We start from the raw sequence: 71,377 nt of genomic DNA, 5'->3' as shown, positions 1-71,377 counted from the left end.
TCCATGGACTGTATGGTCCATGGGCTCGTAGAGTCGGACACGACCGAGTGACTTTCACTTAGTCTGGTATGCTGCCGCTACACCACAAAGTTCAAGAGACTAACAGTCCTACCCCAGGAGAAGGAAATGGCAACGCACTCCAGTGTTCTTACTTGAAAAATTCCATGAACAGAGGAGCCTGGCGGGCTACAGTCCATGAGGTTGCACAGAGTCTGCCACAACTGAGCAGCTGAGCACAGCACAAGAATCCTGTCTGCTGTCTGTGGGGCTTCTCCCTAGGATGTTGCTGCTGCTTTTGTTTCTCTCAGGTTGTGGGTGTCTTCCTCACTTCCGGAGACTCAGGCAGACAGGAGGCTGAGAGTCCCATCACCTGCCCAGCCTACCTGGTGCTGTGGGTTGTGAGACTCTCGCTGCCCTGATTCCTTTCTTCACATCTGTGTCTACGTGCTGGTTAGTATCTATGGTATTTGTTTTGTTTTTTTTCAGGGTCTACAAATAATTTTATTGAACAAATAACCCAACAGCCTTCCTAGATTGAGGACTACCCTCCCCAAGCCATTTCTCACACTAACTTAAAGCACAGAGTTTGCATAGTAAGGAATTAGAAGTCAGACTTTGCCCCAACATCATGGACTAGATCAGTTACAAGTTATTTGCAAGCTTTTACATTTTAAGTGTTCCTTTTATGGCTGTTCTCTCCTTTCTGCCCCTACACACGGGGCTCAAGTGTTTTTCTCTTGACTGATCCTGAAAGGATGGGTATACCAAATGGAAAGGGGTGGGCTCCTCAGAGCTACTGGCAGCAGCCCTAAGGTGCTGTGCCTTACCAAAGGGTTGTGGATGTATAAGGGCAAGGAGGATTAGACACAGTAGGTGGGATGGGGCACAGGCATCCAGAACACTTCCTGATCCCCCTTCCATGCCCTCTCAACTTGGGGTGGGGTGGGTAACAGCTAGTTGCAGTGGGGAGGAATCATCCCAGCTCTGGGTAGAGGGAGAAACCTCTACACCAGTCCCTACTCCTATTAACAGTCAGCAAATTGTCCGTTCATCTGGGGCTGGGAACAAATGGGCAGGTAGGCAGGGATGATCAGGCTTGTTCTGCCCCCAGCTTCTGTCCAACACTGGAGGAATCGAGGTAGCAAACAATTGAAATGCTCCTACAAGAGAGTAAAGGCAGTGAGGGAAAGGAAGTTCCTGCTTGTGTACAGCTCCCATAGCCCTGGGGCTGGAAAAAGGCAGACCTCGCTTGTAAAGTGCTGTAGTCTCCAGCAAGGCTGGGCCCTAGCAAGCTTGGAAGAATGCAGGGCAGGCAAGGGCACAGGAACCAGACATTCCTGACTAGCACGTGCCCTGCCGTGCTCCTTGTAGGGATTGCTGGGGAAGGTGGACTGGTAATTCCGCCATCAGCCCTCGCCAGCTACCAGTCACCTCTGGTCCACATACAAACCAACAGCCAACCATCATTTAGGACAGCCCTGCTCACAGCTGAAGGTTCCAGGCCAGTGGAATTCATCCATGGTTGTGGCCCCAGTCTAGGTTCCTCACTAGAAGCCACACCTTGAGCTCAGGGATTTCTTGCTGGGGCAGGAGCTGTTTATGCCTGTCACTGCTCTAGGCTCACACCTCACAGAAGCTCACAGGGAAACCCACAGGCATTAATCCAGTTTGACGGTGCCCTGAGGAGTCAGGTTCTTAATTCACCCGCCTCGTTTGGCCTGCTTCTGCCTGTTCTTGGTGACAGTTGTCTCCTCAAGGAATTCGTGAGCCGGATCCCATCCTTGTCATAGAACATGGAGCTGTGGCTCATGAATACAAAGAGGGACAAAACTTGGGCCTCACAGTTGCACCAAAGTTTGCTCAGCGACCTCTGGGCCAAGACCTCCCCACCCCAAGGTGAAGGGCCACAGGCCCCGAGCTTTGGAGCCGCTGGTGCGCATGCCAGGGTGGCAGGCGCATGGCAGGCCCCGGGGCAGTTTCACTCTTACAAGGCCGTTGCTGCCGTGCCTTGCCTGGGCCTTGGCTTGCAGACACCGCTGCCGTTTTCTCTCCACAGAAACCTCTGGTATTTGTTGGTTTTTATTTACAAAGCAATATAATGCTTTTGGTTAAAAAAGAAGTAAAAAAAAAGTCAAACCCTCAAAAGCCTGGAAAGTGAAAAATTCTGTTTTCCTCATGTACCACTGATCCTCTTTACATTGTCTGCACTGTTCGCGGAACCCAGGGTAGGCAAGGTGCAAGCTAAGAATCTGGAAGCAGTCTTGAGGAGCTGTAGGAACTGCAGATACGTTTATTCTCTCCTGGCTGGCATGGCAACCGTAACATAGCCATAGCATAACCATGATGCCACTCCAGTGTAGCCCCAGTGCAGCAGCAGCCAGAGCTTTCATGATGAAGCTCATACAGGCGAACCATACAAAGTAGCCTGTGACCAAGCGAGTACCTCGTGACACACGTGTGCACTGCTCTAAGTGATCTCAGCTGTTACATAGCTGTGCAAAGTCATTGTTTATAGAACATAGGGTGAGAGAGCCTGACGGGCGCCATCTTGTTAATTTCCCCATGCCTGGGCACCTTCTAGGAATCCCCAGAGTTCCCACAAAGGCAGGGGTGTCTACTGCCTGTTTCCTGATGAGTGTCCAGCACACAGGAGAGACCAGTGCTTGGTGCTTTGGGGTGCCCAATGTTCATTGAATGAATAAAAGAATTATGAGTAAATGATAATGAGTAAACTCACGGTACGAATTTTCCAGTATTTTTTCTATGTGTACACCAGCATAAATATATTTAGGGAGAAAAGTGGTATCATGCTATAAATGTGGTTCTGAACTTCCTTCTGAATTGAATGAATCATTGTGGGTATTTCTCCATGTTACTGTATACTAGGAAATGGCAATGGCAATCTACTCCAGTATCCTTGCCTGAACAGTCCCACAGACAGAAGAGGCTACAATCTGAAGTGTCACAAAGAGTCGGACGTGACTGAGCCACTAAGCAGCAGCAGCAGGGTTTCTCAGCTTCGCCACTATTGGTATCAGGGCAAGAGTGTTCCTTGCTGGGGCTCAGTCCTGTGTGCTGCAGGATATTGAGGAGCATCCCTGGCTCAGTCCTGTGTGCTGCAGGATATTGAGGAGCATCTCTGGCTGCCACCCACCAGATGCCAGTAACACCCTCCACCATATGATTAAAAAATAAAAGGTTCTCTAGATGTTGTCAAATGTTCCCTGCCTGGAAGGCAAAATTGCCTCCATTGAAGAATAGCAGTTATATAGACTTACCTCTTTTTTTTTTTTTTGACCGTCTCAGAATATTCCAGAATGTCCTCATGGAATTTTTTTTAGCTAATCCTTCATTGATGCACCATTGTTTCCAGACCCTTGTAAGGGGCCTACCTGAACATTCAGAAGTCCTGAATGTAAGGACTTCTGCAGGAAACTTCCTAGAAATGGGATTGCTGGACCAGAGCAAGGGCAGGCTTGTACCAATTTGTGTCCCTTCTGATGGGGCACAGCGAATGGGAATTAAATTTTGTCTTTGCCAATCTGATGCTGTTTATAAGTAATGGAACTTCTTGTTTTGTCCTCTTATAGAATTGTATTGGCTATTCCTTCTAGGAAAGTGTTAAAAACAGTAATGATTATGAGGAACTCCTTCCTAGCTCTGACTTTAGCTGTGTTCTTGGAAAAAATGTTATCTCATAGACATGTGTGTGTACATCTTATAGATATAAATTCATTTCCCAAATTCTCTGCACTAAGGCTTTAATGTTATTTTTGATCTTAAGTTTGCTTATGAGAGTTTTAATTTCTAAGTGAGTGGTGGGTTTCATTTCTACTTTTATTATTTATTTCTAATCAATTGTGGTTAAAACGAAAATAGGGCTTGTGTGTAGTATTTCTTTTGGAATTAACAGACTTCCTTTGCAGGTCAAGTCAATTTTTGCATATGTTTATAAACAGTACATTACCACTACAACTACCCCAGAGCTACACCCAAGCAGAGACACCCCTGCTGTGTCCTCAGAGCTTTGAACAGTACCTGGCATGTAGTCAGTGCTAGTGTAAATTTGTCAAATAACGGAGTGGATGAGGGGTCCTTGGAAAAGTGTGTTTCTTGCTGTAACATATAACTTCTGAGAAACATGATTATTTTCTTTGTTTTTCAAGTATTCAGTTCAGTTGCTCAGTGGTGTTTGACTCTTTGTGACCCCTTGGACTGCAGCACGCCAGACTTCCCTGTCCATCACCAACTCCTGGAGCTTGTTCAAACTCATGTCCGTCAAGTCGGTGATGCCATCTAACCATCGCATCCTCTGTCATCTTCTTCTCCCACCTTCAATCTTTCCCAGCATCAGGGTCTTTTCCAATGAGTCGGTTCTTCCCATCAAGTGACCAAAGCATTGGAGCTTCAGCTTCAGCATCAGCCCTTCCGATGAATATTCAGGACTGATTTCCTTTAGGATTGACTGGTTTGATCTCCTTGCAGTCCAAGGGACTCTAAGAGTCTCCTCCAACACCACGTTCAAAAGCATCAATTCTTCGGCACTCAGCTTTCTTGTGGTCCAACTCTCACATCTGTACGTGACCACAGGAAAAACCATAGCCTTGACTAGACGGACCTTTGTTGGAAAAGTAATGTCTCTGCTTTTTAATATGCTGTCTAGATTGGTCATAACTTCTCTTCCAAGGAGCAAGCGTCTTTTAATTTCATGGCTGCAGTCACCATCTGCAGTGATTTTGGAGCCCAGAAAAATAAAGTCTGTCACTGTTTCCATTGTTTCCCCATCTATTTGCCATGAAGTGATGGGACCAGATGCCATGATCTCAGTTTTTTGAATGTTGAGTTTTAAGCTAGCTTTTCCACTCTCCTCTTTCACTTTCATCAAAAGGCTCTTTAGTTCCTCTTCACTTTCTGCCATAAGAGTGGTGTCATTTGCATATCTGAGGTTATTGATATTTCTCCCTGCAATCTTGATCCCAGCTTGTGCTTCATCCAGCCTGGCATTTCTCATGATGTACTCTGCATATAAGTTAAATAAGCAAGGTGACAATATACAGCCTTGATATACTCCTTTCCCAATTTTGAACCAGTCCGTTGTTCCATGTCTGGTCTAACTGTTGCTCCTTGATCTGCATACAGATTTTTCAGGAGGCAGGTAAAGGTGGTTTGGTATTCCCATCTCTTTAAGAATTTTCCAGTTTGTTGTGATCCACACAGTCTAAGGTTTTAGCGTAGCCAATGAAGCAGATGTTTTTCTAGAATTCTCTTTCTTTTTCTATGATCCAGCGGATGTTGGCAATTTGACCTTTGGTTCCTCTGCCTTTTCTAAATCCAGCTTAAACATCTGGAAGTTCTCGGTTCATGTTTTGTCAAAGCCTAGCTTGGAGAATTTTGAGCATTACTTTGCTAGTATGTGAGATGAGTGCAATTGAGAGGTAGTTGAACATTCCTGGGCTTCCCTTGTGACTCAGGTGGTAAAGAACACGCCTGCAATATGGGAGACCTGGGTTCCATCCCTGGGTTGGGAAGATCACCCGGAGAAGAGAAAGGCTGCCCACTCCAGTATTCTGGCTTGGAGTATTCCATGGACTATATGGTCCATGGGGTCACGAAGAGTCGGACACAACTGAGTGAGTTTCACTTTCACTTGAACATTCTTTGGCATTGCCTTTCTTCTCTTAATGGCTGAGAGATGTTTCCAATGTGTGTATTTTCCCATGTATTTTGTTAAGTTTTTGCCTTATGTATTTTTAAAAAATAACAGATTTATTAAAATTTAGTTGACATGACATAAATGTATTCATTATAAAGTGTACAATTTAGTGTTTTTTAGAATATTCACAAAATTGTGCATCCATCACCACTGAAATTTCAGAACAATTTCATCACTATGAAAATAAATCTCTGGTGGTCCAGTGATTAAGAATCTGCCTTGCAATGCAGGGGATGAGGATTTGATCCCTAGCTGGGGAGTTAAGTTCCCACATGCTGCAACTGAGACTGGAGGCAGCCAAATAAATAAGTAAACTTTGAAGAAAAGGAATCTCGTATCCATCAGCAGTCAATCTTCATTCCACCTTGCCTAAACCTTGGCAAATACGAATCTATTTTCTCTCTATGAATTTGTCTATTCTGAACATTTCTTAATGGAAACACATAATATGTGGCCTTTTGTGTCCACTTCTCTCATTTGACATGTTTTCAAGGTTCATCCATGGGGTAACATGTATCATACTTCATGCCCTTTTATCGCTGAATAACAGTCCATTGAGAAGATAGGCTACATTTATCCATTCGTCACTTGCACATTTGGATTGTTTCCACTTCTGAGCTATCCATTATGAATTATGCTGCCATGAGTGTTCTTGTACAGGTGTTTGTGTGGACTTGTTTTCAGTTCTCATGCGCGTATATATAGGAGTGGGATGGCCAGGTCATAGGATAACTGGAGAAGACTCTTAAGAGTTCCTTAGACTTCAAGGAGATCAAACCAGTCAATCCTAAAGGAAATCAACCCTGAATATTCATTGGAAGAATTGTGGCTGAAGCTCCAATACTTTGGCCACTTGGTGCAAAGAGCTGAGTCATTAGAAAAGACCCTGATGCTGGGAAAGATTGAAGGCAAAAGGAGAAGGGGGAGGCAGAGGAAGAGATGGTTAGGTAGCATCATCAACTCAATGGACATGAATTTGAGCAAACTTTGGAAGATAGTGGACAGAGGCGCCTGGTGGGCTGCAGTCCATGGGGTTGCAAAATATCAGACATGACTTAGCAACTGAACAACAAGCATATGTTTAACATTTCGAGGAATTGCCAAATTGTTCTCCAAAGTGGCCGTACCATTTTAAAATCCTAGTAACAATGTAAAAGGGTTGCAATTTATTCACATCCTTGTTCATACTTGTTATTACCTGTCTTCAAATTTTGGCCATCCTAGTGGGTGTAAGGAATTCTTGCCCGAGTTTCTGCCTGTGGTTTTGTATTTCTCTAATGGTTAATCATGTTGAGCGTGTTTTCATGTGTTTATTGGCCATTTGTATATATTCCTTAGAAAAATATCCATTCATATCTTTTGTGTATATTAAAATTGGGTAATTTATCTTTTTATTGTTGAGTTGTAAGAGGTTTTTGTTTGTTTTTACATATTCTGGACACAAGTCGCTTATCAGATATATGATTTGCAAATATTTTCTCCTATTCTATGGGTTGTCTTTTCATTTTCTTGATATACCTCTGTTTTTATGTTATGCTGTTGTATCCCCTTCAGCATTATAAAGAAATCTGCTTTGTCTTAACTTCTTTCTGAGTTGAATTCAGCTTTGATCTTCAGGTGATGACCTTGGTTTGCTTTGGGTTTCCGTGTGCCTGTGTATCTTTACCTGTTTCTAAAGTGCATACTAGTGTTTTCAGTGTGTCTCTTCTAAGCATACGGTCATCGCTTGGCCAAGCTTCCTTCCTTCCTTCCTTTTCTCTGTCCTCACATAATGGCCTCCCCAGACCATGCCTCCTTGGAATAGCCACTGCTGTCACTGGACTGAGGTCCTAAGTCTAGACCCCAAAGAAGATGTGCACCCAAAAACAGAAATATAGACCAACAGAACAAGATAGAAAGCCCAGAGATATACCCACACACCTTATGGGCATCTTATCTTTGACAATGGAGGCAAGAATATACAATGGAGAAAAAATAGTCTCCAATAAGTGGTGCTGGGAAAACCAGACAGCTACATGGGGAAAAAAAAAAAGGAAATTAGAACACTTCCTAACACCATACCCAAAGATAAACTCAAAGTGAACTAAAGACCTAACTATAAGACTGGAATCTATAAAACTCTTAGAGGAAAACATAGGCAGAACACTCTTAGACAAAAATCACAGCAAGATCCTCTATGACCCACCTTCTAGAGGGAAATATACAGCAAAGGAAATTATATAAACAAGGTGAAACAACCTTGAGAAAATAATAGCAAGTGAAACAACTGACAAAGGATTAATTTCCAAAACATACAAGCAGCTCATGCAGTTCAATACCAGAAAAACAAACAACCCAATCAAAAGTGGGCAGATCACCTAAACAGACATTTCCAAAGATGTACAGATGGCTAATAAAAACATGAAAAGATGCTCAACGTCACTCATTATTAGAGAAATGCAAATCAAAACTACAATGAGGTATCACCTCATGCTGATCAGCATCAATAAATTTACAAACAATAAATGCTGGAGAGGGTGTGAAGAAAAGGGAACCCTCTTGTACTGTTGGTGAGAATATAAATTGATACAGCCACTGTGGAGAACAATATGGAGATTCCTTTAAAAACTAGGAGTAAAACTACCATATGACCCAACAATCCTACTACTGGGCATATATCCTGAGAAGACCATAACTGAAAAGGACACATGTACCCCAGTGTTCATCACAGCACTATTTACAATATCTACTACATGGAAGAATCCAAGATGTCCATTGACAGATGAATAGATAAGTTGTGGTACATATATACAATGGAATATTACTCAGCCATAGAAAGAAACAGATTTGAATCTGTTCTAATGAGGTGGATGAACCTAGAGCCTATTATACAGAGTGAAATAAGAAAGAGACAGACAAATATCGTATATTAACGCATATATATGGAATCTCGAAAGTTGGTACTGATGGACCTATGTGTAGGGCAGCAGTGGAGATGCGGACATAGAGCACAGACTTGTGGACACCGTGGGGGAAGAGGAGGATGGGATGAATTGAGAGAGTATCATGGAAACATGCATTACCATGTGTAAAATAGATAGTGGTGGGAATTTGCTACTGTATGACTCAGGGAGCTCATACAGAGGTGTGGGATAGGGTGGGAGGTGGAAGGGAGGTTCAGGAAGGAGGGGACATCAGTTCAATTCAGTTCAGTTCAATCACTCAGTCGTGTCCGACTCTTTGCGACCCCATGAATCGCAGCACGCCAGGCCTCCCTGTCCATCACCAATTCCCGGAATTCGCTCAGACTCAGTCCATCGAGTCAGTGATGCCATCCAGCCATCTCATCCTCTGTTGTCCCCTTCTCCTCTTGCCCCCAATCCCTCCCAGCATCAGAGTCTTTTCCAATGAGTCAACTCTTCGTGTGAGGTGGCCAAAGTACTGGAGTTTCAGCTTCAGCATCATTCCTTCCAAAGAAATCCCAGGGCTGATCTCCTTCAGAATGGACTGGGTGGATCTCCTTGAAGTCCAAGGGACTCTCAAGAGTCTTCTCCAACACCACAGTTCAAAAGCATCAATTCTTTGGCGCTCAGCTTTCTTCACAGTCCAACTCTCACATCCATACATGACCACAGGAAAAACAATAGCCTTGACTAGACGGACCTTTGTTGGCAAAGTAATGTCTCTTCTTTTGAATATGCTATCTAAGTTGGTCATAACTTTTCTTCCAAGGAGTAAGCGTCTTTTAATTTCATGGCTGCAGTCACCATCTGCAGTGATTTTGGAACCCCCCAAAATAAAGTCTGACACTGTTTCCACTATTTCCCCATCTATTTCCCATGAAGTGATGGGACCGGATGCCATGATCTTCGTTGTGAGACGGCCCCTGGTGGACGTGAGAAGAATGGCAGCTCAGGGCTCCAAATCCACCCTGCCAGTGGCTCTAGATGGGAGGGGTGAGGAGAGGGCCCTTGAGGCTGCAGGAGGTGCTGAGAGATGATGCATGTCTTCTTTTTTTTTTTCCTTTTCTTTTTAAAATTTATTTATTTTTAATTGGAGGATAGTTGCTTTTCAATATTCTGTTGATTTCTGCCAAACATCAACATGTCCCCCCAGAGGGGACATATATATACTTATAGCTGATTCATTGTACAGGAGACAGGGATCAAGACCATCCCCATGGAAAAGAAATGCAAAAAAGCAAAATGGCTGTCTGGGGAGGCCTTACAAATAGCTGTGAAAAGAAGAGAAGCGAAAAGCAAAGGAGAAAAGGAAAGATACAAACATCTGAATGCAGAGTTCCAAAGAATAGCAAGAAGAGATAAGAAAGCCTTCTTCAGCCATCAGTGCAAAGAAACAGAGGAAAACAACAGAATGGGAAAGACTAGGGATCTCTTCAAGAAAATCAGAGATACCAAGGGAACATTTCATGCAAAGATGGGCTCGATAAAGGACAGAAATGGTATGGACCTAACAGGAGCAGAAGATATTAAGAAGAGATGGCAAGAATACACAGAAGAACTGTACAAAAAAGATCTTCACGACCCAGATAATCATGATGGTGTGATCACTCACCTAGAGCCAGACATCCTGGAATGTGAAGTCAAGTGGGCCTTAGAAAGCATCACTACGAACAAAGCTAGTGGAGGTGATAGAATTCCAGTTGAGCTATTTCAAATCCTGAAAGATGATGCTGTGAAAATACCGCACTCAATATGCCAGCAAATTTGGAAAACTCAGCAGTGGCCACAGGACTGGAAAAGGTCAGTTTTCATTCTAATCCCAAAGAAAGGCAATGACAAAGAATGCTCAAACTACCGCACAATTGCACTCATCTCACATTCTAGTAAAGTAATGCTCAAAATTCTCCAAGCCAGGCTTCAGCAATACGTGAACCGTGAACTTCCTGATGTTCAAGCTGGGTTTAGAAAAGGCAGAGGAACCAGAGATCAAATTGCCAGCATCCGCTGGACCACCAAAAAAGCAAGAGAGTTCCAGAAAAACATCTATTTCTGCTTTATTGACTATGCCAAAGCCTTTGACTGTGTGGATCACAATAAACTGTGGAAAATTCTGAAAGAGATGGGAATACCAGACCACCTGATCTGCCTCTTAAGAAATTTGTATGCAGGTCAGGAAGCAACAGTTAGAACTGGACATGGAACAACAGACTGGTTCCAAATAGGAAAAGGAGTACGTCAAGGCTATATATTGTCACCCTGTTTATTTAACTTATATGCAGAGTACATCATGAGAAATGCTGGACTGGAAGAAACACAAGCTGGAATCGAGATTGCCGGGAGAAATATCAATAACCTCAGATATGCAGAGGACACCACCCTTATGGCAGAAAGTAAAGAGGAACTCAAAAGCCTCTTGATGAAAGTGAAAGTGGAGAGTGAAAAAGTTGGCTTAAAGCTCAACATTCAGAAAACGAAGATCATGGCATCCAGTCCCATCACTTCATGGCAAATAGATGGGGAAACAGTAGAAACAGTGTCAGACTTATTTTTCTGGGCTCCAAAATCACTGCAGATGGTGACTGCAGCCATGAAATTAAAAGACGCTTACTCCTTGGAAGGAAAGTTATGACCAACCTAGATAGCATATTCAAAAGCAGAGATATTACTTTGCCAACAAAGGTCCATCTAGTCAAGGCTATGGTTTTTCCTGTAGTCATGTATGGATGTGAGAGTTGGACTGTGAAGAAGGCTGAGCGCCGAACAATTGACACGTTTGAACTGTGGTGTTGGAGAAGACTCTTGAGAGTCCCTTGGACTTCAAGGAGATCCACCCAGTCCATTCTGAAGGAGATCAGCCCTGGGATTTCTTTGGAAGGAATGATGCTGAAGCTGAAACTCCAGTACTTTGGCCACCTCATGCGAAGAGTTGACTTATTGGAAAAGACTCTGATGCTGGGAGGGATTGGGGGCAAGAGGAGAAGGGGACAACAGAGGATGAGATGGCTGGATGGCATCACTGACTTGATGGACGTGAGTCTGAGTGAATTCCGGGAGTTGGTGATGGACAGGGAGGCCTGGCGTGCTGCGATTCATGGGATTGCAAAGAGTCAGACACGACTGAGCGACTGATCTGGTCTGATCTGATCTGAGCTGATTCATGTTGATGTTTGGCAGAAATCAACAGAATATTGAAAAGCAATTATCCTCCAATTAAAAATAAATAAATTTTAAAAAGAAAAGGAAAAAAAAAAGAAGACGTGCATCATCTCTCAGCACCTTCTGCAGCCTCAAGGGCCCTCTCCTCACCCCTCCCATCTAGAGCCACTGGCAGGGTGGATTTGGAGCCCTGAGCTGTCATTCTTCTCACGTCCACCAGGGGCCGTCCCACACCTCCAAGAGCTTGGCATTTTAATTAATCTCGTCCCTCCTCGTCCTCCCATGTCTCCCAATATCACCTTCGGGTTTAAAGGCCCAGAGCAGCATTCCCTATTACCCAAAGAGCCTATCTTTCTAGCCATCATGATTTAAGCTATCTTGTGGAAAATCAGCCCAATGCATTTCAATACCTCTCTGTTGAAGTTTCCTCCTCTGTAGAATGGGAGTGGTTTCCCACCTCTCTCAGAAATAACATATACAGTATTTATCGTGGAGCCTGACACTCAGTCGGTGCTAATAAAAGGAAATCGTTTACCAAGGCTTCAAAGTCCTACTAATGTCTCTCTCTCCACAACTCTCCTGAGAGCTCTCCAGGCCAACGATCCTTTGATTTTTTGGTCAATGACGGTATGGGTTTCCTTGGGGTGGGATGCTTTTGTAGCAGGTACAAACTTCCCAGGCCACAAAGTGACCTGTGTGAACATTTTTATTTCCCATAATTGACTTTAACTGCCATCCGACACTACCTTGCAGATGCCGGGTTTGCCGGCACCACGGGTGCGGCCGCCCTGCTGCGCCCGTGCGGTTGGGGCAGAGAGGAAGCGGCTATTTCTACGCTCAGTGCTCAGAACCATGGGCACGAAGAATGGTTTGTAGCCGAACATCAGTGGGCACCGCACGAGGGAGCCCCTTGTTCCCACGTGCACAGAAGAGAAGGCCGGGGAGGACCGAGGGAGCAGACAGGCACACGGCAAGCTTGGGTCCGGTGGGATTGACCAGGAGAGGGTCTGCTGGAAACGATGGTTCTGTGTGGGAGGACATTTAGGCGTCCTTGAGCACCTGTGACGCGCCTCCCTGGCTGGGGGCTGCTGAGCTGGCGTCCTATGCCACCCAGCCTATGAACGCCTGACGTAAGGAGTCCCTTGAGGGAAGGCCAGAGGATCCGGTTGACAGCGCTGCTGCAGGAAAACAGGGTTTGGGAGGATTGGCTGATTAGATTCAAAAAAAAAAAAATTGCCATCCAAATTTTCTGTGTTGCATTGTATGGAAGCATTTTCTTAAAGAATGCAGGGTTTGCTTCAGTCAATTTTGTTTCTGCATCCTCTTTTCCCTGGGGTTTCAGCTAGTGCTGTCAGTAGGGAGAGGGCTTCTGATCTTGGTCACTTTCATTTTCTCTGCTGCATTCTGTGGGGTTCTGGTTCTACTGACCATCACTTTCTGGTCTCTGTTCACCCTGCTGGTGCTCGCAACTGGGACCGTTCACTGAGATGGCCGATGGTCCATCCAGCTTATGTCGTCATATCGTATCCTCCTGACCCTCAGCCTCTTCTGGCCCCAGACCCTCTCTCAGCCACTTCTGTGGGAAACTTGGGAGAGGGGGCTGTCTCCAGGCCTTTTTGCCCAGATAAGCCACTCCACTGAGTCTCCTTACATGTACATACATGTCGGGTATTCCGAGAGGATGGTGTCTCCATGCCCTTGCCCAGGAAGCAGGCTGCTTCCTCTCTGAGCTCTGTGCTTCTCCATTCCAGCCCATCCTCTGGGTGGGAAGAGAATGCGCCTTCATAGTGTTTTTACTGAGCCAAGAACTTCAGTATTCCAGGCTTAGCTCCTTTTGCTTCTCTCTGTTTCTTCTGGAACAGCCCTGACCTGGGGACACCCTCGCTGCCATTTGCACTGGGGCAGGGTGGTATGACATACTAAGAAAGAAGCCTGCCACACCTTCACCCTCTCTTCTGGGTTCTCTGAGTAAAGGTCAATGCATGGCGGCAGCATTCCAGTGAAGTTTTGTGCTCATGGTGATGTGCAGGGTGGAACCTGGGTGAGGAATGATGGAGGTTTTCTGAGGTTTTTTGATACTCAGCTCCTTCAAAGGGCAGACGAGCCCGAATTCCTGCTATAGACAAGAAAAAACAGACTTTTCTGAAAGGAATTTTCTGGCAGCATGATGGGTAAGCTGTAGAATCACAAGATAGACTAGAGAACCGTATGAATTGGGCAGGAAGGCTGGGAGGTAGACCCACAGGCAGAACTAGTGAGGATGGGCCTGCTGACGTCGTGGTCACCACGACCCCTTGGTGCTGGCTGCCATGCCCCTAGCGTCAGAGGAGAAGCATCTCAATGGTCCCGGCTTCTCTGTGACCCTCAGTCAGTGTCCACGTCCTAGGCAGAAGAGCTCAGGATGAGTGGCCAAGCTGTCTCTGGCAGGATCTGGGAGAGGGAATGTGGCCCCACTGGGCTTCCATAGGGAATCCTGCCTCCTGCCCATCTAGGGATCTGCTCAGGCTTTGGATGCTAAGCAACCAAAAACAACAAATGCCATACATCTCTTTTATTTACCCAATTGTGCATTTGCCAAGAGGCAGTTTCAATCCTGCTTCATCTAGGCAGTCTGATACCTGGAGTGCTGCTTGTTTACACCGCTCGGAGAGCTTGCCAAGTCTGGTTAAGTCATACAAACAGACTAAGTGCTTTTTGATAGTTCTTATACCGGTCTTCTTACGATGGCTAATGTAGTGGTTAACATTTATTGAATCATGTCCCAGGCACTGAGCTAAGTGCTTTATGTTGATGATCTATTGGGTCTTAGTCGCTGCCATTCTTCCAAGGAGGAAACTGAGGCCATATGGTCCCACATTCACATGGGTTTAAATGGGAGGAATGAAGACTTAAATTCAGGCAGCCTCTCTCCAGAACTTGGCTAGGAAAGGGCTCTGCTTTCCATAATCCAGTGGAGACAGACGTTAAACTAGTAAACACAGCACTGTGTACATGATTACAGTGAGAAGCGGGAAGGGAAAGAGCAGGGTGGGAGGAGGAAAAATAACAGAGCCAGATTCGTCCATAGGGCGGCGGGGGTCTCGGGAATGTCTCTGCAAAGTGCTTAATTTTAAGCTGTGACCCCAGTGACAAGGATTAGCCAGGCAAAGCAAGGGAAAAGTGGCAACAGCCAATGACAAAGGCCTGAGGCAGGAGAGAACGGAATGTGTGTGAGGAATGAGAAAAGGCTAGTACAGCTGGAAGGGAAAGAGGGGTCCTCCGGGCAGGAGGCCAAGACATTTGGGCAGGGTCTCTGTGCTTTCTCAGCTCAGAACTCCTCCCCTTCTCTCATTGCTCACTCCCTCCTCCAGTCCTTATGCAAACCCTCCAGTGCTAACCTCCCAGCTGTCAGAATCCCACCGCTTCTCCCCACCTCCACAGCAGCCACCCTGGGCTCATCACTGCAATATCCCTTGGGTCCCTGTCTCTCTGCTTCTGCCACGTTCCTGTATCAGTTGCTACCAGCGCTAAAACAATCACACCCACCTCAGCTTCTCATCTCACATATGAAAAATCCCAGTCTCACAAGGGTGTGCAATGTCCTCCAGGCTCTGGCCTCTGTGCTGCTACCCCTCCCTCCCTGGGCTGCAGGGCCAGCCCTGCTGTGTCTTCAGCACACCAGGCAAGCGCCTGCCTTCAGGCCTTTGCACTGGCTGTTCCCTCAGCCTGGCCCAGAATGTTCTCTGCACACATATCCATGGGTCCCTTGTCATTTGCAGGTTTGCCCAGAGATGTTCTCATGGTGGACCGGAGGGCAGAGACAGAAACACACAGCCCTGCCCTCAAGTCATGTCTATCCACAGCCTACTGCCCAGTCACAGGACTGAGCCTAAAGTCAGAGGGAGGGGCATAGGGACTGTAGACGGAACATGCCAGAAGACAGGGAGGGTGGAGGACTAGGGCCCTTTTGCACTCCACCTAGATCCCTTCACCTGAGCACCTCCCACCCCGCCCTCCCCACACACAGGGACCCACCTCCTTTAGTCATCATTTTGTTTTCATTCAACAGATATTTATTGAGCTTAGAGATGGGGCAAGCCTTGTTCTAGGCACTGGGGCACAGCGGCACATAGTCAGGTCCCTATCCTTTGGGAGCTTACAGTGTTGTCTATTGACAACACTCAGTGGACAGACACGGAGCAGTGGGAAGTCCATTGTGAGGCCTGGGAGGCACAGTGAGAAACCAGAGGCAGGGGGCCCTATCTGGGACGGAGCAGCCAGGAAAGTCCTTGTGAAACTGTACCTCAGATTGGAACCTGAACCCGTGTGTTGGGACTCGAACCCTGACAAAACCCTGCTTGGGACTCTAACCCACACGGCCAGGACTCAAACCCGGCCAGAACCCAGGGACTTGAACCCACGCTCTTTTAATTAGAATCACTCACCCAATGTCTGGACTTACTGAGGCTCAGGTTCTTTGTGTCTCAGCACAGAAGGAATTCAGCAAGAGGCAAAGTGATAAGCAAGAAATAGATTTATTAATATAGGACACTTGTAAGAGATGCAAGTGGGCAGGTGAGGGAACTCTGCCCCGAGGATTGAATGGGCTACAATTTATAAAGGAAAAAAGGGGAAGGGAAAAAACTGCCTTCTTCAGGTAGACATAGATGCAGACGTAAGGCATACAGAATTAGCTCCTCCTTCATGTTAGGCAGGAAAGTGTCTGACCCTATGAGATCAAACTAGGATTATTAGTAGAAAAGTGGTTTCTTCCATCTAGTGGCCTGGGGCATATCTTGTGATTTTGTTTATGGTTTTATAATTAAGCAAGCTTGCTTCATTGAATAATGTTCCAATAGCTTTCTGGAGCTATCATTGACTTACAGTGACCTCCCAAAGTTTCCTAGGTTTCCTTTTCTGTCTATAGTCCCCTACTGGGACTTCTACAACTACTTGTGTAACTATCCTATTCTATCCTTATCTGATAGAATGCTGAAGAAATGTTTGAGACGAACCCTAACGGAGGAAGTGAGCCACGGGGGTATGTGGGAAAGAAGGCTTGGGGCAGGGCAGCTGCAGGTGCAGAGGCTCTGGGGCAGGAGTTCTGGGTGAGCCTGAGGAGCAGTGAAGAGCCCCAAGGCCCTGGAACTGGGGGGAAGCAGGTGAGCTAGTGATGATGACTGGGGCATCGTGGGGCTCTGTGGTTTCACTTGTGGGCTCACTTGGATTTTACTCCAGGTGTGAAGGGAGCTATCAGAGGGTGGCAAGCAGAAGGCTGAATTGTACTTTCAAAAGGCCACCCTGCAAGAGAGGCAGGAAGCCCCAGGGGAAGGCTGATTTAGCTGTCCTGGAGAGAGTTAGTAGTGAGGGACTGTGGCAAGAGGTCAGCATACACCTTGGAGGTGGTCCCAATAGGATTTGCTGATGCACTGGAGGAAAGGGAGGCAGAAGTCAAGGAGGGCCCATGCTTTTCTCTGAACAGGGGTTGAGTGAAGCTCTTATTTGCTTAGATGGAGAGTTCCAGGTAGGGACTCAACTGTAGATGTCCTCTGGGAGGAGACGGTCTTTGAAACTGGGACAGAGCAACTGAGGGAGGTATGGTGTCTTGGGTGGGCGGGGGGAGCCGATTTTTGTGGGGAGAGCAAGAGGTCATTCGAAGGTCACTAGCTAATTCATTCATTTGGCAAAAACTTACTAAGCACCAAGGCTAAGCCAGACGCTTTTCAAGATGCTGGGGAAACAACAGAAAAGAGAGACAGTATCACCACTCTGATTTTGGTACCTTGCTTTCCAGTGGGGGAGACAGGCCATGAACACATGTAAAAGATAAGATTGTTTCAAAGATAAGATTGTTACAGGGAAACACAGGATAGTGGTAGAGGGTGACTGGGGAAGTCACACCTGGGCAGGGTCATCACCCAGGCAGCCCAAGGGACCAAACTCACAATCCCCAGGAAGACCTCAGCCCTGCTTGGCTTCTCTTTGTCCCCCAAAGAGGCTGCTGTGTCATGAGAAGGGGAGAAAGGGGTAATGGGCATGGTGATCTTCTGAGGTCATTGGGAGGGACTTTGTCCCGGAGGAGAAGCCCCTGTGGAAAGGTCCTGGTCTCAAGATTCGGGCATTAGAAATTTCTGACAAACAGGTTGGAATGGAGAGTCAAGGAGGCAGAGAGCCTGTGATGAGATACACGACCACGTCCCTGCAGAGCAAAACTGCTCAGCCTGCTGCAAGATTTTTCTCTGAGAGCATGGAAAGGGGGGTGCTCCCTCTGTACTGGTTTGAGAGTTTCTGCTATGCAAAGAATTTTCTTTGTGCTTCCTGGAGCTTTATCCTGCAAAGTATGGGGGAGTGGAGTATGGAGTCTCTGAGGGCTCCTAAACCACAGCTCCCCTCTCAGCCCTGCCATGGCAGAGACGGGGGCTTCAGGTGATCTGTCTGTGACTTTTGGGGACAGCAAGAAGCTCACACAAGGGAGTGATGTAGATCGACCAGACTTTAAAGAAGCAGACTCAGACAATCGTGTGCAAGCTTTGTGGGAGCTTAACTTGCAGCAAGTTAAAAGGCTAATACACGAGAGTTGTTGCAGAATATGGAGCAGGGGGGCGGTAAGATTTGGGAGACAGAAACTTATATGCACAGGAAGAGCATGGATATGGGGTGGAGGGATTGGGAAGGTTAGAGTTTTCATGCTTGAGTGAACTATGAACTATTTACTGAATTATGAACCACAGAAGGAGAAACAGATTTGGGGGGGTACGGGCTGCGGAGAAAAAGGATCAAGTTCTGTTTGGGAAGTGTGGACACTTCTAGAGATATGGATCTGAAGTTTAGCAAAGCAGATGAACCCATAAATGCTGTCTAAGGTTACCAGGGCCTGGAGGGTGTTTGTGGCAGAGACAAGCCAGGTGATAACTCTGTCTCTTTGCTTTGTTTTTTGGGCCCCACTGAGAGCACAACTGCAGCCTCCCTTACAGTTGAGGGGCCATTTACGTGGCTTTGTTCTGGCCTATGATGCCATTTCTGGGCCTGGCCTGTTTCGGTTGCCAGTCCTCCACCATAGAGGTTGGCAGCCTTTTTTCTGCAAAGGGTCAGATGGTAACTTTATTAGGCCTTGTGAGCTACACAGCCTCCTCTACAATTCAACTCTGCCCTTGTAGTGTGAAAACAGCTGTGGCAATATGTCAACAATGGGTCTGACTGTGATGCAATAAAACTATGTCTACAAAACCAGGCCGACCCCTGCTCTGCTCTCTTCTATTTGCTGCCTGGGTTCTGGTGTCCAGGTCTCCCTCAGAAGCTGTGTATGGAGACTGGCACAGCCTTACTTACTCTGTCTAAGTCACTGAATGACTGCAAGGAACAGAGGTCCCTGGTCCTTTGCTCCCTAGCCTGCCTTTTATACAAGTGAAAAGTAAGCTTACAATGTGTTTAGCAAAATGAGATTTGGGGAGAGTTACCTCTTGAATGAGTTAATGTTTTTAAGACAAATTGGTATTGCTGTTGTTCAGTCACCCAGTCATGTCTGACTCTATGCGACCCCGTGAACTACAGCATGCCAGGCCTCCCTTATCTCCCTCACCATCTCCCAGTTTGCCCAAGTTCATGTTCATTGCATCGGTGATGCCATCCAGCCATCTCATCCTCTGACGCCCTCTTCTCCTTCTGTCCTCAATCTTTCCTAGCATCAGGGACTTTTCCAAAGAGTCGGTGCTTTGTATCAGATGACCAAATCACTGTAGTTCCAGCTTCAGCCGAGTCCTCTTCAGTACCACAGTTTGAAGGCATCAATTCTTTGGCATTCTGCCTTCTTTACAGTCCAATTCTCACAATTGTACGTGACCACTGGGAAGACCATAGCCTTGACAATATGGACCTTTGTCGGCAGAGTAATGTCTCTGCTTTTCAACACACTGTCTAGGTTTGTCATTGCTTTCCTGCTAAGAAGCAATTGTCTTTTGATTTCATGGATGCAGTCAGCATCCGCAGTGATTTTAGAGCCCAAGAAGAGGAAATCTGTCACTACTTCCACCTTCCCCCCCTCTATTTGCCATGAAGTAATGAGGCCAGATGCCATGATCTTAGTTTTTGTAATATTTAGTTTTAAGCTGGCTCTTCCACTCTCCTCCTTCACCCTCATCAAGAGGCTCTTTAGTTCCTCTTCACTTTCTGCAGTTAGAGTGGTATCATCTGCATATCTGAGGTTGTTGATGTTTCTCTTGATTCTGGTTTGTAACTCATCCAGCCAGGCGTTTCTCATGATGTGCTCAGCATATAGGTTAAACAAGCAGGGTGACAGCAGACAGCCCTATTGTACTCCTTTCTCAATCTTGAACCAATCAGTTGTTCCATACAGGGTCCTAACTGTTGCTTCTTGACCTGCATACAGGTTCCTCAGGAGACAGGTAAGATGGTCTGCTATTCCCGTCTCTTTAAAAACTTTCCAGTTTGTTATGATCCACACAGTCAAAGGCTTTAACATAGTCAATGAAAACCAGAGGTAGGTGGTTTTCTGGAATTCCCTTGCTTTCTCTATGATGCAGCAAATATTGACAATTTGATCTCTGGCCCCTCTTCCTTTTCTAAACCCAGCTTGGACATCTGGAGACTCTTGGTTCACATAATGCTGAAGCCTAGCATGCAAGATTTTAAACATGACCTTACTAGCATGGGAGATGAGTGCAATTGTCCGATGGCTAACACGTTCTTTGGTACTACCCTTCTTGGGAATTGGGATGAGGATTGACCTTTTCCAGTCCTGTGGCTACTGCTGGGTCTTCCAGATTTGCTGACTTATTGAAAGCAACACCTTGATGGTATCATCCTTTAGGGTTTTGAATAGCTCTACTGGAATTCCATCGCATCCACTAGCTTTGTTTACAGCAGTGCTTCCTAAGGCCCACTTGACTTCACGCTCCAGAATGTCTGGCTCTGGGTGACTGACCACAGCATCATAGTAATCCAGCTCATTAAGGTCTTTTTTGTACAGTTCTTCCATATATTCTTTCCGTCTCTTCTTGATCTCTTCAGCATTTACTAGGTCTCTACTCTTTCTGTCCTTTATAGTGCCTATTTTTGGGTGAAATATTCCCTTGATATTTCCAGTTTTCCTGAAGAGATCTCTAGTCTTTCCCCTCCTGTTATTTTCTGCTAGTTTTATGGGCTGTTCATTGAAGAAGGCCTTCTTGTCTCTCCTGGCTGTTCTTCTGAACTCTGTGTTTAGTTGGCTGTACCTTTCCCTTTCTCCCTTGCTTTTTGTTTCTCTTCTTTCTTCAACTATTTGTAAAGCCTCTTCAGATAACCACTTTGCCTTCTTGCTTTTCTTTTTCTTTGGGATGGTTTTGTTCACTGCCTCCTATACAGTATTACAGACCTCCATCCATAGTTCTTTAGGCATACTATTAACTAGATCTAATCCTTGAATCTATTTATTACCTCCAATGCATATTTATAGGGGATTTGATTTCATCAGTACCTGGCTGACTTAGTGGTTTACCCCTCTTTCTTGAGTTTAAGCCTGAATTTTGCGATGAGAAGCTGATGATCTGAGCCACAGTCAGCTTTAGGTCTTGTTTTTGCAGGCTGTATACAGCTTCTCCTTCTTTGGCTACAAAGAATGTAATCAATTTGATTTGCATATTGACCATTTGGTGATGTCCATGTGTAAAGTCGTCTCTTGTGTTGTTGAAAAAGAGTGTTTGCAATGACCAGTGAATTCTCTTGGAAGAATTCAATAAACTGTTGCCTGCTTTGTTTTGTTCTCTAAGGCCAAACTTGCCTGTTACTCCAGGTATCTCTTGACTTCTTACTTTTGCATTCCAATCCTCAATGATGAATAGAACATCCTTTTTTTTTGGTGTTAATTCTAGGAGGTCTTCTAGGTCTTCTTAGAACAGATCACCTTCAGCTTCTTTGGCATCGATGGTAGGGGCATCAGTTCAGTTCAGTCACTCAGTTGTGTCCGACTCTTTGCGACCCCATGAATCACAGCATGCCAGGCCTCCCTGTCCATCATCAACTCCTGGAGTTCATCCAAACTCATGTGCATTGAGTCGGTGATGCCATCCAGCCATCTCATCCTCTGTCGTCCCCTTCTCCTCCTGCCACCAATCCCTCCCAGCATTATGGTCTTTTCCAATGAGTCAACTCTTTGCATGAGGTGGCCAAAGTACTGGAGATTCAGCCTCAGCATCAGTCCTTCCAATGAACACCCAGGACTGGTCTTAGGATGGACTGGTTGAATCTCCTTGCAGTTCAAGGGACTCACAAGAGGCTTCAGCACCACAGTTCAAAAGCATCAATTCTTCGGCACTCAGCTTTCTTCACAGTCTAACTCTCACATCCATACATGACCACAGGAAAAACCATAGCCTTGACTAGATGAAGCTTTGTTGGCAAAGTAATATCTCTGCTTTTTAATATGCTGTCTAGGTTGGTCATAACTTTCCTCCCAAGGAGTAAACGTCTTTTAATTTCATGGCTGCAGTCACCATCTGCAGTGATTTTGGAGCCCCCAAAAATAAAGTCTGACACTGTTTCTACTGTTTCCCCATCTATTTGCCATGAAGTGATGGGACCAGATGCCATGATCTTAGTTTTCTGAATGTTGAGCTTTAAGCCAACTTTTTCACTCTCCACTTTCACTTTCATCAAAAGGCTTTTTAGTTCCTCTTTACTTTCTGCCATAAGGGTGGTGTCATCTGCATATCTGAGGTTATTGATATTTCTCCCGGCAGTCTTGATTCCAGCTTGTGCTTCTTCCAGTCCAGCGTTTCTCATGATGTACTCTGCATATAAATTAAATAATCAGGGTGACAATATACAGCCTCGAAGTACTCCTTTTCTTATTTGGAACCAGTCTGTTGTTCCATGTCCATTTCTAACTGTTGCTTCCTGACCTGCATATAGGTTTCTCAAGAGGCAGGTCAGGTGGTCTGGTATTCCCATCTCTTTCAGAATTTTCCACAGTTTATTGTGATCCACACAGTCAAAGGCTTTGGCATAGTCAATAAAGCAGAAATAGATGTTTTTTTGGAACTCTCTTGCTTTTTCCATGATCCAGCGGATGTTGGCAATTTGATCTCTGGTTCCTCTGCCTTTTCTAAAACCAGCTTGAACATCAGGAAGTTCACGGTTCACATATTGCTGAAGCCTGGCTTGGAGAATTTTGAGCATTACTTTACTAGCGTGTGAGATGAGTGCAATTGTGCAGTAGTTTGAGTATTCTTTGTCATTGCCTTTCTTTGGGATTAGAATGAAAGCTGACCTTTTCCAGTCCTGTGGCCACTGCTGAGTTTTCCAAATTTGCTGGCATATTGAGTGCAGTATTTTCACAGCATCATCTTTCAGGATTTGAAATAGCTCAACTGGAATTCCATCACCTCCACTAGCTTTGTTCGTAGTGATGCTTTCTAAGGCCCACTTGACCTCACATTCCAGGATGTCTGGCTCTAGGTTGAGTGATCACACCATCGTGATTATCTGGGTCGTGAAGATCTTTTTTGTACAGTTCTTCTGTGTATTCTTGCCACCTCTTCTTAATATCTTCTGCTTCTGTTAGGTCCATACCATTTCTGTCCTTTATCGAGCCCATCTTTGCATGAAATGTTCCCTTGGTATCTCTAATTTTCTTGAAGAGATCTCTAGTCTTTCCCATTCTGTTGTTTTCCTCTATTTCTTTGCATTGATCGCTGAGGACAGCTTTCTTATCTTTCCTTGCTATTCTTTGGAACTCTGCATTCAGATGGGAATATCTTTCCTTTTCTCCTTTGCTTTAGGTAGGGGAGTAGACTTGAATTACTGTGATGTTGAATGACTCGCCTTGCAAACGAACTGAGATCATTCTGTTTTTGAGGTTGCGCCCAAGTACTGCATTTCTGACTCTTGTTGATTATGAGGGCTACTCCATTTCTCTATGGGATTCCAGCCTACAGTAGTAGATGCAATGGTCATCTGAATTAAATTCACCCATTCCTGTCCATGTTTAGTTTTACCATCTCCTGCTTGACCATGTGCAATTTACCTTGATTCATGGACCTTACATTCCAGGTTCGTATGCAATACTGTTCTTTGCAACATCAGATTTTACTTTCATCACCAGACACATCCACAGCTGAGCATCATTTCCACTTTGGCCCAGCCACTTCATTCTTTCTGGGGCCATTAGTCCTTCTCCTCTGCTCTTCCCAGTAGCATATTGGACACCTTCTGACCTGGGGGACTCAGCTTTTGGTGTCGTATCTTTTTGTCCTCTTACACAGTTCATGGGGTCCTCATGGTGAGTGTACTAGGGTGGTTTGCCATTCCCTCCTCCAGTGGATCGTGTTGTGTCAGAACTCTCGACTATGACCCGTCCATCTTGAATGACCCTACAGGGCATGGTTCATAGCTTCACTGAGTTATGCAGGACCCTTCACCACAGCAAGGCAGTGATCCAGGAAGGGGCCCTAGGAGTGGGGTTTTACCACAGTAAACGTCTGAAATGCATGGAGTTGTAGTGTAGTTGGGGGCAAGTGGTGAGGAGACCATTTTGGGGATCTGGAAAGATGGAGACCCATGCTATGCGATGGCAAAACATTTGGAAGGATGGTTGCTATATATGAGCAGGCCAGCTGTCCTCTGAGCTGACGTTCTAGGGGAAGTGGTTGTAAAACAGATTGTCATAGAGAGCTTTGGTTTTTGTAGGCAGTATTTAACAAGGTATTAGAATAAAAAGATGAGGCCAGGCAAAAACTGGCTAATTTGCAAGCAAAACTAAAATGAAATACGAAGATCCTAGAAACCTGGGGCCTTGGCTGGGAAGGGTGACTGCTTCTAGACAGTCAGAAGGAATTCACATTCAACAATCTTTTGAGCAGCAAAGGCCCATTAAGCCTCAACCCTGTGCCAGGTCAGAGGAAGCGAGTGTCCTTCCCCCTGGCCTGAGAGCCTCTGGTGTCTGTTAGTGTATCCAGGGACATAGACCAAGGATAGGAAGTCAAAAACCAGTCTGAAGAATGGTGTCTCAAAATGAATTTTGCGTGTGGTCACTGACACCTGAGGCTGACTGGGAGCAGAGAAATGAAGAGCCTTTCAGGTTCTGAGGGATCTGTCCCGTCAACTAAGCCAGAAGCCTGAACTAAAATAAAAAAGATGTTGACTCTTTGGGCTTAGAACCATCTCAGGCCTTCGAACGTTTACCAGAGGGAGTTGCAGGCTGCAAGAGAGAGGCAGTCACCTAGGAGGGCATTTCCCAATACGTACTCTGAACCAGGCACCAGAGCAGAGCGGCAGCAGAGCCCTGGACCGGGAGGGGAGCTGCGGAGGTCGGGCAGGGCAGGGCAGAGTCTCTCGCCAGGCAGCCACTTTTCCAGCGTCCGTCCGGCTGGATTTCACAATTGCTGTGATTAGAGCCTGCTTGACACTTTGCATTCTTCTCCTGACTGGGGTGTTGTGTGGTGGATATTCTGCCCCTGGATACTGTGTGTGTGTGTGTGTGTGTGTGTGTGTGTGTGTGTGTGTGTGTGTGAGGCAGTGAGAGGGAAGGCCAGATGAAGACAGCTGACTTGTTTTTTAGTTTGTTGGTTTCCAGACCACAAAGACTTCCCTGTAGCTCAAAGGGTAAAGAATCTGCCTGCTCTTCAAGAGACCCAGGTTTGATCCCTGGATCGGGAAGGTCTTCTGGAGAAGGGAATGGCAACCCACTCCGGTATTCTTGCCTGGAGAATCCCATGGACAGAGGAGACTGATGGGCTACAGTCTGTGGGATTGCAAAGAGTTGGACACAACTGAGCGACTAACACGACTACTATTAGACCACAAGGACCCACAATGGACTAGAGAGAGAACTGTATCTCTTGGGGGTCCCAGGGTGTGGCTGAGGTCCCAGAAGGCAGAGAGGGCACAGGAGTGGGAGTGTGTTCCGTGTGGGAGAGGAGGAGAGGAACAGCACTCCTTCAGTGACCACAGGGGCGCAGTGGGGAGACAGCAAATTAGCCAAGATGGCATATCCAGGCTCTCTTGCTTCACGTTTTGTAAATAATGACTGTGTAACAGCTGAGATCATTTATAGCACTGCACCTATGTGTCACGAGGTACTCGCTTGGTCACGAGCTACTTTGTGCTGTAGGGGTATAAAAGCTCCACCTAGGAAGTGGCGGCCTTACTGCTTCGTCACGGCTGTGTCCATTGGGTCAGCCATGAGAGGGGAGAATACAGAGTGTCTGCTGCTACTGCTGCTGCTGTGTCAGCCAGGAGAGAATAAGCATGTCTGCAGTTCCTACAGCTCCTTGAGTCTCCTTCCAGCCTCTTAACTTGCACCTTGCCCATCCTGAGTTCAGTGAACAGTGTGAACAGCAAGGCAGTTGGGTCATGAAAGTAGAGTCCTTATGGATGAACTTAGGGCCCTTATTAAAAAAAAGGCCGCAAAACTCTTCCACCCTTCCCTGATGTGAGGACACAGCAGGATGAGCCGACTGTGAACCAGGAAGTGGGCTATCACCACACACCCAATCTGCCAGTGCCTTGATCTTGGGCTTACCAGCCTCCAGACCTGTGAGAAGCCCAAGTGGACTAAGGTGGTGTTCTGGCCAACAGGAAGTGGGTAGAAGCGGCATTTGCATCTGTTGTGAAAACCTAAGAGAACTTCCACACTGTTCTCCATGTTCTCTCAGGTCCCTGGCTGGAGATGGATGCCCAAGGCCTCCGTGGAAGCCACATGTAAAGAAGGCAGGTGTCCATCAACAGATGAATGGATAAGAAAGCTGTGGTACATATACACAATGGAGTATTACTCAGCCATTAAAAAGAATACATTTGAATCAGTTCTAATGAGGTGGATGAAACTGGAGCCTATTATACAGAGTGAAGTAAGCCAGAAGGAAAAACACCAATACAGTATACTAACGCATATATATGGAATTTAGAAAGATGGTAACGATAACCCTGTATACGAGACAGCAAAAGAGACACTGATGTATAGAACAGGCTTATGGACTCTGTGGGAGAGGGAGAGGGTGGGAAGATTTGGGAGAATGGCATTGAAACATGTGAAATGTCATGTATGAAACGAGATGCCAGTCCAGGTTCAATGCACGATGCTGGATGCTTGGGGCTGGTGCACTGGGACGACCCAGAGGGATGGTATGGGGAGGGAGGAGGGAGGAGGGTTCAGGATGGGGAACACATGAAAAATAAAAAAAAAAAAAAAGAAGAAGAAGGCAGGGGTTGGACCCTTGGTGGCTCTGTGGAACACACTGCCAGCTGGATTTTATATGAAGAATCATCCCTCTATTCCATTAAGCCACTGCAACCTTGGATTCCCATGTCAGGGTGGCTGGTATCACCTTCATAGCACCTAGTGGAAGCCATGGGGGCAGAGGAGCAAGAGCAGGGGTGTGGGGGCTGGCAAGAGAGGGGTTCTGGGGATCACTGCAGCTCTGCTTGAAGGGCAGGTAGAGAGATGAGGGTAGCAGGGCTTCTGGATGAAAAGGACTATGGTGGCTGGAGAAAGAACCTGTTAAGACCCTGTTACAAATAATTTCTGGGTCAGTCATAGAGTACAACCATGGCCCTGCGTGAGTCCTGGTGTGGGAGACGGGTCCACAGTGCCATATGGCAAAAGCAGCTCAGAGCAAGAGGCGAGGCTGGGTACCCAGAAAGATACTCAGCCCAAAGTGGTGAGAGTGGGGGTTCTAGGTGAGGGGCTTATGGGCCCCTCTGAGAACCAGACAAAAACTAAGGCCCCTCTTCTCAGAGCGACACAGGCAGCTGGCACACACCATATGGCCCCGTGCTCAGAGTTTCTGTGAATGTCCGAAGGCAGCCTGAGGGCCAGGGGAAAGAACCCCCGCTGTGACCTCAGTTAACTGACTCCCTCAGCCCTGTAGGGATCTGTACTTTGAAAGGAGGGGACAGAGACACCGGGTGGAACTGGCTCAGAGTCAGACAGCGGGAAGAGTTGGCACCTGGATTGAGGTCAGGCTGGTCTGATCTCCTCCTGTTCTCTCTGCAAAACACCCAGAGGATCTCTTCAGCTGTCCGGAGGCATTGCCACCACAGAAGATGAAGAAAAACTCAAGGCCTGGAGACAGGCCAGGCCTCGCTCAGGAAGGGCGCAGATGCTGGAGCTCAGGCCCAACTTCATCCACAGCCTGGGGGGACGGGCAACACTGAGGCAACGACACGTCACTGGTGTGGGTGGCTGGAGTGGGGCCATCCCTGGAACCTTGGAGAAGCTGTTGCAGCCTGTGTGCCTACTGCCTGTTTGCTCCTCTCCTTAGTGAGGAGAGGTCAGGGCCTGGGCTCAGCTGGACTTTCCTCAGTCCAGAAATTTCATCACTAAGCCTTTGATCCTGCCTGCCTCACAAGAAAAATGACTGGGAACAGGAAAGGGCGTGGCATAGGTTCCAAAAATCACTGTAGGGAATTGGAGACATTTTCAGCACTCCTGAAGGATATGCGTGAGAAGCTGTCTTCGGTCATTGGTTATTGGGTAGTAAATGGTTGACTGGTGACCGCTTGTTCAACCTGGGAAAGGAACCGCAACTTCAGGTGTCTAGGTCATTTGTGGAGAGAATGGCAGTGGCTGGGGTTGGTAGGGTCAAGGATCCAGGAAGAGAATGGCGGATGCCATCTCACAAGGGGTCCACTGCTCTCAGAGTGGCAGTAGAGCCATGAGGCATGAGTTCACGTGGGGGCTAATCTGGAAGTCTTTGCCATGGTAGCCTGAGGGCTATCAGGCTTGGGTCAGGGTCAAGGGTCCCAAGTGCTAGACTGGGTCCTATGCAAAGGGTGGAGCATTCAGAATCCATGAGAGTAATTTAGAATTGCCCCTGATGAGTGAACACGGATGGGGCAGCTTTCCCCAGCTGATTTAATTGGTAGCCTGGCCCCTCAGAACCATCCCTATGGAGGCTGCCAGGGCAGCTCTGGAACTCAGGAGCATGGAGAGCACGCACAGGTGACTTCATGTCCACAAGAACCATGGGGATGGCTAACTGCTCTCTAAATGGCTGTCTCCTCCATTTGGGCACATACCTGTACCACAGTCTCAGCTTCCTTTGCGGTTAGTTGAGGCCATGAGACTGAGATGAGGCCCACGGAATGTGACAACTTTTCTAGGCCTGATATAACTGTAGAAAACATCCTCATTGCATGGTCCTTCATGACCTCTCCTCTTTTGTTACAACGATCTTGGAAGCCATGTATTGATGATAACAGAGCCCAGATATTTAAAGAACTTTATTATGAGAGTAGTATCCCCAGCCACTAGACGTAAACCCGCCTGGGACTGTTCATGTGGATGAGAAATGAACTCAGCTGTGTTTATGTATTATCATTCCAGCTTGCTTACAGCATCATGAACTTGCCCTGATAATAAGATGACCACAGAGCTTTCAGGCCACAGTCTCTTAGTTTTCATGTCTAGCTATTCTGACACCTGTTCAGCAGTTTAGGTTCTCAGCCAGAATAAGATGTGGAACTTGAACTTCTTGGAGAACGGTGCCTATCTCACTGGTCACAACCAAGTCACTTGCCTCAGCCAGTCTTCTGAAAAGTAGTTTGTCCACCCTTGAAGGTAGTCTTAATTGCTTCCACTTGCATTGTTGATCTCAGCAGGACCAGATTTTGCCAAAGAGGTGGTACATCTGTGTTTATATCCTATGGTAATCCTGTGCCCCCATCAATACACAAAAGGCAGCACCCTAGGTGAAGCTGGCTCAGAGAAGACCAAGGAGGCCAAATGAATGGATTTCTCAGCTCCTGAAGGCTTGGGGCTATCATTTAAGGCTGAACCTTTCTCCTTGTTGAGGGGCTGGCTGTTGTGGTGATAGGGGTGAGAAAATGGTGATGGAGTTTCTCTGGTGAACCCTAGGAACATTGAGTATCTTTGGCAGAAAGTCTACTCAAAATGGGCTTCCCTCATAGCTCAGTCGGTAAAGAATCTGCCTGCAATGCAGAAGACCCGGGTTCAATTCCTGGGTCGGGAAGATCCTTTGGAGAAGGAAATGGCTACCCACTCCAGTATTCTTGCCTGGAGAATCCCATGGACAGAGGAGCCTAGCAGGCTACAGTCCATGGGATTGCAAGAATTGGACATGACTTAGCAACTAAACCACCACCTACTTAAACTAGTTAAAATAAAACAAGGAGCCTCTATTGGAAGGACACTGAGGAAAGTCCCAGGGAGTGTCAGCAACTGTGGTGTGTGATACCTCAGAAGCTGGGGTGCAGTCAATCAGGGATATGACCTGCCTTGGTTGTCCATCCTTCAGCAGCAGCATCCATATCTTTCAGCCCCATCAGAGAAGAGGGGAATGTCTCAGCAGAGAAGCCCTAGAAATGGCTCTCATGGGTCTGGCTTGGCAATCATGTTGCCAGGAGAATAGTGTTCAGTCTGAGTCACAGCTGACTCTGCAGCCTGGGGCAGGAGTTGAGTAGAAAAGCTTAGCTTTCATTAAAATTCAGAAGCAGCCAGAGGCACCTTTATCCTAAAATCAGTATCTGCGGAGAAAAGCAGACTGAATTACTTTTCTGTTAGACTCCTGAACAATGGGGGCTGCTGAGTTGAGGCTCCAAGCCTATGAGAAGTTGAAAATCTTATCGTTGGGCCCCCATATCCACGGTTCTCCAACACTACAGTTCAAAAGCATCAATTCTTAGGCACTCAGCTTTCTTTATGGTTCAACTCTTTCACATCCATACATGACTACTGGAAAAACCATAGCTTTGACTAGACGGGCCTTGGTCGGCAAAGTAATGTCTCTGCTTTTTAATATGCTGTCTAGGTTGGTCCTAGCTTTTCTTTCAAGGAGCAGGCATCTTTTAATTCCATGGCTGCAGTCACCATCTGGAGTGATTTTGGAGCCCAAGAAAATAAAGTCTGTCACTGTTTCCATTGATGCTTTCAATCTGTGGTGTTGGAGAAGACTCTTGAGAGTCCCTTGGACAGCAAGGAGATCAAACCAGTCAATCCTAAAGGAAATCAGTCCTGAATATTCATTGGAAGGACTGATGCTGAAGCTGATGCTCCAATACTTTGGCCACCTGATGCGAAAAACTGACTCATTGGAAATGAGCCTGATGCTGGGAAAGATTGAAGGCAGGAGAAGGGGACAACAGAGGATGAGATGGTTGGATGGCATCACCGACTCGAAGGACATGAGTTGGAGCAAGCTTCAGGTGTTGGTGACGGACAGGGAGACCTGGCGTGCTGCAGTCCATGGGGTCGCAGAGTAGGACATGACTGACTCACTGAACTGAACTGAAACTGATGGGTTTCCCAGGTGACTTAGTGGTAAAGAATCTGCCTGCCAATGCAACAGACATGGATTCAGTATCTAGATCATAAAGTTCCCCTAGAGAAGGAAATGGCTATCCACTCCAGTGTTCTTGCCTGGAGAATCCCATGGACAGAGGAGCCTGGCGGGCTACCGTCTTTGGGGTTGCAAAGAGTCAGAAATGACTGAGAAACCAAGTTTCAGGAGCTGTTTCCACAGAAGAGAAAAAAGGATCAGAGTGGTGCCGCCAGGAAGTTAGAAGCCAACAGACCTGGAAGAGGCGAGGGATGGATTCTCCCAGTAAAAACTGATTTCAGACCTCTTGCCTCCAGAGTGTGTGAGAGAATGAATTTCTGTTGTTTTAAGCCACCAAGCTTGTGGTAATTTACCACAGTAGCCTCGGGAAACCAACACACAGGGACACAGAATTATCATTCAACTATAATTGGTAGAATATTCTGTCTTCTTCAAAATGCAAAATTAGTGTTGTTTTACTGCAAAGGTTCTGACATTTTATATCACTCAAAACTACATCAATTTGCTTACTTTTAGGAACAGAGAAATAAAATATTTAATTGCTTGTGTGTATCAAAAGTATTAATTTAATGAATACAACATTTAAAATATGACACAGTCTTAGAAAGCCTATTTTGGTATTTCTTGTTGAAAAAAAAAACATGCCGGGAGCCTCAGAGAAGGGACATGTCCCTCTATTTGACACAGGGGTCCTGTGCCCCACAGGGCCTGGGTGGGCTCCTCCCACCGTGTCTGCACCAGCTGCACAGTCCAGACTGCCTTTGGGCTCTATTCCAACCACAGAAGCCACCGACCTTCTTGCCCTCTCTCACCCTCTCATTCCTCACCCACCACACTCACCCACCACACACACTCACTCACACATCCTCACACTCACACATCCTCACACTCACTCACACATCCTTACCCACCACACACACTCACTCACACATCCTCACTCACCACACGCCTTCACCCACCACATACCCCCACCTACCTTCACCCATCATACTCTGTCAGCCACAACATAATCTCACCCACCACACATCCTCGCCCAGTACACTGCCTCACCCACCACACCTCCTCACTCACCACCATCCCTCAGCCACTACACACCCTAAACCACAACATATCCACACCCACCAAACTCCCTCAGCCAGCACACACCCTCACCCAATGCATACATTCCCCCTCTACATTACTCCCACCATCACACATCCTCACTCGCCACATACACTCAGCTACCACTAACCTTCACCCATTGCACTCCCTCAACCACCACGCACCCTCACCCACCATGCTCCATCACCCACCAAGCACCCTTGCTCACCACATATCCTCACCAATCATACACTCTTACAAACCACACACCCTAGCCCACCACATGCCCTCTCCCACTACTCTCCTTTAGTCACCACACATACTCACTCACCACTCTCTCTTACCCACCAAACAGCCTCACCCACCACACATTTTCACCCACCACACTAACTCAACCTCCACACATCCTGACCTACCACACACCCTCGCCCACCACACACCCTCACGCACCACACACCCTCACTCACCACACTCCCTCAGCCACCACACACCCTCACCCACCACGTACCCTCACCTACCACACTCCCTCAGCCACCACAACCCTCACTTGACACACACTCTCACCAACCACATACCCTCGCCCACCACACACCCTCACCCACCACACACCCTCATGCACCACCCACCCTAACTCACCACACACCCTCACATACCACACACCCTCACCCACCACACACCCTCATGCACCACACTCCCTCAGCCACCACACACCCTCATGCACCACCCACCCTAACTCACCACACACCCTCACATACCACACACCCTCACCCACCACACACCCTCATGCACCACACTCCCTCAGCCACCACACACCCTCACTCACCACACACCCTCATGCACCACCCACCCTAACTCACCACACACCCTCACGTACCACACACCCTCACCCACCACACACCCTCGCCCACCACACACCCTCGCCCACCACACACCCTCACCCACCACACACCTTCGCTCACCACATACCCTCCCCCATTGCTCTCCCTCAGCCACCACATAGCCTCACTAACGTCTCTCTCTCAGCCACCATACACACTCACCCACAACACATGCTCACCTACCACACTCTCAGCCACCACACACCCCATAAATTTTTCACCTACCACACTAACTCACCCTCTACACATCCTTATCACCACACACCCTCACCTACCACACACCCTCGCCCACCACACACCCTCACGCACCACACACCCTCACTCACCACACTCCCTCACCCACCACGTACCCTCACCTACCACACTCCCTCAGCCACCACAACCCTCACTTGACACACACCCTCAACAACCACATACCCTCACCCACTATAGTTCCTCAGCCACCTCACATCCTCGCCCACCACAGTCCCTCGGCCACCACACCCCTTCAGCCACCACAGCCCTCAACCACCACTGGCCTACCCCTCCAGCTCCATCTCTGTCATCCGCCCTGGTGTGCTGGGTATCTGGAAAGGTGCGGGCAACCTCTTACACACTCAGGAGTGAGAATCTCTGCCTTGGGTATTCGTGGCAACCAGTGAATTGTCACATCCAGAGAAGCTGTCCAGGGGCGCGACAGCCTGTGGAATGGCCTAGAGAGGTCACTGATGGCTGGGAGCACCTACCACTCTCCCCTTTCCTCTGGCAGATGACTTTGGTAGTTCCCAAGAGGGGTCAGATCTGCTTGTGAGGGTGTAAGCATGGCCCGGGTGACACACTCTAGGCTCATGCCTCTCCAGTAGCCAAAAGCAGCCAGAGCCAGAGCTCCAGTCTGAACTGTGGGAGAAGAGGAAAGACCAGAGATTCCAGTAAAACAAGGCCGAGGCTCGGGTTCTAGTAGGAATTTGGAAACCTGGAAGGTGAGTCAAGACTGGTTTTTCAGAATAGATAATAGAAATGCCAGGTCCTCCAGAGCCCCGTCTGCAGGCTGTGCCTGCTTGGGGCTTCTCAGTCCCGCAGGCGGGGCAGGTGAGTTGCAGCATTTCTGATGGGCACTGCAGGTTCTAGCGCACATGCGCTGTGTGTATGTGTATATGTGCGTATATGTATGTACATGGAATTGGGTATTTAAGCACATATATGTACGTGTGTTTGTGTTTAAGTGTGTTTGTATGTCTTCCAAGGTGGACTCTTAAGGAGCCAGTGACTTCCTGGAAGGTGGAGAGGAGAGCATGCTCAGGGATAGCTGAGGATTCTCGCCTGGAGACTTGGTGCCCGTGATTCCAGGAGAGTGACTGATTTGCACTCACAGAGACATGCACCCTGAGGTGATCACCCAGCTCCAAAAAAACAGGAGGGAAGATTGGGGCTTGCCTTCAAACTCTTCCAAGGAAGGGACTGTTGTGGCACCAGCAAGGGAGTTCAAGAGCAGTGCCTCGTCCAGTCCTGGCCTTTGGGGCCCTCTTTGGCCTTGGTTGTCATGGTCCTGGGCTACTCACAAAGCCTTCCCTCTGTCCCCAGCTGGTCACAGTAAGCACAGAGCAGACACTCAGCTTCCTGGCATCAAAGTTTTACAACCCTGATTGCCCATCCATGGAGCCCCACCACTGCACTTCTGATGCTGCAGGGTCTCTCCTCTTAACCCAACTGGGTGGACTCAGCCTCTAGGCCCTGCTGTGGCTTCCAGTGACTTGGGAGTCTGGGGTTCTCTCTGTACCACCTCCAGTCACAGAAGGGCTATATGGACCACCCTGGCTTTCGGCAGAAGCACAACCTTCCAGTCAAGGGACAATTAAAAAGGTCTCCCCAGTGTGCCATCAACTCCCAATTAATCTCTCTCCCACCCTACCCAGCAGCAGTCCAAGCTTAGTCACTTCATACCAGTGTACACACCTGGCAACTCTGTTCTGTGGAGCTTCACTTGTGGCCATCCTCCTATCCCCAACCTTGGAGTTGAAGGACAGAGGGTAGACTGTGATGCCAAAACCAACACGGGGTGTGGCTTTAAACAAGGACCAGCAGCTGCTGCAAGGATGCACAGAGGCCACGGGTGGGGGGTGATGAGCAAAAAGGAGCAGAAACCACCAGCAGCACTGGAGTCAGTGGGGAGCTGACACAGGAGGGGACACAGAGAGGGAGCCCTGGGGGGAGGGCAGGCCTGGGGCTGGTAAAGCCACAGTGCTTCGCTGGGCATCCTCCTCAGGGACACAGATTGGAGGCTTATCTTTTCTGTCCACCCCTTTGCCTGGCTCCTCTGGACTCCTAAGGCAGACCCTGTAGGTCTAGGCACCTGCCTAGACTCGGAGGCAGAGTGATGCAACTTCTTTATCTTTGCTTCCTTTTAAAAATGAAACTCCCCAAAGCTAACTTCTCATGTTTCACTGGCTGGAATTTCTTCACCTCCCCGCCATGCCTAACCAATCACTTGGCAAAAGACCTGAGTCACCAGGATTGCTTTGCAGCAATTAAAGTTCATGCCTCTGGGGCTTGGCAGGGGTTCTTCCTTGAAGAGAAGGTGAACAAAATTGGGGTTCAACCATCAGGATGATGTGGGGGGTGGAGGCGTTGGTCAGGCAACAGCACCTGCCATAGAGAGAAAGAGGAGGCTTGGGTGTTGAGCTCCAAAGGATGACACTGGAGACGGAGGCAGAATCCCTCATTCGCTCAGCCTTCCTTTGACCCCAACTGACTTTGGGCTAAGGTGACAGGGCCATGTTGACAGTCCTGACCCAGGTGATCCCACCAACAGTGGAGCACTTATGCCCTCTCTAAGTGCCACCCCTGGACATGGTTCTGGGTGAGCTTTGTGGAAGAATGGCCAAGACCCTAGTAAAGCGGGAGGCCAAGGTGTGTAGACCCAGAGGTGGCTGGAGATTGTGGGAAATCAGGGTTTTGTAGTGAGCATGCCAAGGAAAGGTAGAAGAGAGGCAGCCAAGGGGAGGGGCGGCTCTCAGGGCCGTGAGTTCCAGGGACTAGGGAGCAGCTGGAGGGTTTGAAGACACATGAACATCTCTGCCACCAACCTCAAAGGGGCCCCAGGTGCCTCCAGAGCAGGAACTGGAGGAGACGACTGAGTCTTCTGGTGGGAAGGGAACTTAAGCACAGTTCTGGAGACTTCTGGAGACAAGCACTCAGAAAGCACCTTGACACTGGGTACCTGAGTGTGGTTCACAGAATAACACTCCTCCCACTACTGACCCCCTGAGATGTTTGTGTCCTAATCCCTGGATCCTGTGATGTATAAATTTATATGGTAAAGAGGACTTTGCAGATGAGATCAAGTTAAGGATCTTGAGAAGTCCTGGATTATCAGGTGGGCCCAGAAGATGCGGCACTGCTAGCTCTGAGATAGAGGAGGGGGACATGAGTCAAGGAATGTAGACGGCCTCTAGACCCTGAAGGCAAGAACAGATTCTCACTGCATTGGTTTCCTATGGCTGCTGTAACAAATCAACTCAAATCTGGTAGCTTAAAACAAGAGATATGTATTCTCTTACAGTTCTGGAGGCCAGAAATCTGAGATCAAGGTGTTGAAGTCAAGCCTCCTTCCTGGAGGCCTCAGGGGAGAATCTGTTCCCTGCTGCTTCCAGCTTCTGGTGGCTGTTGACATTCTTCGGTTTAAGGCGCATCATCCTAATCTCTGCCTTCTCCACTGTCGCTATCTTCTCATCCGCATCTCTCTAAGGATACCCATGACTGCATTAAGGCCCACCCAGAAAATCCAAGAGAAGGTCCTCCTCTCAAGATCCTTAACTTAATTACACACCTTATATGGCAAAAGATGGTATTCCCTTTTGCTGTGTGAGGTACTATTTGGAAGTTCTGGGAATTAGGTCAATGATCTCATAAGCCAGATTTGGAACAAGGAGGACAGAGAGAACTGAATAGGCAACAGCTATCTTGGAGGCAACTCGGTGTCACTTGGACAGAGAGGGTGAAGAGGGAGGACTCAGATTTTCCTCCTCGCCATAGGTCACACAGCTCAGTCAGCCATGTCTCCTGCTCATCTCTCTGGAAGCATCTTTCCCCCTCAACCACCGTGGTCTCTAAAATCTGGCCAGTTGTGTTAAACTTCTGCTTTCTGAGAGGTTCCTCTGCGCTCTACCCTCAGCCTGTCGGGCCCCTTGCCTGGAATACTCTTCCCACACCCACTGAACCACCCCTCAGCCTGCTCCCCCTGTGGTCTTTGGGCTGCCTTCTTCTGGCTCTTTTGCCAGCCTCCACTTCCTCTGCCCCTTCTCTGCTGGGCCCACAAGTGTCACAGGGCACTTAACACAGCACCTCGCACCCAGCAGGTGCTTCATAGACACCTGTGCAATGGTCAAATTGGACCTATGAGATAAGTGACAGGGAGGCCTTTGGTGGCCTGTGACATGCCAGTAGGAGAGGTGAGGAAGTGGAGCCTGGGGGCTTAGAAACACTTTGGGGTGTCTCTACTTCGAAAGGTACACCCACCATGTTTCTTCCTCTAGAGCTTTGTCCCCCATTCCTGACATAGAACTCCTAAAACACTTGTAATTTCCTGATAGAAGCATCTTTTATTATATTTGGTCTTAGTCCCTACTTCCTTGGAATCTCCAGTGATGAGTGTCTTTTGTTGGCTGATAAAATGATGGGATGGAGGGGTTGGGGTGAGGGGCCAGAGGAGTGGGACTAGCTTCAGGATAGCATCAGTGAGGGATAGTTTCCAGATGGCTTCAGGATAGGGGCTGGGGGCCCTTGAAAGACCAAGAAATGACTAGAAGATTGGACTTTTAGCCCCAACCTGATCACCCAGGAGGAAAGAGGGGCTGGAGATCAAGTTAATCAGCAATGGCCAATGATCTAATCAATCACGCCTGCATAAAGAAATCATAAAAAACTATGGTGGGGGTGGGGTGGAGTTTCTGAGAGCTTCTGGCTTATCAAAGTGCTTGGAGTGGTATGCAAGCCCCTCACACCTTGCTCTGTGATCTTTCTGTTTGATTGTTCCTGAGTTGTATCTTTTATAATAGTTCAGTTCAGTCGCTCAGTCATGTTCAACTTTTTGCGACCTCATGGACTGCAGCACGCCAGGCTTCCCTGTCCATTACCAACTCCTGGAGCTTGCTCAAACGCATGTCCATTGAGTCAGTGATGCCATCTAACCATCTCATCCTCTGTCGTCCCCTTCTCCTCCTGCCCTCAATCTTTCCCAGCATCAGGCTTTTTTCCAATGAGTCGGTTCTTTGTATCAGGTGGCCAAGGTATCGGAGCTTCAGCTTCAGCATCAGTCCTTCCAATGAATATTCAGGACTGATTTCCTTTAGGACCTGGTTTGATATCCTTGCAGTCCAAGAGTTTTCTCCAATACCACAATTTAAAAGCATCGATTCTTCGGCACTCAGTTTTTTTTTTATAGTCCAACTCTCACATCCATAGATGACTACTGGAAAAATCATAGCTTTGACTAAATGGACCTTTGTTGGCAAAGTAATGTCTCTGCTTTTTAATATGCTGTCTAGGTTGGTCATAGCTTTTCTTCCAAGGAGCAAGCGTCTTTTAATTTCATGGCTGAAGTCACCATCTGCAGTGATTTTGGAGCCCCCAAAATAAAGTCTGTCACTGTTTCTACTGTTTCCCCATCTATTTGCCATGAAGTAATGGGACCAGATGCCATGATCTAGTTTTTTGAATGTTGAGTTTTAAGCCAGCTTTTCCACTCTTCTCTTTCACTTTCATCAAGAGGCTCTTCAGTTCTTTGCTTTCTGCCATTAAGGGTGGTGTCATCTGCGCTGGTAATAAATAGTAAATAAACTGTTTTCCTGAATTCTGGGAGCTCTTCTAGCAAACTATCAAAACTGAGGAGGGGGTTGTGGGAACCCCTTAAGTTTATCTCCCTGGGGAGACATGGGGTCTCCTTGTCTCATAAGGGAGGCTGCCAGACTGGTGAGCCCCTGTACACCGTCTATAGCATCACTTCTGTGCCCACTTTTTGCTTTCCACCCCAGCAAGTGGTGCTGGGACAAGTCTGACTGCAGAAAATTGTCTCCTACCTGGGTTACTTGTGAATTTCCTTGTTTCAGTGTTTTTCCCCTCAGTTTATTTCCCAAATATTTGAGTAAAGGAAACTTTGCCTTCGGGGAGTGCCAGACTGTCTTCCATTTCTGGTCTGCGGCCAGTGGGAGAGTGTGAAAAGACAGGTTCCTTATCCCAGTGAGGTCAGGACAAGTTTCACCAGCCATCCAAGTGACTCTCATGTGTGCCAGGCTTGGGGTTCTCTACAAGACCCTCCTTCAAGTTTATGCCCAGAGGAGGAGCGTATCCTATCTGCAGACAATACAAGTCTGCCTTCCAATTATGGCTTCTAAGCTGAGAGCTTATGTCTCCTCCTTATGAATCAATTTAGGAGAAATAACCAGAGTGGTGGCTTATTCTGTAAAATTCTATTCATTCATTCAACAAACTCTTACCCTTTGCTAGGCACAATGGTAGGCATGGATGATGCAGTAATGACTAAGACATGGTCCCTTCCCTCAAAGGCCTTGGAGTCTGGTTGGGGAGACAGGTAATCACATTCCAGTGTGATGAATAGACTCGTAGGAGGGGCAGGATCAGGGTCAGGGCACCAGGAAGCAGAAAGCAGTGACTTTTTTTCCCTTGTGTGAGAGAGAGACAGAGAACCAAAACAAAGCATCATGATTTAGTCATAGGTATTTTAGCATTCTAGATTTTTTTCATTCATAATTCAAGAGATAAAAATAATAAACCTGCTTCTGGATATGCTACTAAAATCTTCCTTAGGCCAGAAGGAAAATGTCTTCCCAATTAGTTCATTATGGAAATGTGAAGGCAGATTATATATAGATAAATGACTTTAGCATTACATAAGTGTGTTAGACTCTGGAATGGTTTCTGCAAAAGCTGAGAGGAATCAGTTTCCGGTATAAGATGACATCTGGCCTGTTGCCTTCGGGGAAGCAAAGGTATTTCTGGACATCTCAGAGCCTGCAGATAGGGCTTGACTACTAGTACCCAGATGGCCACCAAGTTTGAGGCATGAAACAAATCACGCACGGCAATGACTTGAAACCCTGGCTGCACCTTCAGAATCACTTTGGAGCTGTTAAGGCTACCACATCTGACCTCTCTCTGACTCTGCTTTAATTAGGAGCAGTCAGGTGCTGGTACTTTGTAAAATGTCCCCTGCTGCTGCTGCTAAGTCGCTTCAGTTGTGTCCGACTCTGTGCGACCCCATAGACGGCAGCCCACCAGGCTCCCCCGTCCCTGGGATTCTCCAGGCAAGAACACTGGAGTGGGTTGCCATTTCCTTCTCCAATGCATGAAAGTGAAAAGTGAAAGTGAAGTCGCTCAGTCGTGTCCGACTCCTAGCGACCCCATGGACTGCAGCCCACCAGGCTCCTCCATCCATGGGATTTTCCAGGCAAGAGTGCTGGAGTGGGGTGCCATTGCCTTCTCCAAAAGGTCCCCAGGTGACTCTAATATGCAGCCAGTGCTGAAAACCCCTGTCTATGGGAGGAGGGGCTGTGGAGGCAGCACAAAGTCTGGGGAAAGGAGATAGGGAAGAAGCTACCAGGGAAGTGGGTGAGAAGCAGGAGGGTCCTAGCAGAGGCACAGCGGTCAACAGGCCGCATGCTGCAGAGATGGAAGGGGGCAGGGCTGCGTGCGCCGTTTAGGGCCAAGCTGCCACTGGTGGGTTTAGCAGCAGGTTTGTCAGCAGAACGATGAAAGCAAAGCCGGATCAGAGTGCACAGAAGGGAAGTGAGTCAGGACTTGGAAGGTGAGAAAATGGACACAGAAAATGTAGACTGACTTTGGAGATGAGTGTTGTCCGTGGAGAGGGTGTGTACCTTACAGGAAGGGGAACCCCTTCCGGGACCTGAGAATAAGCTCTTGTCTAACACTTGGAAATGAACTGTCCGAGGAGACACAAATGCTGACAAAGCAAAAGCCTTTATTGGGAACGGGCACCCAGGTGGAAAGCAGCTAGGTAAGGGAGCCCAGGAGAACTGCCCTGCCATGTGGTTCACGGTCCCAGGTTTTGCTGTAATGGGGTTCGTTTTCTGGTTTTCTCCAGCCAGTCATCGTGCTGGGCCCATATTTGGTCTGACTCAGGGTCCTCCCTGCGGGTGCCCACATCTCTCAGCCAAGTTGGATTCCAGCGTGAGGGTTTCTGGGAGGTGGGTAGGATGTATGGTCTCCTCCCTTCTCTTTGTCCCCTCCCAAATTCTCCCGGTTAGAAACTCTACATTTTTTTTATCAGACTTCCTGTTGCAAGACAACTCAGGCAAGTGGTTATCATCATGCCTGGCCAAGGCAGGCAGTTTTAGTCAACAGTTCCCTAACATGCGGGGGTCAAGGGAATGATTTAGTCATTTGTTGAGAGTGGGAGAGACTGGGGAGTGTCCAGATGCTGATAGAAATGACCCAGTTAAGAAGAGCTGGTGGATGTTTGGAAAATAAAAGGTGTAATTGATGGCAGCAAGTTCCTAAGAAGGTGGAAGGGGAGAGAAGGGTGGGGACCCGACACAAACAGTGTTGTTGTAATAGGATGGATGATGGAGAGGATGAGGGCAAGGGCAGGGGTCATCTCACTGCGCGCTTCCAAGAACACATACTCACCAGTAGTTTACTCGTTGATGGGGCTCCATGCCCTCTGTCCATGTCATCTGTCCCACAACAGCCGTCTGCTTCTTTTCCTTTCTTCTGTCTTCTCTTCATGGCAGCCAGACCTGGAGCCACTGTCCCAGGGATGGGTGGCCTGGTAGAGGTCTGGCTGTCCTCTCTTCCCGGTCCACCTTCTCCATGTGTAACTAGGTGTCTAGCTGGTAAACCAGCTTTAACCCCACAGCCTGAACCCTGGAGAGGGAAGCTGGAAGATGAATCCCTGAGGTCCTTGACCCAGGCCCTCTTCTCAGTCAAGATCTGTCTTACTGGAGAGTCTCTGCAGTGTCTCAGACACTAAGCCCCTAAGACTAAGATTGATGAATACCCTGGTCCCATTGGCACTTGCCTTTTGTGTGTGCCCCCCCCACCTTCTTTGGGAAACAATCAGGGGGTGGCTTAGTCACAGGGTTCAGGTATCGAGCCTTCATCCCAACACCTTCACGCTCTCTGCCCCTAGTGGTGGGCTCTTTGTCTCTCCTGGTCCTTGCTATCTGAGGCCACACTGGACAGCAGGCAGGCTCAAGATCACTGCCTATGGGTTGAAACCAGAAGGTGTGTAGGGCTGGCCACTGAACAGGTATGTCCTTCCCCCTCTCCACCTTCCTGCTCATCCCATTTCCCTGTGCTGCCCTGGCGTTGGAAACAGCTTCCTCTGTCCTCAGCCATGATGCCCACCCACCTGGCTCCATGTTAGAGAGGAACCTGTCTTTGTATCCCTCACTGGCAGGAAGTCCTAGTGACTCCTGACAAATGGGCTTGGCCCATTTTCTGCCCCTGGTCTGTGTCTGGCTGTGTCCTTATCCGTTCTGCCAGGAAGTGGGAAGTAGCGTTCCCCCACTCACCTCTTGCATGCTCCTAGGAGATGTCCAAATACTCCATATGTTTTCTGTCTGCTGCAAGCAGTGCCTTGCCAACGGCTCTTCTGCAACCTCCTCTTAATTAGCTGCAGCCTGGGTTTGTTTTATATGTTTGTTTTCTCAAATTCCTCACCCAATACCTGCCCAAAACAGAATCCAAAGTGCAAAGGAAACATTTTTAAATGGAAGATAAAATCAGGGCCTCCTTCTTGGTGGTGGTATAAGCATGGGCCAGAGATTCCCCACTCTGAATCAAGTCCCTCTTGGACTTGTATGGCCTTGATCCTCTCCAGCCACCCTGGCTGTCTTCCAGCGCCTCAGATGTTCCATGCAGCCTTTGCATGTGCAGTGTGTCCTGTTTGCCTGGCTATGTGTGATCTATCCTTCAGGGTTCAGCATCAGCACTACTTCCTCTGGAAGTCCTTCCCTGACCCCTACTCTACATTGGAAACCGGGCTCCTGCTCTTACTTCTCTCCCTTTGAGTCTGCCTGGCCAGGTGTTCAGAGCTCCTCCAGCTGACTTCTCACCCTTCACAGGTGGAGTACATGGACCAGTGAGGGAGGGTGCAAGCCCTGTTGCCTGCTTAAAGGTATCCGGTGTGTTTCCTTTAAGCACCTTCCATCATCTGTCATTGATATTCATTTGTGCAGTTGTCTAGTTTCTGTAACCTACACCCAAATTTCAAATCTTTGAAAATGGAGGCTGCAACTCATTTCCTACCATCTCGCCAGTTTAAAATATAACACAGGACACACAACAGCTCCTTGAGACATGGCTGCAGGGACAGATTCAAGTGTTCCATCTCAGATTCTATAAGGCACTCTGACAGCATCCTTGTTTCTAACTCCTGACTTGTCATGAGCTGAGCAGCTGAAGCTGGCCTCCACAGTATCCCTGCACACCTATCCCACTTATAATTTGCTCTAAAGACTATCCCTAAAGTTAGGGGGTGTAAACATTTTATTTGCTTATGGTTCTGTGGCTTAGAACTTTGGGCAGGGCTCAGTGGGGCTGTTCTTTTCTGTGCGGCATTGTCTGGGGTATTCACTCAACCACATTCAGATGGTGACTGGGCTGGGCTGGAAGGTCCAAGAAAGACATTCACTATGATGCTTCTCCATGTCTCCACGTGTTTCTCCCCAAGTGGTTAGTGGCTGTTCAATTTCAAATTCTAAATATTCATTGATGGAATAAAGGAAAATAATTGACCTGTGTGCATGAACTTGGTTTCCTGAAGCCTTGAGCTTGCTGATGGAGACAACCAAAGTCCTCAAATCCCAGTCCTTTGGTTCTTCTCAACCTTCCCAAGTAATCTTCAACTTTTGAAATACTGAAGAGTGCATCACATGTAGAAAAAGGAACTATTATTTTGGAAAACTTTTGTTTCAATTGTGCACAGGAATGTGAATTCTGCATCACACAAAAAAAGACGATTTCTTACTATGTGTTTCAGTCAAAACATGTGAAAGCCCAAGGATTACAGATTAAAACTGGGCTTGGTTCAGCTCAGCCCCTTCTTCAGCACCTGCTTCCCGAAAACTTGTTCAGTGCTATCAGCTCTCTTGCCTTACAGGGTAGAGCAAGGCTTTTGCTACTGGGTTCAGTTTTCAACTGCTCTGGCCACTCAAAGCCTGTTGGATGTCTTTATTTTGAGACCATCTAGACCATGAGGCTCTGTAAAAGAGTAAATCAACAAAGAGAATACACTCCTGGGAGGCAACCGAGAGTAGTTTCAGTTCAGTCACTCAGTCGTGTCCGACTATTTGCAACCCCAAGGATGGCAGCAGACCAGGCTTCCCTGTCCACTATCAAGCCTGGCATGCTGCAGTCCATGGGTCTCAAAGAGTTGGACAGAGTAGTTTAGGAGGAACTCAAAGGGCCCAGTCATGGCAGTTGTGTGAATTAGGCATTGACCTCTGGCCTTTGGGATCAGGTAGAGTGAGTTCACAGGTTTGCACAACTCTGTATAACTCTATAGTTGACTATAACAAGTCCTATTGTTCACTGGGCATCAGAGTCTTCAGTGAGGTCCGGCAGGTGTCTGGCATCTGAGCCACTTAACCTTGTGGCCCTTTACCAGCTTCAGCTTGACTGAAGGAAGCTGTGATGAAACCTAACAGTTTCCTCAGCAAGCTTCCCATGAGGAAAATTTCTCTTTTTCACTTTCTGGGGCAGCACCTGTTCCTCCTCTTTCCCTTCCCATCTCTGTTCCTTCCTACGTAAATTTCATTACTGAAAGAAGGCAGAGGGCGATCCCTAGCCTGTCAGTCCGACCTTCCATGGAACTGTTTCTCTGCCAGCCAGCTGTCACTTCCAGGAACCAGACACAGCTTGCACGTCCTAAGTTTGGTCTGGGAGCAGAGTCTGACTCTTTCTGTTCTGTTTGATGGTAACCCGGGGCCCACATGAGAAGTATGGGCTCCTGCCCATTGCCTCTTTTCAACATCCGATACTTGCCACCTTTCAGAGTCACAGGGGCATAGTCCAGCCTTAAAATTAAGTCCAAACCCCTCGCCACAGTCTAACGCCCATTAGGACGTAATCCCTGCCTTCCTTGGCAGACTGGGGCCACCAGCTACTTCTCTCTCTCTCTGGGCTCTAGCCATAGCAGACTTGCTATTGATCTGTCTAAGGCTTTCTTCACTTCAGTTAGATCCTGTTTCTTCTGACTGACCCATTCTTCCCCTCCTTGGATGTCCCCTGCCTCCTGGACTCCTTCCTAGCATGCTTCAGCTATAATTGGATTCTTGACTATATAATGAGCTGTTCTACACCTTTCTCTCTAGCTAGACTGTATGCCTCCTGAGGTCAAAGACTATATTCCTGGTTTGTATCTCTACTGCTTCATACAAAGCCTGACACATAGCAGGCGTAAAGTCAATTTTTACTGAGTGAATGACTATTGAATGATAACTTCCTTTCCCTGGGACTGGCCCAGCAGCCCCCCAAAACCATCTCAATATCTGTTATGTTGTGAATAGTACAACAATTCACCCTCCCACCTAAACCACTTTTCCCACTACTTGTCTCAGTGTCTGGGTTCAGTCTTCATCCAGATTTGGGGCAGTGAACTTGAACTCATCCCCAAAGCTCTGGCATCACCCGACACCAGTCTCTGTTCCTTCCTTAGGGCTCAGTTTGTGAGATGTTCACTGTCAAAAGAGTTGAGTTAAAGGTCCCTTCTCCAGGCAATCCCTTTGCCCAGCTTCTCCCTTGAGACTGCAGTCATCAGTAAGCCCTACATGGCAAAGCTGATCACACCCACTGCTGTGCAGAGCACCCTGACAGCTTCTAGGGGCTTGTGGGGCTGCCTCAGTCCAGCTTTATCATAGCTCACTGGCATCCTACAGAACTGCAGGCATCTCTGAGAATCCTCATCCATCTTTACCTAACATCACATTGTCCTGCATGTCAATTGACTTCAATCCTAGAAGCAGAAACTACTTTACAGGGGAGACAAGACCAAGGGTTGTGAAAATGAAACACCTCACCAGCCAGTGGGTCCTAGGAATGGTCCCCTGTGGCAGATATTGTGGATTGCCTACCCAAAAGCCAAGCACAACTCCATTCTCCCTTGTTGCAAAGCGGGAACCATCACCTTTCCAGGCTCCCTTGCAGTTAGAGTCATGTGACACACTTCCTTGCTGCAGTGCTGTGGCCTGAGGTTCTTAGAGGTCTTCCAGAATTCCCCGGTGGTCTGGTGGTTAAAAATCCACCTGCCAATGCAGGGGACGTGGGGTTGATCCCTGATCTAAGAAGATTCCACATATAGCCCGGCAGCTAAGCCCATGCACCACAGCTACTGAAGCCCATGTGCCCTAGAGCCTGCGCTCTGCAACAAGAGAAGTCACCACAATAGAAGCCTGCACACTGCAACGAGAGAGTAGCCCCATTTGCTGCAACTAGGGAAATCCCACTTGGAGCAACAGAGACCCAGCACAGGCAAAAAACACAACAAATAAATTTAAAAGTATGTAGAGCTATTGCATTAAAAGAAAAAAAAAAAGAGCAAGAAGTCTTCCCTCCCTGAATAAACAGATATGGTTCCAGGGGTTTTGGCTTTTCCCCCCAATCTGGGTCCAGAATGAGGAAGTATCTATGGGAGCAGCCATCATCAGACATTAAGGGCAAAAGCCACATGCTGAAGGTGAGAGAAAAGATAAGAACCACAGCCCTGATAAATTAGCCAAGCTGCCTTGAACTTCTTATTCTGTGAGAAACTTTACCTTCTAATTATTTAAGCCACAGCTGCTCAGGCTTTGTTACATGCTGCCAAATGCACTCCTAACTGTTATTTTGACTGCTTGTCTCTAACCCTCAGGATCATTGGATTCCTCCTGCCAAAAAAGCCCTTGCCTGTGTCTCCTCCTTACCCAGCAGCCATGCGGTGACTCCCATCCATAGCCACTTCCTCTAGGCCACTGCCTTCGTTCACCCACACCAGTGCCAACTGTGACGCTTCCTATGGGGCTAGAACCACACCCAGGTTGTCAACCCCTCACTGCTGCCGGTGCCTGAGGCTCTGTTGCCAGCTGACTCTGGGTCCCTGGCAGGATAAATGTTGTCTTTATGGTTCATAGCGTGATCCAGGCTTGGGCTCCCCAAGGTGTAGGTGGCCCACCCCTCACCTCTGGACGGCCCCCGTTGACCCTTATTTGAGTCTTGTCCCAAAGTGGAGTTTTTTGAACAATTTAGGCAGAGGGAATGGCCTGAATTAAGATTTAGACAGCATGGCAGAAAGGGAAAAAAACATTCTAGTTTGCCCAAGACCGAGGAGTTTCCTGGGATGCAGGAGTTTCAGTGCCAAAACCAGGCCAGTTCCAGGCAAACCAGGATGCCTGATCACCCTGGTGGGATGCTCAGAGACCATCAGTAATTCTGTACAGCTGGAACATGCAGGGTGAGCAACGAGGCTGGAGAGGTGGCAGAATCAGCCCTCAGCAGGCTCCCTGGGCCATTTAATCCTGACCAGGAGGGGCCATTGAAGAGTTTGAGGCAAGTGTGTAAGTTTCCTAGGGCTGCCATAATAAATTACCACAAACTTGGTGGCTCAAGAAAACCCAAATTTATTTTCTGGAGGCCAGAAGCCCTAAACCAAGGTGTCAGTGGGGCTGCATTTCCTCCAAAGGCTCCAGAGTAGAATCACTTTCTTGCCTATTCTAGCTGCTGACGGCTCAGGCATCTCTGGGCTTATGATAACATTGCTCTAATCTCTGCTTCCATCTTTAATGGCCTTTCTTCTGCCTTTCTCTTTTAAGGACACCTGTCACTGTTTTCAGGACCCTCTTGGTTAATCCAGAAAGGTCTTATTTCAAGATCCTTAACTTAATCCTATCTGCAAAGACCTTTTTCCTAAATAAGTTCACATTCATGATTTCAGATGTTAGGACATGGACATATCTTTGTCGGTGGGGCTACCATTCAACTTGGACTTCCCCGATGGCTCAGCGGTAAAGAAATCTACCTGCAATGCAGGAGACACAGGAGACAAGAGTTAGATCCCTGGGTCAGGAAGATCCTCTGGAGGAGGAAATGACAACCCACTCCAGTATTCTTGCCTGGAAAATCCCATGGACAGAGGAGCCTGGTGGGCTACAGTCTATAGGGTAGCAAAGAGACAAGACTGAGCAACTGAGCACGTGCACACACACACACACACACACACACACACCATTTAACCCACCACAACAGGGAAACAACATGTTCAATGTTGGAATTAAAAAGGTAACTCTGGAAGCAGAGGAGAATATGGTTGAAGGGGGGCTCTTCGCTGTTAAATATGAAATCATGGAGGTCTGGAGAGAAGTGAAGGGATGCATACGTGAAAAGCAGTGTGGGAGCTGTGGTGGGTCCCAGTGGGCACCTTCCTTCTACCCCTAGGGCTGCCCATGTGATGCCCAAACTTTCTCTGACCCCACTGTCCAGCTGCTCCTTGCGGACTCCAGTACCTTTTTGCCTAGAATTGGCTGATGGACCCAGGGATGGCTGTATCCTACCTGGCCTGACTTAGAGCTGGTCTCTGGAGTCCTGACTTACAGCCCTAGGACTACCTAGTCTCTCTCAGGGGTGACAGACACCAGGAATGCTCACTCCTGTCCTGTAAGCACATGGTCTGCTTGACAAATCCATTCATTCATGGGACCGTCCACTCATTCCTCCAGTGTACGTCTGTTCAGTGTGGGCTCTCTGCTGGAACCAGGCACTAGACACAGGCCCTGCTTGCCAGGAGTTTCTAGGCCAGTCTGGATGATAGATGGGAAAGTAATTTCAGCACTACACAAACTATGCCCGGGTGTATCACAGGCAATCCCAGGAGGGTCACCGGGCCAGGATGTACTCAAAAAGGGCCTCAAATGTGGATTTTTAAGAATTAATTTTTATTGGAGTATAGTTGCTTTTCACTTCCCTGATGGCTCAGTGGTAAAGAATATACCTGTGATGCAAAAGAAGTGGGTTCTATCCCTGAGTCAGGAAGATGCCCTGGAGAAGGAAATGGCACCTCCCTCCAGTATTCTTGCCTGAGAAATTCCATGGACAGAGGATCCTGGTGGGCTACAAACAGTCCATAGGGTCACAAAAGAGTTGGATATGACTTAGCAACTAAAAAACAGTAGTTGCTTTATAATATTCTGTTTCTTGCTGTACAGCAAAGTGTGCAAATCCTCTTTTTTGGATTTCCTTCCCATTTATGTCACCACAGAACGTTGAGTATCATTCCCTGTGCTATACAGTAGGTTTTCATTAGCTATCTATCTTATACAGAGTATCAATAGGGTATATATGTCAATCCCAATTTTCCAATTCATCCCAACCCTTCCTTCCCCACTTGGTAATCCTAAGCTTGTTCTCCATGTCTGTGACTCTATTTCTATTTTGCAAATAAGTTCATCTCCACCATTCTCTAGATCCCACATACAAGCCACATTTTATTAGTTTTTCTCTTTCCAACTTAACTCACTCTGTATGACAATCTCTAGTTCCCTCCACATCTCTGCAAATGGCACTATTTTGTTCTTTTTTTTCCTCTGAAATGCTGGAGGATTTTATTTTATTTTTAATTTAAATTTATTTATTTTAATTGGAGGCTAAGCTGAGTAACATTTCATTGTATGGATTTTTTTTAAAAAAATCAAAGCAAAGTTCATTCACAATATTGCATTAGTTTCAGGGGCACAGCAAAGCAATTCATATATATGTGTGTGTGTATACATACACACACACACACATTTTGTTGTTTAGTCGCTAAGTTGTGTTCAACTCTTTGTGACTCCATGGGCTACAGTATACCAGGTTCCTCTGCCCTCCACGGTCTCCCAGAGTTTGCTCAAATTCATGTCCATTGAGTTGGTGATTCATCTCCATTGAGTTGGATGAGTAAGCATCTCATCTTCTGCCACCCTCTTCTCCTTTTGCCTTCCATCTTTCCCAGTATCAGAGTCTTTTCCAATGAGTTGGCTCTTCACATCAGGTGGCCAAAGTATTGGAGCTTCAGCTTCAGCATCAGCCCTTCCGATGAACTTTCAGGGTTGATTTCCTTTAGCATTGATTGGTTTGATCTCCTTGGTGTCCAAGGGACTCTCAAGAGTCTTCTCCAGCACCACAGTTTGAACGCATCAATTCTTTGGTGCTCAGCCTTCTTTGTGATTCAACCCTCACATTCATACATGACTACTGGAAAAAACATAGCTTTGACTGTAGGATCTTTGTCAGTAAGGAGTCAGGAGGCAGGCCTGTATACAGGCCAAGAAGCAACAATTAGAACCAGACATGGAACAACAGACTGGTTCAAAATTGGGAAAGGAGTACATCAAGTCTGTATATTGTCACCTTATTTATTTAACTCATATGTAGAGTACATTATGCAAAATTCCAAGCTGGATGAAATACAGCTGGAATCAAGATTTCAGGGAGAAATATCAATAACCTCAGATATGCAGATGACACCACGCTAACGGCAGAAAGTGAAGAGGAGCTAAAGAGCCTCTTGATGAAGGTAAAGGAGGAGAGTGAAAAAGCTGGCTTAAAACTCAACATTCAAAAAGTTAATATCATGGCATCTGGTCCCATCACTTCATGGAAAATAGACAGGAAAAAATGGAAATACAGTGACAGATGACAGATTTTATCTTGTTGGGCTCCAAAATCAGTGCAGCCATGAAATTAAAAGATGCTTGCTCCTCAGAAGAAAAGCTATGATAAAACTAAGCAGTGTATTGAAAAGTAGAGACATCACTTTGCCAACAAATGTCTGTATAGTCAAAGCTATGGTTTTTCCAGTAGTCATGAATGAATGTGAGAGTTGGACCATAAAGAAGGCTGAGCGCTGAAGAATTGATGCTTTCAATCTGTGGTGCTGGAGAAGACTCTTGAGAGTCCCTTGGACAGCAAGGAGATCAAACCAGTCAATCCTAAAGGAAATCAGTTCTGAATATTCATTGGAAGGACTGATGTTGAAGCTGAAGCTCCAATACTTTGTCCACCTAATGCTAAGAGCCAACTCATTGGAAAAGACTCTGATGCTGGGAAAGATTGAGGGCAGGAGGAGAAGGGGATGACAGAGGATGAGACGGTTGGATGACATCATTGACTTAATGGAAATGAGTTTGAGCAAACTACAGGAGTTAGTGAAGGACAGGGAAGCCTGGCATGCTGCAGTCCATGGGGTCACAGAGTCAGATATGACTGAGCGACTGAACAACCAACAACCTTTGTCAGCAAAGTGATGTCTCTGCTTTTTAATATGCTGTCTAGGTTTGTCATAGCTTTCCTTCCAGCGAACAAGTATCTTTTAATTTCATGGTTGCACTCACTGTCCACAGTGATTTTGGAGGCCAAGAAATAAAATTTGTCACTGCTTCCACTTTTCCCCCTTCTATTTGCCATGAAGTGATGGACCAGATGCCATGATCTTAGTTTTTTGAATGCTGAATTTTTTAAGTCAGCTTTCCCCTCTCCTCTTTTACCCTTATCAAGAGACTCTTTAGTTCCTCCTCACTTTCTGCCATTAGAGTGGTATCATCTACATATCTGAGGTTGATGATATTTCTCCCCTCAATCTTGATTCCAGCTTATGATTCATCCAGCCTGACATTTTACATGATGTACTCTGCATATAAGTTATATAAGCAGGGTGACCGTTTACAGCCTTGACATACTCCTTTCCCAATTTTGAACCAGTCCGTTGTTCCATGTCTGGTTCTGACTATTGCTTCCTGACCTGCATACAGGTTTCTCAGGAGTTTGGTAAGGTGGTCTGGTACTCCCATCTCTTTAAGAATTTTCTGCAGTTTGGTGTGATCCACACAGTCAAACACTTTAGCATAAAGCAGAAATAGACATTTTTTTTCCTGAAATTCCCTTGCTTTCTCCATGACCCAACAAATGTTGGCAATTTGATCTCTCATTCCTCTGCCTTTTCTAAACCCAGCATGTACATCTGGAAGCTCTTGGCTCATGTATTGCTGAAGCCTAGCTTGAAGGATTTTGAGCATAACTTTGCTAGCATGAAATAAGTGCAATTGGATGGTAGTTTGAACATTCTTTGGCATTGTCCTTCTTTGGAACTGGAATAAAAAATGACCTTTTCCAATCCTGTGGCCACTGCTGAGTTTTCCAAATTTGCTGACATATTGAGTACAGCACTTTCACAGCATCATCTTTTAGGATTTGAAATAGCTCAGTTGGAATTCCGTCACCTCCACTGGCTTTGTTTGTAGTGACGTGAAAGTCAGTCAGTCGTGTCCTACTCTTTGCAACCCCATGGACTGTCCAAGGAATTCTCTTGGTCTGAATACTGGAGTGGGTACCCTCTCCCTTCTCCAGGGAATCTTCCCAACTCAGGGATCACACCTAGTCTCCCTCATTGCAGGAGGATTCTTTACCAGCTGAGCCACAAATACTTCCTAAGGCCCATTTGACTTCATACTCCAGGATGTCTGGTTGTAGGTGAGTGACCACACCATCACGGTTATCTGGGTCATTAAGACCTTTCTTATATAGTTGTTCTGTGTAAGCCTGCCACTTCTTCTTAATCTCCTCTGTTTCTGTTAGGTCCTTGCTGTTTCTATCCTTTATTGTGCCTATCCTTGCATGAAATATTCCCTTGATATCTTCAATTTTCTTGAAGACATCTCTAGTCTTTCCCATTCTATTGTTTTTCTCTATTTATTTGCATTGTTCATTTAAGAAGGCCTTCTTATCTCTCCTTGCTATTCTCTGGAACTCTGCATTCAGTTGAGTATATCTCTCCCTTTCTCCCCTGCCTTTTGCGTCTCTTCCTCAGCTATTTGTAAAGCCTCCTCAGACAACTACTTTGCCTTTTTGCATTTCTTTTTCTTGGGATGGTTTTGGTCACCACCTCCTGTACAATGTTACAAGCTTCCGTCCATAGTTCTTCAGGTACTCTGTCTACCAGATTTAATCTCTTGAGTCTATTTGTTACCTCCACTGTATAATCATAAGAGATTTGATTTAGGTCACATCTAAATGGCCTAGTAGTTTTCTTTATTTTCTTCAAGTTAAGCCTAAATTTTGTAATAAGGATTTCATTATCTGAGCCACAGTCAGCTCCAAGTCTTGTTTTTGCTGACTGTATAGAGCTTCTTTATCTTCAGCTACAAAAAATCTGATTTTGCTATTGACCATCTGATGATGTCCATGTGTAGAGTTGTTGGAAAAGAGTGTTTGCTATGACCAGCAAAAGGAGAAGAGGGTAGCAGAGAATGAGATGGTTGGATATCATCACTGATTCAATGGACATGAACTTGGGCAAACTCTGGGAGATGGTGAGGAACAGAGAGGCCTGGTGTGCTGCAGTCCCTGGGGTAGCAAAGAGTCAGACATGACTTGGTGACTGAACAACATGATCAGCATATTCTTTTGATAAAACTCTGTTAGCTTTTGCACTGCTTCATTTTGTACTCTAAGGCCAAATTTGTCTTTTATTCCAAGTATCTCTTGACTTCCTACTTTTGCCTTCCAATCCCCTAGGATGAAAAGGACATCATTTTTTGTGATAATTCTTCATAGAACTGGTCAACTTCAGCTTCTTTGGCATTAGTGGTTGGGGCATAGACTTGGATTACTGTGATATTGAACAGTTTGCCTTGGAAATGAACTAAGATCATTCTGTCATTTTTGAGGTTTCACCCAAGTACTGCATTTCAGATTCTTGCTGACTATGAGCTACTCCATTTCTTCTAAGGGATTCTTGACCACAGTAGAAGATATAATGGTCATCTGAATTAAATTCACTCATTCCTGTCCATTTTAGTTCACTAATTCCTAAGATGTTGATGTTCAATCTTGCCATCTCCTGCTATTTTTTTTCAAATTTGTTTTTTCAAAATTATTTTCTCTTATAGGTTATTATAAGATATTGAATGTAGTTCCCTGGGCTATATAGTAAATCCTTGTGTATCTGTCTTCTGTGTGGTAATACATATCTGTTAATCCCATATTCCTCATTTATTCCTCCCCTCCATCTATTGTGGATTTTTGACATTATCATTTAAACCTATTTACCATTTACACAGGTACAGACATACATCCTGACAGGGTTGAATGTTTAATTGCAACAGATTTTGTATACCAGTTTTTGTTTTTGTTTTGCTTTTTTGTTTTAAAAACTTTACGTGGAACCCCCAGGGTGATTTTGGCCTCCCTCAGCTTCTGAGGTCAGGAAGGCTTCCTAGAAGGTGCAGCTTCTGAGATGGGTTGGGAAGCAGTTGGCCAGGATCAGACGGAACAGGTCAGGGAAGGAACGTCTTCCATGGGGAGGACAGCATTCACATAGGTTAAAGGGAAATCCTGTGTGGAACTTTTAAAGATTGAAAGAGCAACGTGGCAGCTTCCAGGGTTTAGGAGAGAAGGGAGAACTATAAGATGGAGAAGCAAACGGAGGCGGAAGTTCATGGTAGTACAGGCTAAATGAAAGTGGAAAAGCCGTCTTTAAGCCAGAGGTCTTGAAATAATGATCATTCAGGAAAGGAGCCTGTTTCACAGTCATTGTTCGTTTTGTGCTGTTGGAAAGGGAACTAGGGCTGTGTTTGGTCCTAAAGGATATGTGCCCCTTGGCTCAGCAGCATGAGGGTGAGCAGAGAGAACAGAATCTGAGCCGTCCTTTCTTCTCTCTTATCCGAAAGGAGGAAACAGTGAAGCAGAGAACTTGGGAGTGAGGAGAGTGGAGCAGTCAGGGAAGGTTTTTGGGTAGGTGAGGCCTGAATGGAATGGGGGCCATGCCCCATTTTAGTCTCATTGCTGGAGCCCCAGGCCCTCACTCTCCCCCAGCAGAGTGGAGAGGTGGAGCCCCGCAGTCTTCTGGCTCCTTCCCTCTTGTGTTTGTCTTGGCTGAGAGCTGCCTGAGGATATTTGAAGCCTGTTCTGTCAAGGCAGAGCTGGAGGAGTCAGGACGAAGGATCACAGAGGAGGGAGAGAGAAGGGGCCTGAGGGGTTTGTTCAGGGGGTCCTCTGACTCCTTGCATGGTGCTCAGCTTCAGCACCATGGGGCCTCGCAGTGAGGTGTCTGAAATCCCCAAGCTCCTTGATGCCCACTTGCTCCAGGAAGGCATTCAAGGACTCACAGTTGCCAGAAGGGTCTCCTGCTCTTGTGGTATGACCCGCAGATCTATTCAGACTCTGGCACTCAAGCTTCCAGGGACTTGGCCCCACTAGCAGGCCCCCCTGGATTGGACAGGCTGTAAAGGGGCCTGGCTGGCCCAGAGCACTGGCCAGGCCACGCCAACGGCCAACCTCATCATTCTCAGATCTTGATTCAGTGCTGCCTCCCCTGAGCCCCAGGGTGGACCCTCCCGTGTTCTGCTCTGCACAGATGCTGACAGGTCACGTGTCCCACAGCTGAAGGTCTCTCCTGTCTGCCTCCACCATCTGCTGAGGCCCCATAATTATTTCAAGGCCAGTACAGTCTCACTCTGAGGGGAGAGTTCACACAGCCCTGTAATGTAACCCAGGCCCTGGGCTGCTCAGGCAGGGGGTCCCCAGCTGCGTAATGAGCCGCCGGCTTTATTGAACTCCTTGGCTTGGCTCTGACTAATCACCGCCTTTAACCAAGACTGCCTGGCCTTCTGAGAATCCATTTGAGTACCATTGCTGAGGACTTCCTTCTCCCCAGCACCTCAATTCCTGTGCCTCAAATCTTTCCTCCTCCTCAGATATGTTTAAATAACCAGGAACAGGGCAGGGAGGCTCCCAGGGGGTTGGCATCCGTCTGGGAGAAAGTGTGACTGCCTCAGGTCTGGGAGCCCAAGCAGGACGGACCAGAATGGGCTGCTGCTCTGACTCCGCTGGGGCCATCTCAAACAGAAGCAGACCTACAGCTCCCACCCCACCGCCTTTCCTAAATCCTTGTACTTCCCTCTCACCTCTGTTTCTGGAGGCCTATGCCCCCGAAGGAGGGTCTTAGCTGAGAAGGCATCCAAGAAGAAGTATAGGAAATAGGGTCCTGTTTAGACCTCAAGACCCAGCCCATGTCACGGGCCCAACAGCCACCCCAGGCTTCTGCCTCCTGCCTGTGCCTCGGCACTTGTAAGGACCCCCAAGACTGAATACTACTCTTATGCTTTTGCATGTTTGTTTTCTGGCCAAGACTGTGCCCTCTGTGGATGAGGACGGCCATCTATCCCTGTGTACCCACAAATTAGCCCATAGTAGGCGCTTTAGAAAACATCAAGAAGGGAGCGGGAGGAGATGCTTCAAGAGGTGAGAGGTTTGGGCTGTGCATGAGGGACATGGCATCTGGGATGCTGCTTGGTGTCCCTGTGGGTCTCCAGGTGTCCCACCGTGTTTATAGCTGAAGTCTCGGGCCCGTTTAGGAAGCAGTGTCAGTGTGTTGTCAATACTCTGGTGGTTTGGGAATTGTTCTGCTAAGGGTGATCTCGAGGTCAAGGGTCATCCAGAATTCACTGTCCTGGGTGACTTCCTACTGGCTGCACCTGGAGTAGGTAGGCTTTGAACCCGTCCTAGAAGGTATGAAGGGTCCATGGGCCCTCTGTCTTCCCACAGTGGTGGGGCTCTTCTGAGACAAGGTCAAGAGCCAGCCCCTTCCAGGCAGATCTGCGTCTGATTCCTTGGGGAGGGTGAAAGGCAGAGGACACCCGCCAGTTCAGGGCCCTGCTCAGGCTGCCCCACGCTGTCTCCACTCCCCAGAGGCCTGGAGGTGTGGGAACAGACAACCGAGCCCTCAGCTGTCCCAGGGAGCTGGTGAGCATGGCTTCCACACCACCCTCCAGAGAAGGGCATGAAGGGAGCAGAGCCAGAGGGAGCCAGACCCAGGGACCGTGCGAGAGAAGGCCCAGGGAGAGAGGACTTCAAAGCACTCCCTGAGCAGCTTATAAACAAGCTGAGCTGGTGAGGCGGCCAGCAGGGGCCCTTCTGGAGGGGCTGGAAGCGTGCATGGGGTTGTGTGAAGAGCAGGGGACAGGAGGGGTCAGAGAGGCGAAGCAAGAGCCCGGAGACCCCAGCCAGGCCCACCTCCCCTCTCTGTGGCTGGCTTTCTTCTCTCATAAAACTGAGCTCACAGCCACACCTGGGTTCCCTCCGGGACTGGCGTGAGGGTCAGCATGACGATGTAGGTGAAAGTGCTGTGTGGGCGCCAAGCCCTGATCAGATGTTATTTATTATTCTGAGCTGTGTTTTGGTGGGAGACTTGGAAGGGCTAAGAGGGAGAGCCGAGTGTACTAGGGCCCCTTCTTCCCCAGTGCTGTTTTGAGAGTTCTCAGAGCAGAATGGCCAGGAGTGGGGCCTGGGCAGGGGAGGCCCACAGCTCTCAATAGGACCAGGCTGGGCGGGGACTTACCCTCTCCTCCCCCACCTCTGGCCTGTGGCCCTCCCCACTCACCTCCCTCCTAATGGTCTCGAGTGACTCCCAAGAAATCAACCTCCTTTGCCTAGATACCTGTCTCCTGTAATGGGGCTGTGACAGGTTTTCCAAGTCCTGCTCAGAAATGTGTCACTGTCCATTTCCCTTTGTGGTATCAAAGGAGGCAGCACAAACCACGTTCATCAAGGGCTGTGCTGAGGCCCAACTTGGAGCAGCTGGAACCCGGGTTTATGAAATTACAGGGAATTCAAAGCAGCCGGCGTCGCCTGCTGTCTGGCTTCATTACTGGGACCAGCCTCGGAGGGAAGTTTATTCCAATAATTTAGGGGATTAGGATCTGACACCCTTCATTAGCTCTTTGACATAAGCAGAAAAGACAGATCTTGCAGAATGACCCACAGACAGGAAGGAATTGGCTCAGGGGAGGAGGCAATACCCTGCTCGAGAGGAAGAAGCAAAATCTGCAGGGTGGAGGGAGGGGCACGCCCTTCTACAGAGCAGCTAGAGGTTGAGGTCTGGCCTGAGGGGAGAGTGGCCCGGGCTTGGCACTCAGTATCTCCGTCTGTGAAAAGACTGGGGCCGCACCACCATCTGCTGCCCCTGGGACACAGCAGCTTGGTTACTGCTCCCCAAATCCTTTGCAGTTGGCCTTGAAAAAGTAACCTCTCTCTTCCCCACCCCCTGGCAGCTTCTGGCTCTTTTCCTGGCTCCTCCTTCAATACTGTCCTTGATGTTTCACAAACTTCTTGTCCAGCTTGTAGAGACTAGAGTCAGGTTGCCCCCTTGACAGCAGTTTGACAGCTTGGTGGGGAGGGTTGATTTCAAAGGCCCTGCAAACTAGGGTCCCTGCATTAATGGTGGGGTCACATAGCTGTGTGACACAGGGCAAGTTGCTTACCCTATCTTTTCCTCAAATCTAAAACGAAGGCACAGTTTGTTGTGAGGATTAAATGAGACAATGCACACAGTCTGGCCCACGTTATGACCCCAGGAAATATCCTACTGCTGCTCACCAGGGGTGACCTTCTCCTTCATAAAGTGGGGAGACGACAGCCAACTGGCTCTTCCTGGGCAAAGGCTTCATGGTCGTCAGCGAGGCGGCTCAGCTGCCCAGCACTGTCCTGAGACACTGTGACCACGTAGCTTCTCTTGGAGCGGGGAGTGTGTCAGTCGAGGAGCAGGAATGTGATACGTCCCGGAGCTGGGGGAGCTGGAGCATAGCTGGTATGTGTCTCTGGAATGATTTGGGGAAAATTCACCGAAGTTGGAACTTGAGACGCAAACTGCCCAGGATAGAGAGATAGGGGGCTGTCCGCACGCCCCCCCCTACCCTGGGACCTGGTGCTGGGGTGGGAGTCGGCTTACACAGCACAGGCTGCTCAGGCCCGCCCTGGAATGGCCGTGAACTTGTTGTTTTTCCACGTCATTTGCTCTCAGATGTACTATCGGGCCGGCGATGCTAACCCTGCGGCTGCAGGTCCCTCGTTGTAACAAGTGAGTGTGTGTTCTTCGGAGGTGGCCAACGGGAGGAGGGGGCCCAGCCGAGAGGTGGGGGGAAGGGAAGCAAGCCTCTTCATGTAGTACAGTGAGCTGGCGTGTCCTGGAGCCAGCTCCCCCCAAAGCACATGCCATTTCTGGCCCCTGAAGGGGTTAAAGGCCTCCTGGAGTCAAAAACAAGCAGGTGTCCCACCGTGCCAGATACGCCGCCTAAACTGCTTCCAGCTTTTTTTTTTTCTGCAACAAGTCTGTGATCAGCCACAGGACAGAGGAGCCGGCAGCCTGCCTGTGACAGGCGTCAGGTTAGCTCGCTCCCACTCGGGTGGCGCGCCCAGGACATAAATCCAGGCTCTGGCCCCGGTGCGGCTCCTCTCCCGGCACACTCCGGAGAGGGAGCTCCCTTTATCTGAGGCTCCGCAGCCTGGCGGACTCCACAGACTCGGTGGAGGCAGCCGCAGCAGCCGCAGCAGCCCACGGAGGCCCACTGGGGTCGGCAGGGCAGGTGTCTGCAGCCCTGAGGAGCAGAAGGCCCAGGGGCCCAGCCCTGGCGTCCTCTCAGGGGAGGTCTCTGGCCGCTGCAGACCTCAGCATGTGGGCCCTGCGGGGCTGCCGTTCCGGGTCCCGCTGGGGGCAGGGGGCAGCCCTGCTGTTGCTGCTGCTTGGGGTGCCCCCTCGAGGCCTGGCCCTGCCACCCCTCCGATACTCTCACGCCGGCATCTGTCCCAACGACATGAACCCCAACCTCTGGGTGGATGCCCAGAGCACCTGCAAGCGGGAGTGTGAGACGGACCAGGTGAGTGTGAACCCGGAGGCCTGAGCCAGGCCAAGCAGTCTTGTTGGCGAGGCAGAGTGGGAGCTGGGTGGTGAGAACGACTCAAAACGGGAAAGAATCTGGCCCCTGGGCCACACGGACATAAACAGGGTGCAATGTCTTAACTTCGAGGCCTGGAAGAAGAGATGGACGTGATGTGGGAATTTCTCAGGGACTGGAAATCCTCAGATTCCTGTTCTCAGGTCTGCTGAGGGCTGCTCTGAGCCAGTGCTATGCCAGGCACATCAGAGAGACTGGCACAACCCACCCGCACCCTGTCAACAGGTGAGAGAGAAACTCAGGACAAGCACAAGGCTCCAGGGCCAGGGAGGTCAGATCCGCATCCATCTGACCACAGAGCTGATGCTTCATCCAGCCTCTGGGCCACCTCTGGGGTTAGGACCCTGACCCTGAGATCAGTGCAGGCTGATGGGGAGGGTGGGCAGGAGTGGATCTGAATAGACTCTCTGGGTGTCTGCGAGAGGGAAGTGGACTAGGTTCCAACCTGGGTGATCCTCCAATCCTCCCAGTGCTCAGGGCAGGCCTGGCTCTACCTGGTTCTAGGACAATTCTCTCCCTGCTCCTGCATTCAAGGGTTGTTTCTGTTACTTCTCCCAGGGTGAAGCGCATGCTAGTACCTGGCACCTGCCTAGGCAGAGGTAATTCCTGACAGTCTGGCAGCTGCTGGGCTCGGGCCTGTCTGGGCATCACCAGGGTGCTCCCTCTGCCAAATGTACATAACCTATGAGAGCACAGACTGGTCCTAGAGAGAGTGGCCTGTCCCTCAGAGAGCCCAGGGGACAATCCCAGCCTTTCACTGTTCATGAGCAATGGGGGAGCCGAGGGAAAGGAAGATAAAGCCTGGGTAAGGGTGGAAAAGTGTTCCTATCCGGCTGAGGTCAGGCGGTTGGTTGGCTACATTTGTAGGTAAGGCTGTTTCAGGGGCACAGCCTGGCCTGATAAATCAGGTGGGGCTTGGAGACAGTGAGACTCTGGCTGATTTTATGTCTTGGGGAGAAGCTCCTCTGTGAGGCTGGGGATTTAGCCTATGGATACATTCTGAGCCCTTAAGCAAAAACTGTTCTGAAAATTCCCTCCAGGTTTTCTGTGCCCAGAAGTACCTTTCCCTTTCCCCAAGCACCTGGTCTTTCATGGACCTCCAAGTCCGGAAGGAGATTCCTAGGCCAGAGTCTTCAAGGAACCAAGGGATGCTCGGGCAAGGAGCAGGTTCTCCTGCTGCTCAGCCCCCTCCTGCCCTCACCCCCACTAGGTCCCTCTCCTTCAGAACCCGGCTCTGAAATCTGTCCATCCCTGCCCTAGAGCCTCCCTGGTGTGGCCTAGAAGCCTATGCCAAGCAAGGGCTGCAAAACAAAGTCCCCATTCTGAGCCGAGAGGGAAAAACAGTAAACAAGTCTAGCAGGCAGGCTCCATGCAGCCCTCAGCTGATGCGGCCGCATGAGGCCGGCCCTGGTGGGGAGCGGCTCACAGAGCCATGACCAGGGCTCAGGATTAGGGGCATTGCCCACATCCTGGAGAAAACACCACGTGAAATCCTTGTTTGTGTCAGCCCCAGAGCATGTTGCTAATTTTGAGGAATTAGACTAATGCCTTTCATGGCTCCACAGAGAATCAGAAGGAATTACAGCCTGGCAAGTCCTCGATGACGGCCTGGCTGACCTTTGCCACACAAGGGGACTTTTTTTTTTGCTATTGATTTCCCCATGCAAAGTCTCACATGTTGGAACTAGCACAGCCCACAGTGGTGAGACCTGATGTCCTGGGCCTGTCTTGCCCGCCCTTCCTCTAGGCTTTGGATGAACAGGGGCCAACATGAGAGCTGCCTGGTGTGTACACGTGCATGTCTTGTGCCCAAGCACAGCTTTGAACAGCTGTCCCAGCAGTGTCTGACTTTTCCTTTTTAGCATTTGGCCAGGGCATTCCCAATGGAAAAGACACAAAGGCGGGCTCCATTGTTCCAGGTGACACCTCACTGTGGGAATGATAAGTTGCAGACAAAAAACTCTCATTTCTGAATTCCACCACCTGGAGCTTGAAGTCCTTTCCCACCAGTTCCCAGCTCTGAGGGCTTGAATGTCACCTCGCTTAGTCTTCACATTCTCATTTCATCTCATGGTAGTAGGAAGACTTTTCCTCATGGAGTATGTGATCCGCCTCTTCCCACACTGCTAGCTGTGTGCAACCTTGGGCAAGTTACCTTATCCCTCGGTGCCTCAGTTATCATTGCCTGTGAAGTGAGAATGATGGTTATACCCATTGTAATGAGCACGAGATAAGTTGACAGTTGTAAACATTTTTAGAAGAAGGCCTGGCAAAAAGTGGGTGCTACGAATACATTAGTTATTATATCACAATGATTTTCTCATGATAGGTGAGCACATATCAGTTCCCTTCCCTGTAAACCATGGGGGAAGTTGGGGGAAGCCTGTGCTCTCTTCCTTCTCCTTGCTCAGACCTCTCCATCTGGCTCTCCCCAGGAGTGTGAGACCTATGAGAAGTGCTGCCCCAACGTGTGTGGGACCAAGAGCTGCGTGGCGGCCCGCTACATGGATGTGAAGGGGAAGAAGGGCCCCGTGGGCATGCCCAAGGAGGCCACGTGCGACCACTTCATGTGTCTGCAGCAGGGCTCTGAATGTGACATCTGGGATGGCCAGCCAGTGTGCAAATGCAGAGATCGCTGTGAGAAGGAGCCCAGCTTTACCTGCGCCTCGGATGGCCTCACCTACTATAACCGCTGCTACATGGACGCTGAAGCCTGCTCCAAGGGCATCACGCTGGCTGTCGTCACCTGCCGCTATCACTTCACCTGGCCCAACACCAGCCCCTCACCCCCCGAGACCACTGTGCATCCCACCACGGCTCCTCCAGAGACCCCTGGGCTGGACGCCACGGCCCCAGCTCTGCTCAACCACCCTGCGCACCAGTCAGTCACTGTGGGTGAGACGGTGAGCTTTCTCTGTGATGTGGTGGGCCGACCCCGGCCTGAGATCACCTGGGAGAAACAGCTGGAGGACCGGGAGAACGTGGTCATGAGACCCAACCATGTGCGCGGCAACGTGGTGGTCACCAACATCGCCCAGCTGGTCATCTACAACGCCCAGCCCCAGGACGCTGGCATCTACACCTGCACAGCCCGCAACGCTGCTGGCGTCCTGCGCGCTGACTTCCCACTGTCGGTGGTCAGTGGGGGTCAGGCTTCAGCCACCGCAGAGAGTAGCCCCAACGGCACAGCCTTACCCGCAGCTGAGTGCCTGAAACCCCCTGACAGCGACGATTGCGGTGAGGAGCAGACCCGCTGGTACTTCGACGCCCAAGCCAACAACTGCCTGACCTTCACCTTCGGCCATTGCCACCGCAACCGCAACCACTTTGAGACCTATGAGGCCTGCATGCTGGCCTGCATGAGTGGGTCGTTGGCCATGTGCAGCCTGCCTGCCTTGCAGGGGCCCTGCAAGGCCTATGTGCCCCGCTGGGCCTACAACAGCCAGACAGGCCAGTGCCAGTCCTTTGTCTATGGCGGCTGCGAGGGCAACGGCAACAACTTTGAGAGCCGCGAGGACTGCGAGGAGTCCTGCCCGTTCCCTCGGGGGAACCAGCGCTGCCGGGCCTGCAAGCCAAGGCAGAAGCTTGTCACCAGCTTCTGTCGGAGTGACTTTGTTATCTTGGGCCGAATCTCCGAGCTGACCGAGGAGCCCGATTCAGGCCGTGCCCTGGTGACTGTGGACGAGGTCCTAAAGGATGAGAAGATGGGCCTCAAGTTCCTGGGCCAGGAGCCGTTGGAGGTCACTCTGCTCCACATGGACTGGACCTGCCCCTGCCCCAACGTGACAGTGGGCGAGGCGCCGCTCATCATCATGGGCGAGGTGGACGGCGGCATGGCCGTGCTGCGGCCCGACAGCTTTGTGGGAGCCTCGAGCACCCGGCGGGCTCGGAAGCTGCGTGAGGTCATGCACAAGAAAACCTGCGATGTCCTCAAGGACTTCCCAGGCTTGCAGTGAAGCCCTCTGCCTCTCCCCAGCCCTCTTTCTGATCCTCTTCTATTTACCCGTTCCTGGTGCCCCTCAGTCAGCAAACTGGGCAAGGTCAGATTAGACAGTCTTAGGCCAAGAGGGGAATAGAGGTCAATGCATCAGAAAAAAGCCACCAGAGGATCTTAAATCAGCTTCTATTCTTTGGGCTTGATAATGGGGCGGGGGCGGGAGGGGGGGAACAAAAGAAGCCAACCTACATTTGCAGGTTATTCCTGATGGCCAGTCTCCTCTGACTTTGTTATCTTCTTTTGGCTGACTACTCCCTCCCCTGGCTCTCCCAGACTCCCTGCCCACAGCCAGACTCCCAGGCAGGATTCTAGAGATGGTGGCTGGCTGCAGGATGGTCACAGGAATAACTGAATGAATTGGTTTGCTAAAAAGGTAGGTGGGGATAGAAAGGAGGGCCCAGGAACTAATTGCATAAACTCCCCACAGCCCTCCAGAGCACTATGAACAGAGACCACCTCATGGTGAGGGTGGTGGGAAGCAGGAAGCAGGAGGCAGGATCCAGCCCAGTGCACAGCTTGCCTTAAGTGGAGGCTGCCAGGCAAGTCCTTTGGGTGGTGGCCAGCCTGTGCTTTGATCGTGTTGGCCTAGCAGTCTCTGAGGCCACCACAGCACAAGCAGAATATGTTTGTCATGCTTCTTCTCCCTGGGTTTATTGATTGGTTTATTGATTATTGATGTATTGATTCAGTTTTATTCAGTCCAAGTCAGTGGACGTTTTCTGAACACTTACTGGGTGCCAGGTGCCAGGACCACAGAGAGATGTTAGCTACTGCCCAGCTCACAGTGATTGAACACGAATGTCCAGATCCCAGGGCTCTCCCAGCAGCAGATTAATGGCTGGAGCTCCCAGCTGGCAAAAGATCCCTTCAACAGATAGTGAGCTCTCAGTTGCCCCTCGCTTCCTCAGACATAAAGTCAGTAGAAGCCCCAGGATCTGTTCTGATGGGAAGAGAAATAAAGGAAGAGGAAAAGCAAGGCAGGGAAGTGGGTTGGTGAAAGAAGAGGGAAGACCGGGAGGTCGGCTTGGGAAGGGAAAGGAATGCTGCTCGATGCTCCCATCTGGTGGTAGTCTCTGGAGCTGCAGGGACCTGGAGGAAGACTCTAGGTGAGGACTGGGAGGGCCAGTCTGAGGATGTGGCAGCTTGTTGATTTCTGTTTCGGGACTTCCAGGACAAGTCTGCTACCCCACTACTAGATTTAGGACTTGAGAAAGCCACTGTCAGCTCTTCATCTACCCCTCTTCAATCCTCCTCAGCCTTCATTATGTCCATGCCCCTCCAAAGCTGAAGAAGATCATTGTGGGGCATTCTCATTTCTTCCTCAAATGTAGGGGGAAGATACCAATTAAAAGCCCATAGTATCGACAGCCCTTCCTGTGTGAGTCACTTGGGCTAATGTATAGGTGGGAGAGGGAAGTGGTGGGCAGTGTCATTTGCTTTGGTGACCTACCTTGGGGGGAGCACAGGGGAATCTAGCCAACTGGATCCCATTTGAGTGATGGAGAGACACTGCTAACACTTGGCTCATTTTGCAGCTCCATGACTCCTGACTGTGGTGCTCACTGAAGCTTGGTGCATTAGGCACAGGAGAGCTGAGGCCAGGTGACTCAGCCAGGAACTCGGGCAGGAAGGCATGGGGTGGAAGCCCAGGTGTTCTGCTTTGTACTCAGTTCAGTCCCCGCCCCCTCACAATAGCACAGTGGGTCATGGTGGATTCCAGACCCCACTGGTGATGAATTTAGGGGCGTGAAAGTGGAGGAGACAGGAGTGGGCAGGGGGACCTTTCTGTCTGGCTGTGACTCCCTAGAGGGGTCTCTGGGTAAGGCTGATCCCAAAGCCTTGGGTGCTCAGAGCATGTGATCAGGTTTCCAGTCTGCAGCAGCAGTACCTTTGGTCTCAGGGGCTCCTGGCAGCTCCCCTTCCCAGAGATGTGCTCAGGAGCCTGCAGCCAGGGCATGACCCCAGCTTGTCTGTCCCCTAGGCTGGAAGCCAGCTCAGCACGAGGGACACCGGATCCCTTTGCCTTTCTCTGGTCTTTCCGGGCCACAGCCCAAAGGAAGAATTCAGGCTCAGTTCAGCCCAGTCAGGCCAATCCCTCTTTAGAGATAATTCCCTGCAATAAGGAGCGGTTGGGATCAAGAAGACAAGCTGCTCCTTGAGAGAGAAGAGAGGCCAGAGGAATGGGAGCTTCTCAAGTCACCACCAAGAAAATGCTGAGCACAGAACTTAGCCAAGAAGGTGTGAGCACAGGCTCAGGACCCACCCATGCAGGTCTTGAAACCTGGGTGAGGACTTGGCTCCTCACTCTCCCTCAGAGTGAGGACACACTATTGTACCTGCTTCTAGGTCGAGGTGCCCTAATAATAGCACATCACCTTCGAATCTGAGGGGGCAAGCGCACACATGCCAGCATTTGTCACCTCCCCACTTCCCTCCACTTGCATAGATGTGGGGCTGAGCCCCGTGACTATGTGGTGGAGGTGTGAGATTCAGGGGTCCAATCTCAGGCTTCCTCTCACAGGCTCGCTGCTGACACATAGCCACAGACTTAGGGTCCCTGTCACACTCCAGCCCCACCTTGGCAGGGTGAGAAGGCCCAGCCTGTGGAGTCAGACCCACCTAAGGCGGAATCTGGGCTCTGACACATATCTGCCATCTCTCTGAGCCTCAGTTTCCTCATCTGTAGGACAGAACACCATGGAGACTTGGGGAGTTCAACCCTATTATGTGTCAAACTGCAAAGCCTAGAAAACAGAACCTGGCACAGATGCTGCCCCTGGGCCCCTCCATGCCCTCAGCAGCTCCCTGGCTGAGAGCAGGCCCCCAAGACCTGAGCCCTCCCCTTGCTCTTCCACCCAGATTTCGGCTTTTGCAGGCTCAGAGACCATATCGTCTCAAATATTGTATTCTGCTGCTCAGAACTGACTGCTCCACATAGGCTGGTTTGGGATTTGTAAAACATAGGTGTTTGGGGAAAGGGTGGATACAGTCAATCGTCCTTGTGGACCCACCACATGGCATTTGTTTTCTGTCCTTGAAACCAGTCTGTGTGTCTTGCTTACACAGGAACTGACTTCTGAAAGGTGCTCAGTGCAGGATGAACTGAAGTCCCAGGGCCTGGTTGCCAGATGACCTCGAGAGGCTGCCCCACTGGGAGATTTGGCCCCAGGACATAGCGGGATTGAGCCCTCCTTCAGGTCTGAAGTCAGATTCACCTGCTTTCCTGTCTACACTGGACATTCATTCCTCCCCTCCTAGCATCTGTTGTCTGCCCTGCACCCCCCCACCCCCTGCAATCCTCCTCTGGTCTCTCCATTTGCCTCTTCAGAAGCTTGTTCTGGTGCTGGCTGTCTCCAGACCAGCCCTGAGGCCTCTGGGGCATGGCAGCTTGGCTTTTTCCACCCTCTGCCTCCCCCAGCACCTCTGATCTCCGAGGACACTCCGTTCCATTGTCTGCCCAGCTGCTCCATAGTCTGATGTCATCCCCTGGATAGTGAGGCCAGAGAGCGGGGAGTAGGGGCAGAACCTGATGAAGAAAGGGGGAGAATAAACACACAGCCACATCGCAATTTCCTCAGGCTGAGGAGGATGCCCTGTGTCCAGCTGTCCTTCTGTAACTTCAGCATCAAGTGGGTGGTTACTACAGTACAGGCCCTGGGTGTCTTCTCTTGTCATCTCCATCACACACGTGGGAGACAGAAGCTGTTTTGTAAGTAGGAAAGCTGAGGTGAGAGAGGATAAGAAACTTGCCCAAGATCACCCAGCCATTAAGGGACAGAGCCAAAACTTGAACCAAGGCAGTCTGATTTCTAGGCTCTTTGTGCTCACACTATGCTGTTTCTCACACACACACACACACACACACACACACACACACACACACACACACACAGCTCTGGGCTGGGCAGTGTGGAATCCCATCAGGAACTCAAATGTCTCCAAAGAGCCTGCCTCTCGTCAGCCTCATGCACACCACCCCATGCATATGATCCTACGCGTCACGTGGTTATTTCTATCACACGCAAGAGCAGTCATGGCCTAGATTCCTGAGCCTACTCATCCTTCAGGACTCAGCTCCTTGGGTGCCTCCATTGTCCCCAGGCTGCACAAACACTCTGAGTTTCTGTCTCCCTTTACACTTGCACTGTTTCCTGGCCAGAGTCACGGTTTAGGGCTCTGGGAGGCCCGTGGGCCCAGCTCACAGAGTTCCAGAAGGATTCGCTGGATGAACAAATGGCCCTAGGACCAAGGGCCAGGCGGTGCACAGGACAACTTCGAGGGTGTGAAGGGGCTCCTCTGGGTTGATACTGTCCCCTCCTCCTCCTCCCACCTCTCCAAGGAGTCTGAAGTCTCTCTCTGGCTCTGGGAGTGATTAATACAGTCAGTATGGAGGGCAGGGTTCCCCTGTCCTATTCTTGGCTGTGACCTCATTCTGGAATGTGCCCTGAGGTCAAGCGACACTCCTCACTCAAGCGGTGTGTTAGGAGGAAGGAAGCTTAACCCTCCAGCTGGCAATGCCCAAGGGAGAGGGTAGGGGTGGCAGGTGGGCAGCCCACCACCCTCTCCTTCCCTCCTCTCTAGCTCCTATTCTAGGGCTGTGATGGAGTCTCCGTATTCTACCCCAACTTACCCTAGGATGTGGAGCTCTGGCATCCAGGTCTCCAGCCACACCCTGGCCTCCCAGACAAGGGGAGAACAGGCCTCATTCCCAACATTTTGAGGACTGGACCCTCCCATTGGTAGGACCTCTTCCCAGCGCATCTGTTGAGGTGAGATGAGGTATCTGGGTGTTTCCTGTCCTTTTCAAGTCTTCAGGATGCCGCCAGAGACCTGACAGGATGATGATATACCCACCCCAATCATTTGTTTTCTGTCTTGGTGTGAGGCACACACCCAGATCTGGCAGAGGAAGGTGACTGTTTTGTCTTCTTTCTGTGTGAACACCCAAGAAGTAGAGACAAGGCCTGGGGTAGAAGTGAGGACCTCCAGCAGTGGGGGAGCACGGTGCTAGAAGAGAAGAGGTGGGCATTTGAGCAGGAACAATTTTTTTTTTTAAGATTTCAAGGGCTGCTAATGCTGCTCCTTCAGGGACCCCTTAAAAAAATTTTTTTTTTTTCTTCTTTATTGTTTTGGTTGCACTGAGGTTTTGCTGCTGTGAGCGGGTTTCTCTGGTCGTGGCGCGCACAGGCTACTCTTCACTGTGGTGCATGGGCTTCTTGTTGCGGGGTCTGCTCTGTGGAGCACAGGCTCTGGGTGCACAGGCTTCAGTAGTGGCAGTACCCGGGCTCGTTAGTTGTGGCTCAGCGGGCCCTAGAATGTGGGTTCAGAAGTTGTGGCGCACGGCCGTAGCTGCCCTGCAGCATGTGGGATCTTCCTGGACCAGGAATTGAACCTGTGTCCCCTGCATAAGCAGGAGGATTCTTATCCACTGCGCCACCAGGGAAGTCCTTTTTTTTTTTTTTGCTGCATCACGGGACTTGTGGGATCTCACTGCCCCACCACAGATTGAAGCTGGGACCCCAGCAGTGAAAGCACTGGTAACCACTGGACCACCAGGGAGTCCCCAGGTACGAACAACTCTGATCGGCACTTTACATTTGTTGTCCAGTTTAATCCTTAATCCTTTAATGTTTAAAGGATTAAACATTTAAAGGGCAAGTTTGCCCAAGAGCCAGGATCTGTCTGGATCCTAGGTCTGTCTGGATCCTAGGTCTGTCTGACTTTAGTGACCATATTCTTTCCAGGGTGACATATATATTTTAACCATTTGGCTTAAGGCTGAGGGCCCCTAATGGCCAAGCCCCTCCTGAACATCCATAACCACCACTTCTACTCCTCCAGGAGTGCCAAGGCTGTACAGAAAGTTATAAAATTGCACCCTTCAACAGTATTGAGTTCATGTAAATGACTTCATAGGAATTAATGATAAAATTTAAAAATTCAGTTCCTCAGCCTCCCATCTATAGTCCAAGTGTCACATGTCATGTGTTTGGTGGCTACCATATTGGACAGTCATCACAGAAAATTCTGTTGGATAGGACTGTTACAAAGGATTAAACTGTAATTCTTGTTTTCTCAGAAATCTTGTGTAGGGGTGGGGGTCCTGACTCTAGGCTCCTGCCCTGCCAAGGACTCCGGGATTCCTGCTTCCTTAGGCAGCTCCTGGTTTTAGTCTCATGGGTCCTAGTCCCACAGGGGCTTGTGGAATTACCCCACTGTCTCTGGACTCCGATCTCAACCTCAAAAAAACCCCCTCATCCTCTCTCACAGAAGTCTCCTGTAAGCCTTCTTGCAAATGAAGTTCCTGAATTTCCCTGGAATTTCCCTGGTGCTCCAGCAGTTAAGAATCCGCCTTCCAACACAGGGGACACGGGTTTGAGCCTGGTCGGGGGAATTAAGATCCCACATGCTGCTGGGCAACTGAACCTGTGGGCCACAACAATTGAAGCCCACGTGCTCTGAAACAGGAGAAGCCCATGCACTACAGCTGGAGAGAAGTCCCCAGGCACCAAAACTAGAGAAAGCCTGTGTACTGCAGTGAAGACCCCCACCCACCAAAGTAATCCCAGAATAGGTACACAAAACAGGCACACAAGAGAGTCCATACACACCAAGCCCCAGCAGTGTGGCACTCAGGGGAAGATGAGTTTACCAAAACTTTGGCTAAATATGGTGGACAAGGGCTGCTGATAGGAGGCAGACAGCAGGGGCTACCAACTAAATATGCTCATGGCATGACACGGCACCCACGACAACTGTGAAGTGCTCACACTGGTGGGCCAGGTACTCCACAGGTCTTCAGAGATGCCATGGAAGTGCTGACTAAAGGTCTAAGAATTATTTTGTTATGGTCATTGCTGTTAGAACTGAATTGCATAAGACTTTTATTAATAAAAGAGGCACCAGATATTTTAGGCCTTAAGCCCTCCAATTTCTGCGGTATACAGGGTGAGTGGCCATGACGGAAGGCCAGAGTCATGGCAGACAGAGCATGGGCTCTTGAGTCAAACTATCTGGGCTCAAACACTGGCTCTGTGACTTTGGATAAGTTAAGCTCTCATGCCTCAGTATCTTCATCTGTAAGTAATGAATAATAACTGTTCCCACAGTGCCTCTCTAGTAGGAGTCAGCCCTGGGCCTGGTAGCTCCAGCTGGTTGGAGATAATTGCTGTTGCATGTTCCCACTCATAGCTGGAAAGAAGCAGGAGATGAGAACGGGCCCCTCTCTCCAAAGCTGCCCTTGGACAGCAAAGTAAGAACACATACAGTCTCCTTTGCTGACAAAGGAAGAGTCTAGGATAAGGGTAGCCAGAGAGGAGAGGAGAGAGAGACACACATCCTGAGTTGCACTGGAAGCAGTGAGAGATAAGTGTAGCAATGGGGTAGAGATGGGGAACATCTGGGACCTCTAAGGAGGCCCTAAGAGTATTTCCCTACCATTCCCAGCTCTAATACCTTCAAGCGTGGAGCTGAGTTCTTACTGGTCCTTTATTTCAAGCACCATTCGCCTTCTTAATGCACCAAAAAGGACAAAAGAATAAAAGGGGAAACAGCCTCAGAGTCTTGGTATAACCAATAATTCAGACTCAAAGT

General features: G+C 48.7%; 1 protein-coding gene and 1 non-coding gene across 2 annotated transcripts; both read left to right on the top strand.

The window, feature by feature from the left end:
• Positions 1 to 12,563: 12,563 nt before the first annotated feature.
• On the top strand, positions 12,564 to 12,697 carry LOC113878663. Its single transcript, XR_003507084.1, has one exon. It is a non-coding gene; the product is annotated as a small nucleolar RNA SNORA43 (small nucleolar RNA).
• A 45,895-nt stretch (positions 12,698 to 58,592) lies between these two features.
• WFIKKN2 (WAP, follistatin/kazal, immunoglobulin, kunitz and netrin domain containing 2) lies at positions 58,593 to 65,154 on the top strand. Its single transcript, XM_027518451.1, has 2 exons — positions 58,593 to 59,709; positions 62,223 to 65,154. The coding sequence occupies exons 1-2, from the start codon at positions 59,506 to 59,508 to the stop codon at positions 63,741 to 63,743; spliced, it is 1,725 nt and encodes a 574-aa protein (XP_027374252.1). The 5' UTR covers positions 58,593 to 59,505; the 3' UTR covers positions 63,744 to 65,154.
• The last annotated feature ends 6,223 nt before the right edge of the window (positions 65,155 to 71,377 follow it).

This window comes from Bos indicus x Bos taurus, chromosome 19, assembly GCF_003369695.1.
Source record: "Bos indicus x Bos taurus breed Angus x Brahman F1 hybrid chromosome 19, Bos_hybrid_MaternalHap_v2.0, whole genome shotgun sequence".
Classification (NCBI taxonomy): Eukaryota; Metazoa; Chordata; class Mammalia; order Artiodactyla; family Bovidae; genus Bos; species Bos indicus x Bos taurus.
Note: the sequence above shows the minus strand (reverse complement) of the source record. Positions and strands in the feature narration are given on the sequence as shown.

Coding starts and splice junctions, on each gene's coding strand:
- WFIKKN2 (XM_027518451.1), top strand. CDS start 59,506: ATGTGGGCCCTGCGGGGCTGCCGTTCCGGGTCCCGCTGGGGGCAGGGG. Junction 59,710..62,222: donor GGGAGTGTGAGACGGACCAG/GTGAGTGTGAAC, acceptor GGCTCTCCCCAG/GAGTGTGAGACCTATGAGAA.